This window comes from Podarcis cretensis (assembly GCF_951804945.1).
Source record: "Podarcis cretensis genome assembly, chromosome: 1".
Classification (NCBI taxonomy): domain Eukaryota; kingdom Metazoa; phylum Chordata; class Lepidosauria; order Squamata; family Lacertidae; genus Podarcis; species Podarcis cretensis.
The window spans coordinates 85,490,860-85,552,997 of record NC_137170.1 but is presented as its reverse complement, the minus strand read 5'-3'; the positions used below and the strand labels follow the sequence as shown (position 1 = coordinate 85,552,997).

Here is a 62,138-nt window from a genome sequence, read left to right as displayed (position 1 = left end):
ATGGAGGAGGGCAGGACCCAGACTGACTCCAGCTACAAAAGCTGAGGCTGTTGAGGCTGCTAGAGACCTTCTTGGTCATGAGTCCTGGAAAACCTGCTCCCTGCCTTGCAGACCTCTTTCCACCTGGCCTGGGAGGGTGAAGCCCAGATTGACTCCAGCTACAAAAGCTGAGGCTGCTGAAAAGAATCTTAGGCTGGTGTATTGTTTAGGGGGTTAATTATTTTTTAAATGTTCTTTTCTTTAAGAATCTGGACTTAAAACTCATGGATTATATGGATTACAAATTGATTTTAATGGGAGATTTTAATGGAGTAGCATCAACATTAATGGATAAAACACAGAGACAGAAAAACCCAAATTCCGGCATATTACCAAAGATTTTCTTTGATATGACTGATAAATACGATTTGTCGGACATATGGAGGCTACGAAATCCAATGGAGAGAGACTATACTTTTTCTCAAATTCAAATCAATCTTTCTCGAGAATCAATTATTTATGGATATCCAGAGGCTTGGTTCCTAGGGTCACTAAAACAGAAATTTGCCCTAAGACTTGCTCAGATCATAATGCAGTGTTTTTGGAGATGAAATTATACCTGCAGGGCTCCTTTAGATGGAGGATGAATGATGAGTTGTTGAGGAATGAACAGACGATTAGTAAGGCCCAAAAGACTCTAAAAGATTATTTTGAACTAAATATGAATACAGAGGTAGAAGCAAGAGTCATTTGGGATGCAAGTAAGGCAGTAATGAGAGGTTTCATCATACAACAGAATTCGATAAAGAAAAATATACAGAATGAGAAAAAAGAAAATTCTGACTCAAATAAAAGACATAGAGAAAGAGTCAATAGATTCCAAAAGAAATTAAAGCATTGCAGATTCAATTTTCTCAAATTATTAACCAGGAAATAGAATGGAAAATTAAAATGATGAATCAGAGAAATTTTGAATCCGCAAATAAATGTGGGAAATTGTTGGCCTGGCAATTAAAAAAGAGACAGAAGCAAAGCACTATTACAAATATTGTATCTGATGGGAAATCTATGGAAAACCCTGCAGATATAAGAAAATGTTTTCAGAAATACTTTAAACAGCTGTATAAAAAAGGTAAAGAAGAGAAGGATAAAATTGAGCAATTTCTTGAGGCAAACGAAATGCAGAAAATTCCCGAGGATAAAAGGTTCCTACTAAATGGCATGATTACAAGACAGGAGGTCAAGATGGCAATAAATAAGATGCCGTTAGGCAAAGCCCCGGGACCAGATGGTCTTTCTGCAAAATACTATAAAATATTGAAAGATTGGTTAATTCAACCGTTGGCAGATGTGTGCAATAAGATTCTAAGAGGGGACAAAGCTCCCGAAACCTGGAAAGATGCATTTATTACTCTGATTCCAAAAACAGATCAAGATAGATCTGATGTAAAAAACTATAGACCAATCTCATTACTTAATGTAGACTATAATTTTTTTGCAAATATTTTGGCCAACAGATTGAAAAAGGTTCTATCAGATTATATACAAAAGGACCAGGCAGGATTTTTGCCTGGGAGACATATGAAAGATAACATTAGAAATATAATTGATATATTAGAAAGACTGGAAACGAAAAGAAATTGTAAAGCAATGTTAATGTTTATTGATGCTGAAAAGGCCTTTGATAATATTTCTTGGTTATTTATGATGAAAAATTTAGAAAGAATTGAGGTTGGCCAGGAATTTCTAAATGGTATTAATGCGATCTATTTTGAGCAAAAATCAAAAATCATAGTTAATAATGTGGTCTCAGAGGAAATCAGAATTGAGAAAGGAACCAGGCAAGGGTGCTGGTTTTCCCCTCTGCTATTTATTTCCGTTCTGGAGGTTTTGTTAAATATGTTGAGGAAAGAGGAGGAGGTTAAAGGCATTGTAGTAGGATCCAAGCAATATAAATTAAAGGCCTTTGCTGATGACTTGGTTTTAACTTTACAAGATCCAGAAACCAGTGCAGTAAAAGCACTGGAGCTGATTCAAGAGTTTGGGCAGGTAGCAGGATCTAAATTAAACAAGAGCAAAACCAAAGTTTTAGAAAGAAAAAAAAGATAATGAGGAAAGAAAAACCCTTTTTGAAAGGACAGGCCTTGTTTCTGTGAAAAAAGTTAAATATTTGGGTGTGAATTTATCGGTAAAGAATTTGAATCTGTATAAAGATAACTATGAAAAATTATGGAATGAAATCAAGAGAGATCTTGAGATATGGTCAAATCTAAAACTTTCATTGATGGGCCAAATATCGGTGGTAAAGATGAATGCATTGCTGAAGATGTTGTTTTTATTTCAAGCTCTACCAATCATTGACAATGTTAAATGTTTTAAAGAATGGCAGAAGGCATTGTCTAAATTTATCTGGCAGGGGGAAAAGCCTAGAATTAAATATAAATTACTTACAGATATAAAAGAAAGAGGGGTTTTTTCCCTACCAGACCTGAAGATATACTTCAAAGCTGCTGCCTTCTGCTGGATCAAGGATTGGATTCAATTAGAGAACGATGATGTGTTAGATTTGGAGGGACTGGATAATCAATTTGGATGGCATGCATATCTATGGTATGACAAGATAAAGGCCCACAGTGGCTTTAAGAATCATGTAATTAGAAAGGCGTTATACAATGTATGGACTAAATATAAAGATCTCTTAGTAAGAAAAACACCAAAATGGATTTCGCCAATGGAAGCACAGGCCCCCAAAAAGTTAAATATGGAAAACAAATGGTTGAGGTACTCAGATTTGTTGTTAGAGGATCAGGAAGGTTTTAAATTAAAACCATTTGAACAAATTAAGGTTAAAGTGAATTGGTTGCAATATTATCAAATTAATGAATTATATAAGATGGATAAGAGAAATGGTTTTGCAACAGAAAAAACCAAATTGGAAAGGGGATTGTTAGATACTAAAGTTAAGAATATGTCTAAAATGTATAATTTGTTGTTGGACTGGCATACAAAGGATGAACAAGTTGAATCGGTTATAATTGATTGGGCAAGAGATGTGGGACATAATATAATGGTGGAGGATTGGGAGAGGCTATGGAAGAAAGGGGTTAAGTTCACTGCATGTACGATGTTAAAGGAAAATATTATGAAGATGATGTATAGATGGTACTTGACCCCTGTAAAACTAGCAAAGATTTATCACAATAGTGATAACCTTTGTTGGAAATGTAAAGAAAAAGAAGGTACTTTTTCCCATATGTGGTGGACTTATTCCAAGGTGAAAGACTTCTGGGAGAAGATATATAATGAACTGAAAAAAATGTTGAAATATACATTTATTAAGAAACCAGAGGCCTTTCTTCTTGGAATAACAGGTTTGGAATTGCCCAAGAATGATGTTAAATTATTTTTGTATGCCACAACTCCGCCCGAATATTACTTGCTAAAAATGGGAAAACACAAGAATTACCAATAGTGGAAGATTGGCAGATTCGGAGCTAGCTGACCTGACTGGAAGAATCTGCGACCAGAAAGAAGGGGAGTTTCAAGAGGACTGGAGGAAATTTAAGGACTATTTGAATAAATATTGTGATATAAAAAATTAGAAATTACTTGAAAGAAACAAATAGACCTAGGATTAAACTAAGTTATAATTAAATAAATAGGATTTAGAATATTAAGAAAAGTGAATAAGATGGACTAACTGGAAATTGTTTTAGTTTAATAATGATATTGGAAAGCTGTTACTTTTAACTACAAGGAAACTCAGAAGGGAGGGACTAGAGGAAGTCAACCAAGATGTTTAAAAGGTTGGATTTGTAAAGAATTAAGTTTGATGTTATTGTTTATCTGTTTATTGTTCCTTTTTTCTTCTTTCGTTCATTGATGTATTTTTCTTTTTTCTTTTTTTCTGTTTTTGTGTGTCATTCTGCTTTGCGGTTTTTGTTATAATTGTGGAAATTCTAATAAATTTTTATTAGAAAAAAAGAGTCATCTAGAGCACCCCACTGCAATGCAGGAATCCTTTGTCCAATGCTGGGTTTGAACCCATGACCTTGAGATTAGGAGTCTCATGCTCTACCAACTGAGCTAGGTGCATTGCATAGGACTATGAAAAAGGCATTAATCAATTTATTATGTTTGGCACAGAAGCAGAACCAAAGTCAAAGTGAAATATGCTATGCTGGGCAGAGGGAAAATACTGTAATTGGACTTGTGGGAACCAATCTCAAAGGCCTTACAGATTTCATATGAGGTGAAAAACTGAGAACACTTTCTGGAAATTCTAGAGGCCAGAAAGCCAGAAGTGTAGGTATGAAGCGCTCACTCCCAGATGCTTTTTGCATTTCTGACCAGAAACATAGAAACTTGCAGAATGTACATCAAAGAGTAGGCCCATTGGAATGAATGTACAGTGGTTGCGATGAATGAATGAAAGTACCTCTGGTTGTTAATGGGATCCGTTCCGGAGGCCCATTCGCAACCTGAAAAGAACGCAACCGCATCTGTGCATGCGCATGTTGCGATTCGCCGCTTCTGCGCATGCATGTGATGTCATTTTGCGCATCTGTGCATGCGCGAGCGGCAAAACCCGGAAGTAACCCGTTCCGGTACTTCCGGGTCGCCACGGGACACAACCTGAAAACGCTCAACCTGAAGCAAACGTAACATGAGGTATGACTGTATATGGCTAGCTTAGGGACGCGGGTGGCACTGTGGTCTAAACCACTGAGCCTCTTGGGCTTGCCAATTGAAAGGTCAGTATTTAGAATCCATGTGATGGTGGTGAGCTCCCGTTGCTCTGTCCCAGGTCCTGCCAACCGAGCAGTTCCAAAGTATGGCAGTGCAAGTAGATAAATAGGTGCCACTGTGACGGGAAGGTAAATGGTGTTTCCATGCACTCTGGTTTCCGTCACGGTGTTCTGTTGCACCAGAAGCAGTTTAGTCATGCTGTCCACATGAACCGGAAAGCTGTCTGTGGACCAACACCGGCTCCCTCGGCCCGAAAGTGAGATGAGCGCTGCAACCCCATAGTCACCTTTGACTGGACTTAACCGTCCAGGGGTCCTTTACCTTATATATATGTATATATGACTATATTACACCTATTAATTTGGGTTGGTCTACTCCAACCAAGTATATTCTGTTGGATAGAACCCTGCATGGTGGTTTTTTAAAAATATTTTAAGCACACATTGCCAGTGAAGGGACCCCAAATCCAGATTCATACTCGCCCATCTAATTCACAGCCCTTGCTATAAGCATGGATGGTGACTTGAATAAATCCACACTTACTGTGGAAATCACTGGCAGATTTCATCCATCCATCTATGGATGGATGGCCTAGCTCATATACTGTGTTGTTTGCATCAGAGATGAGCTAATTTCAGGGTTCTTGGATCTACTTTACTTTTTTAGTAGATTTATCCCAAGATTTACCAACTAGAGTCATGTGCAAAAGATGTTCTGTTAGAATGAGAGAGTAGGCTGACTCAGAGCCCACTTTGCCCCTTGGTCTTCGGTACCAGAAGAGAACTGGCTGCACAGTTCTTTCATAAAATCACCTTACTTTTGACTCCTATAGGATGGCTAAAGTCTAATGGGATGGAAGTATTGTTTAGGATTTTTTTTTTTTGGGGGGGGATATTTAATTTTGGAGGTGCTTAATTTTTGCTGTTATGGGCAATTTTGTGTGTGTGACCTTATTACAAATGATGTGGTGATGTTTTCATGTATTGCTTATGACCACTTACATATTGATATATTCTTGTAATTATGTAAATATTCACATGTTGTAAGCTGCCCTGAACACTGTTTGACTCTGGAAAGATGGCATACAATGCTGGCACTAATGACAGAAGTCTAGTCCCATTAGCTTTCTTCATTTCAGCAGCCTAATTTAGCTGCAAAGTACCGGTATTCTTTGGCTGTTTGCTGTTGTTAAACCATTGGGAGTCATGATGACAGAAACCCTTGCTGATCTACTGTAGAGTTCTACAAGTAGACCCAAATCTACCTTCTGGCCATCGCTGCTCATTTTGACTTGTGAATCAGACAAAGCTGACAGGGCTGGGCATCAATAAATTTATTGCTTTATTTAAATGATTATTGAAACATTTTGGGTAACATTAGAATGCAAAAGGAAGGTAAATATAATAGACAAATCTGGCTATGGAAATTATTTTTTAAAATGTATTTTGATAATATAACATGGGTTAAATCAGCGGTTCCCAAACTTTTCATCCCCAGATACCACTGATTTTTCTTCTTGTTGTAGCAACTGTGCTAGATGCTGTGTGGCTTTTAATTGATTTTTTAATTGCTTATTTTATTTCTTATGTTGTGTTTTATTATATTACAATTTTAATTCCAAGAATGCCACAAGTTGCCTTGGGATGTTGTAGTTTTTTCTTTTATGAGAGGGGTTTTTTTTGAATGAATGAATGAATGAAGGCGAGGTGAGCATTTCATCAATCCTGGCTTAAGTCCCAAGAATTCTGTTGATTTCAGAGACAATGTGATCCTTTACGATTTTGCATTGAATTAAAAGGGAAGAAAATTAAGAAATTGCTGTTCCATAGGTATCTTATGTATATCAGATTCAGGATATCTGTATCTATATAAAAATCTTATTTGGAGAAAGTAATTAGGTAAAGTGTTGTTATTTCCCTCCCTACTTTTTCTCATGCAAAGCTCTGCTTCAGTATGCACCATGCTGAGTCCCTATTCAGAATCAATGCATGTGTCATTATGAGATACTGGGGGATCATTTGTAGGGGAAAGCAATTCCTATAATGCTTTGCTTGGGAAGCTGGCCATTGTTGGTCACAGAAAGCTAAAAGAGATAGACTTCTATCCTTCTCCAGCCATGCAATTGTTATATTAATTACCGGTATTAGGAAAACTAAATCACTGCCATCTTTTTTTGTTGTTGCTATGACATCGATCATAGGTGAATCTGGATACAATATGAGAAGTGGTAATCTATCATGGAACATGGAGTTTGTCCTTTTGGGATTGACTAGTAATCCGGTAACTCAGAAAGTCCTCTTTGCTCTTTTTCTGGGGATGTATCTTGTGACCTTGGCAGGGAATATTCTCATCATGCTGGCGATAAGAGGGGACCCACACTTGCACACACCTATGTATTATTTTCTGAGCCACCTCTCCTTCTTGGACATGTGCTACACCACCACAATCATTCCTCAGATGTTGTCCAACTTCCTGGCCGATCGCAAAACCATCTCCTTTGTGGGCTGCATGGCACAGATGTACATCTCCCTGTCTCTGGGAGGAATCGAATTCATCCTGCTAGCTGTCATGGCGTACGACCGGTACATGGCAATCTGCCATCCCTTGTATTATAATGTTCTTATGAACCCACGGCTCTGCATGCAGATGGCAGTCGGGTGTTGGCTCTGCGGCTTCGTGAACGCCCTGTTGCAGACGGTGTTCACTCTGCACTTGCCATTCTGCGGAAGGAAGACCATCAACCATTTTGGCTGCGAAGTCTTAGCCGTCCAGCAGCTGGCCTGCTCCAGCACCTTTGTGGGAGATGCTGTGATGCTGGGAGCTGGTGTCCTCATTCTGCTCACACCCTTCTTCCTTGTGCTGGTGTCTTACGTGTACATCGTCACAACCATCTTCCAGATCTGTACAGCAGAGGGAAGGCGCAAAGCTTTTTCCACTTGTACAGCCCACCTAGTGGTGGTGACCCTGTGCTATGGGACAGCCATCTTTGCCTACTTGCGACCTAGGTCCCACTATTCACCTAAGCAGGGGAAGACTGCCTCATTGTTCTATTGCATTGTTACTCCCATGCTGAACCCCATGATCTACGGTTTGAGGAACCAAGAGGTAAAGGGGGCCCTGGTGAAGGTTGTTGGGCTAAAGGGCAAAAGGAGAACCCTAATTTCCTCATGATAGTCTTTTGTTCTCCATCAAGTTCATTCTCGGCATCTAAGTTGATCCCTCTATATCCTTACCTGGGTGTTCTAAGTCAGTGGGACTTAATTCTGAATCGACATACATTGGATTGCACCTTAAATCAGTCACAACTGGCAGGGTTGAAGTTAGGTGAAATGATATATTTTCCAACCTCACTGGCACCCAATCCTCACTAATTTGTATGAAGGCTCAAGAAGGGAGAAAAGGGTCTTTGTCAGTTATATTAATGATTACTAACGACTGCAAGCACAACACACAGTAACTCTGAGCATTTTCTTGAATTGCTCATTCAATTCCTTTCCTGCTTACTTGGAGTAACAGAGGATCGGAGGGAACTCTCTGTGTGTCCCCTTTAGCTATACAATGCAGATAATACCCTTTGGTCTACAGAAGCTCACATGCACATTTAATAAGGTTGATAGTCTTGGCTGTGCAGATTCTTTGGGTATTTTTTCTTTGTAAATATTCTAACTCCACCATGTTAGGGACGTGTGAGTTACAAGTAGGTTCTGGCAGGTAAGTCAGTGTGCGGGGAGGGAAGGGTTATCTTTTCATTCCCCCACCTCAGTTGAAATGGAGATTACCCTACCCTTCCACCCTGTGCAGTCAGAAACTTAAAAAAAAATCCCTTGAAGAGATAATCTCCACTTCCTCACATGCTATCTTCCAGTAAGAACAGTGGCATTATTTAAGGAAATGAAGATATGCTACCTCATGCTATGTATTAAGAGTTAAATCCACTCTTTAGCACTAATTTGGAACAAATGACTATCCGGGGAAAACTTGATTGCCGTTTGTTCCATTTCAATGATAAACTGTGGGTGTCCCTATGGGAAAGTGGTGGAGCAAGTGGAAGTGGGGATGAGCCCTGTGACAACACGTTCACTCTGTAAGTTCTGGAAACTTCAAGAACTTCCTTCAAGAACTTCAAGAGCCTGCAAGCTCATCCATGCCTCTGTTTGCCCTGCTGCTTTCCTTCAGGGAAACCCAATCTTTAGCGCTGAATTGGAACAAATGGAAATTGGGTTTTGCACAGATTGTCATTTGTTCTGATTTATCACTAAAGAGTGGGTCTTCCAGGGGAAAGCAGTGGGGCAAAAGGAAAGCTGCTTGGACCAATGGACAAGCAGCAAATCGCTTAGTCCCATGCTTTCTAGGATGTGACAGGAGGAAGTATGGACAAACTCTTCTTGCATTGCTAGGCCATGTAGTATAAAGTTACCCATATTTCTTTGTCTTGTGCCTCATACCTTTACTGACACCTTTGTGTTTTGTTCTTAAGAGAGGGCTCTTTTGGTATGTATTAGAGCTAGGTTAAGTCAGCTTTATTGTTTTATTTCTGTATTATAATTCCCAATTGTACTTTATGCTTTAAATCAGTGGTTCCCAACCTTTTTTTGGCCATGCCCCACATAAGCATCTGTAAAATTCTGATGCCTTCCCCTGTGATATATAATTCTTATTATTCAAAAAGTGAACTCCTGTTCTTGTGGAGGAAGCCTAAAAAGCTTCAAGGTGCAGAATCACTCACTGTTGTGTCCCTGGCTACTCCAATATACAGTCACCTAGGAGATTTATATAGTATATATTTTTAAAAGCTATGGTTCATGGAAGCTCAAGGAGAGTGCTGCTATAAATTCAGTGAAACTAATTAATAGCATCACAACAATGGTTAACTGCAAGGTCCTAAAACAACTGGTTCTTGAATGAAGCATTTATTAGCTTCTGTATAGGTAAAGGTAAAGGTACCCCTGCCCGTACGGGCCAGTCTTGACAGACTCTGGGGTTGTGCGCCCATCTCACTTAAGAGGCCAGGGGCCAGCGCTGTCCGGAGACACTTCCGGGTCACGTGGCCAGCGTGACATCGCTGCTCTGGCCAGAGCCAGAGCCGCACACGGAAACGCCGTTTACCTTCCCGCTGGTAAGCGGTTCCTATTTATCTACTTGCACCCGGAGGTGCTTTCGAACTGCTAGGTTGGCAGGCGCTGGGACCGAGCAGCGGGAGCGCACCCCGCCGCAGGGATTCGAACCGCCGACCTTTCGATCGGCAAGTCCTAGGCACTGAGGCTTTAACCCACAGCGCCACCTGCATCCCTAGCTTCTGTATATCAAGAGTCAACTGGTACAGTGCTGTGGCTTGGTATATTCAGGCTTGGGTAACAGATTGGAATGGGTCTGTCAGGGAACTGCCATCGGAAGAACAGGTGGTGGGAAGGCTCCAGGAGAATAGGAGAGACACTTCAGCAGAAGAGGGAACCAGTAGGGGGGGTGCAGGAGCTCCAAAGGAAAGGGAGTCGGAGGGGAGGCTCTGGGATACTTCCAGTGAGAACAGTGAGGAGGTATCAGAACCCCCTTTAAGGACCCCCACCCCTCGCCGGAAACTGTCACGCAGAGAATCTAGAAGACGCATGTCCGTGAAACAGCTTTTATGTTGGAAACGTTTCCACAGACGCCCACTGTCAGATCCTACCAGCGACTGACGGAGCCATGCCAAAGGGCTCCGCTCAAGGCAGGGCTTCACTACACTGAGTGAGCTCTGAGGGATCAAGCTTTAACGCACAAGCAGCTCATTATCCCATCACAGCAATCTGACAGTCCCTGAAAGCAGCTTGTGCAAGGAGAGGCATCATGAGCAACCCAGCCGGAGCCGGAGATGGGGGAGCAGCTGCAGCCGGTCCAAGCCTGGAAGAAAGGTACAGGATGTTGGAGGTACAGTTAGCTCTGCAAACGGCGAGGCTTGAGGAGAGGAGGGCTCATGATGCAGAAAAGGGGAAAGCCGCCCAGCTCTCGAGGAAAGTGCCAGGACTGGTGCAGAAGTTTGGGGGTGATCCCAGGAATTATCAAGCCTTTAGGACAGAGATGCAATATGCCCTCAATCTGCAGTTTGATGATTTTCCTGATGAGGAATCGAGGGTTGCTTATGTGATTGGCCATCTCGAAGGCGGAGCAAAACATTGGGTGAGGCCACTAATGGCAGCTAATAATGAAGCCCTAAGGGACACAAGGAAGTTTTTCCGCGCCATGGATCTGATGTTTTCCAGCGAGATTGAGCAGGGAGTGGCGCGCAGGCAGTTGATGGCGTGTAAACAAGGGAACCGATCTGTCCGTGAGTACTGGACTGAGTTCACCATGTTGATCCATAAATTAGGTTGGGATTTGTCCGCGGAACCGATACAAATGCTGTTCGAAGAAGGACTATCTTCGGCAGTGAAAGACGAACTTTCCCGGGCGCCCAGGGCGGAGTCTATGGACCATCTGACTAAATCAGCGCTGGCCATAGGATCACGCCAGGAGGCCAGAGCCTTGGAGAAGCGGGAAGGGAAAGGGGAGCGTTGGAGGGTCTTCCGCATTCCAGAGATTCCAGAGCAGCCTTCCCTGCCAGCAGAGCCGATGGAAATCGGAACAGCGCGCGCGCGCGCAATTTCAAACCCCAGTGAAGGGCAGAAGAAGGAGGGGAAAGGTGCCAAGAAATGTTTTCTCTGCCAACAGCCAGGTCACTTTGCCAGAGTTTGTCCGCGAAGGAAGGAATGGCAAGGGATGGCGGGAGCTGTTGGGGAGGAGGGAGAAGAAGCTAAGGAGCAAGTAAAAGCCAACGCCTGGCTGCCACCGTCGGGGCACAGCAGCCAGGCCAAGGAACAGTGAATGTGCCCACGCCAGAACCCCCAAGACCAGCTCTTGTAATAGAGGTATTGCTGGAGCTGGCAAACGGACACCCACTAAAAGTGAAGGCGCTATTGGACTCAGGCAGCTCCTGCAATTTTATGAGTAAGGAGTTTGCAGCCGCACATCAGATACAAACCATCCCTTTAAAAAATCCCCTGCAGGTGACCACGATTGATGGGAGGGCGCTGTTGGGAGGAGAAGTAAACCAGCAGACTGTCCCCATGACAATGAGGGTGGCAAGACACACGGAATTGATAGCGTTTAATATAGCCACTTTGGGAGGAGCGCCCATCATTTTGGGGATGAGCTGGCTAGCGCTGCATGATCCGCTTGTGGGATGGCATCAGAGAGTGGTTTCCTTTGGGTCAGCGCATTGTATGGGACACTGCACGGAAAAAGGGGGCCAAGTAGGTACCCAGGCCACGTTAGCAAAGATAGAAGCAACGGATCAAGGTAGGGTGCCACGACAATATGCAGATTTTGCCAACGTCTTCAGCGAAAGGGAAGCAGATAAACTACCCCCGCACAGACCCTTTGACTGCCAAATCAACTTACTCCCAGGAGCACAATTGCCAGTGGGCAAGGTGTATGCAATGTCTGACAGGGAGATGCAGGAGTTAAGGGAGTTTATTGACAAAAACCTCAAGCGTGGGTTCATCAGAGAGTCACGAGCGGTGGGGGGTAGCCCAGTGTTCTTTGTGGACAAAAAAAATTCAGACCAACCAAGATTAATTGTGGACTTCCGGGCCCTAAACGCAGTGTCCGAACCCGTAACTTTCCCTATGCCCAGAATTGATGACATTCTGACCCGGGTGAGAAAAGGGAAGATTTTTACCAAGCTGGACCTGAGGGGGGCGTATAACCTGATACGTATGAGAAAGGGAGATGAATGGAAAACCACTATGTTCACCCCCTTGGGGGCCTTTGAGTACTGCGTTATGCCTTTCGGCCTCCAGGCGGGATCGGCAGTATTTCAATCATTCATGAATCACGTCCTAGGACCATTGCTTTACAAGAACTGCGCTGCGTTCTTGGATGATGTACTGGTGTACTCAGAGGATGAAGAGCAGCATGTGCGAGATGTACGAGAGGTACTGAGCAAACTGCAAGAAAACCAGCTGTGGGTGAAACTGGAGAAGTGTCAGTTTCACACCAGGGAGGTGGAATTCCTAGGGTACCGGTTGTCAGACAAGGGGCTGGCCATGGATCCTAGCAAGGTGCAAGCGGTACTGGAATGGAGGCCACCGAAAACTAAGAAAGATGTGCAGAGGTTTTTGGGGTTCGGAAACTTCTATCGGAAGTTCATCAAGAACTTCGCCCACTTAACAGCACCCATCACGGATTGTCTCAGCAGTAAGAAGAAATTTGTCTGGACGGAAGAAGCGCAGCGAGCATTCGAAAGTTTAAAGAGGGCGTTTGCTTCGGAAGAACAACTCTTACACGTGAATCTGCAGCAGCCGATGAGGGTGGAAACCGACGCGTCTGACAGAGCGGTGGGCGCCGTACTCCTGCAGCCGGGACCGGATACGTCAGAATGGAGACCGTGTGCCTTCTTCTCGAGGAAATTGAACAAATCCGAGAGGAATTATACTGTGTACGACAGAGAATTACTCGCCATCCACGAAGCGTTCAAGAGATGGAGACACCTGTTGATTGGGGCGCAACACAAGGTTCAAGTGCGGACAGACCACAAAAATCTAGAATACTGGAGGACAGCCCGAATATTGAACCAGAGACAAGTAAGATGGGCGCAAGAGTTCTCCAAGTTCAATTTTGAAATTCGCTACGTGCCAGGGGCAGAGAATGTCAGGGCGGACGCTCTTTCCAGAAAACCTGAGTACTTGGAGGGGGAAGGAGGGGCGGAAGAAAGACATATCATCTCGGAGGACCACTGGGTTTGTGGGGCGGCATTGGTGGGGCAAAGAGAACTGGTAGAGGGTATTGAGAATGATGAATATGCCCAAGGAAAACTAAGGGAACTCAGGGAGACAGGTGAGAACACAGGGGGTTTTGAGGAAAAGAACGGAAGACTATATTACAAGGGGGCACTCTACATACCAGATGGGGAACTAAGAGGGCGGGTGCTCAAACAGTTGCATGACAGCCCCACGGCGGGGCACTTCGGACAGCACAAGACCATGTGGTTGGTTACCAGGGAGTTTTGGTGGCCCAAGGTGAGGGAAGACGTGCGGGAGTATGTCAGGGGATGCGACAGGTGCCAAAGAGCAAAGGGAGAGAGGTTGGCGCCAGCAGGGTTATTAGAACCCTTACCCACCCCAGAAAGGCCATGGGAGATGGTATCCATAGATTTTATGACCGATCTGCCGAGATCCAAAGGGAAAACCGCGGTCATGGTGGTAGTAGATCTACTAACTAAGATGTGCCACTTTATAGCTTGTTCACATGCAGTCACAGCGGAAGAAACCGCAAGGTTGTTTGTGGAGCATATTTTCAGGTTGCATGGCGCCCCCTTGAGGGTTTTGAGCGACAGAGGAAAACAATTTACTTCCAGGTTCTGGAGGAAACTAATGAGCTTGTTGCATGTGGAGGTAAGTTTTTCCACCGCCAGGCACCCAGAAACAAATGGGCAAGCAGAAAGGGCAAACGGGGTTTTGCAACAATATCTGAGGTGTTATGTAAAGGACAGAGAAACTGATTGGGTAGACAGGTTACCCTTGGCAGAATTTGCCTACAACAACACGGAGAACGTGTCCACAGGGATGAGTCCCTTTCTGGCCAATTATGGGTGTCATCCTCGGGCATTTCCAGGAGAAGGAGGAGGGAGGTGGAGTGTACCTGCAGCGGAAAATTTTGTTGAAGAGATGGAAGCGATCCACCGCCAGCTCCAACTCAACTTAGAGAAAGCCAAAGAAGAATATAAGAAGCAAGCAGACAGAAATAGGAGGGAAGGCGAAACCATAAGGGTGGGTAACCGGGTGTGGCTATCCACCCAAGGACTGCCGTTCAAGGGAGGGTGTAAGAAATTGAGACCCAAACGGTTGGGACCCTTTGAGGTCATACAGCAGGTCAACCCAGTAGCATTCAAACTCCGATTGCCCAGTCACATGAAATTGCACCCAGTATTTCACAGGTCATTACTGTCGCCGTACAGAGAGGGACGTGAGTGGGGGGAACATGAGAGGGAGGTGACCCGGACACCCGTCATAGAAGAGAGAGAACGCAACATGGATGTGGCAGGAATCATTGATTCCAGGTGGAAGGGAAATCAGGTGGAATACTTGGTAGAATGGGAGGGGGAGGAAGAGTCAGAAAACACATGGGTACCGGCAGAGGAAGTCAATGACGAGATTTTAATAGAAACGTTTCATCGGCGTTTCCCAAGAAAACCACAACCAGTGGCACGATTTAGGAGGGAACACTTCGGGACCACAGATGAGGAAGGGGAGTTTGAAGGGTTCCCAGAGTCAGGGGTGGAGGTGGAAACAGATTCCGACGAAGGAGAGAAAGATGGGGAAAGAGACGGAAGGCCGTGGTTAGAAGTGTTTGAATCCTCGGAGGATGAAGGGAGTTCCTTCCAGGGATTTCCATCCTCGCCGCCAGTAAGAGAAGAAGCGGGAGGGGGTGAAGGGGGCCCTGGGAGGGAGGTGGATGTCAGGGAACTGCCATCGGAAGAACAGGTGGTGGGAAGGCTCCAGGAGAATAGGAGAGACACTTCAGCAGAAGAGGGAACCAGTAGGGGGGGTGCAGGAGCTCCAAAGGAAAGGGAGTAGGAGGGGAGGCTCTGGGATACTTCCAGTGAGAACAGTGAGGAGGTATCAGAACCCCCTTTAAGGACCCCCACCCCTCGCCGGAAACTGTCACGCAGAGAATCCAGAAGACGCATGTCCGTGAAACAGCTTTTATGTTGGAAACGTTTCCGCAGACGCCCACTGTCAGATCCTACCAGCGACTGACGGAGCCATGCCAAAGGGCTCCGCTCAAGGCAGGGCTTCACTACACTGAGTGAGCTCTGAGGGATCAAGCTTTAACGCACAAGCAGCTCATTATCCCATCACAGGGTCCTTTGTGGCTCCATGCAGCTGTTGCAGAGAGGATGCTTACATGTAGCCACTCCCCAGATCCCTAATAATGTGGGCACTTGAAAATTGTCTCTCTGCCAGTTTGGAGTTGATGGCCTTTTAAACTGTGTGTGTGTGTGTGTGTGTGTTGAAGAAGAAGAAGAAGAAGAAGAAGAAGAAGAAGAAGAAGAGTAGTTTGGATTTGATATCCCGCCTTTCACTCCCTTTGAGGAGTCTCAAAGCGGCTAACATTCTCCTTTCCCTTCCTCCCCCACAACAAACACTCTGTGAGGTGAGTGGGGCTGAGAGACTTCAGAGAAGTGCGACTGGCCCAAGGTCACCCAGCAGCTGCATGTGGAGGAGCGGAGACGCGAACCCGGTTCCCCAGATTACAAGACTACCGCTCTTAGCCACTACACCACGCTGGTGTTGGGGGTATTCTTTTCGTCTGTCACTATAATACGTATTTTTGTGTTTTTATTTTGTAAACTGCCCTGTGACCTTTGGCTGAAGGGTGGTACACAAACAACAAACAAACAAACAAACAAACAAACAAACAAGCGTTACCCTGTCATTTGTTTCTGGAGAGCCTGTTCTTCTTTACAGTTCAACCATTGGGCAATGTTGTGGTTCTTCACTGAAAGTAAGGAAAGGATGGAAAGCACAGTTCCCTACACCAAACCTTTGATAACTTCCCCTTTGATTATTTATTTATTTATTTATTTACACAACAGTAATTTTTTTTGGCACAGCACCAGGTTGTTGATCACGTCATTGCTAATATTTGGAACAGCTCTTACTTGGTCTGGTAAAAATGATACAAGCAGAAAGGGAAAAAAAGGTGGAGAGAACAAGCCAGGAGTAGTAAGAGTCCTGAATGAAGTCAAGAGGCTGATTCCAAGAAATATGCTTGCCATTAAAACATGCATACCATCACCTGTCACTTCTGCGGCTGCACATTTTAACAACAGAAGCATCATTTGCTTCACTTTTGCATGAATTATCTTTGATAACTGTAGGAAGTGGCTCTAGGTAATAAAGCAAAAAGGGCCTGAAGTTCTTCTAGTAAGAACATTATAGAACCACCATACTTGTATTGCGAACATTTTTCTACAGCTGTGAAAAAGAATGTACCAAAAGGAGTCAGGTCATTTTAAGCAGTTGTTTTAAGTGCATTTTTATCTTTCTGCAAAGAGAAAAACACATTTTTCCTGTTTAACACCCTTTTCAAGGCATCCTTCACCTCCTTGTTCCTCAGGCTGTAGATCAAGGGGTTCAGCATGGGATTCACCACGGTATAAAACACTGACACAATCCTGTCTTCGTCTGGTGAGGAGTCCGAGCTGGGGCGCATGTACATAAAAACCGCTGTCCCGAAGAACATTATGACAACGGCCAAGTGAGAAGCGCAGGTGGAGAAGGCTTTGCGCCGCCCTTCGGAGGAGCGGATTTTCAAGATGGCGGAGACAATGTAGATATAGGAAATGCATATCTCCAATGTGATGAAGAGCCCATTGAAGATGCAGAAGGCAAACAGAACGATCTCATTCACTCTGGTGTCAGTGCAGGAGATGTTGAGGAGGGGAATCACATCACAGAAGAAGTGCTTGATGACGTTGGAGTGACAGAAGGACAGCCGGAAAGCGCAGCTTGTGTGTATCATTGCAATCCCAAAGCCACAAAGGTAAGAAGTGACAAGGAGCTGCAGGCAGAGCTGTCGGGACATGATGACTGTATAGAGCAAGGGTTTACAGATTGCCACATACCGATCGTAGGCCATCACTGCCAGAAGGAAGCACTCAGTAGTCCCAAATGCAATGAAGCTATACATCTGAGCAGCACAGCCACTCAGTGAGATGGCCTTGTTCTCAACCAAAAGGTTTATTAGTGTCTTTGGGGTGATGGCTGAGGAGTAAGAGAAGTCCAGGAAAGCGAGGTGGCTGAGGAAGAAGTACATAGGAGTGTGCAGTCGGGCATCAACCCTAATCAGTGTGATCATGCCCAAATTCCCTATGACTGTGATCAAGTACAGGATCAGGAACACCACAAACAAAACACCTTGGAGTTCTGGCCTGTCTGTTAGTCCCAGGAGAATGAATTCAGTTATGGTGCTATCGTTTCCCTCAGGCATTTTTACAATGACTTGATTAATACGGTTTATGGGGAATTAAAATCTGTGATGAGTAGATGTGGGCTCTCTTTCTCTCTCTCTTTCTTCTTCTCCTCGTTGGCCTCCTGATGGAAATTCAATCTGGTTAATCAATGAAGGTCAGTGTTTGCCTCTTCACATCAGTATAGCTACTGGGGACAGGGTTTTTTTCCACCCACATGCTCCATCTTCTGTGGAAGAAACATAGAAACATAACTATAACTCAAACAACTCTTCATTTCGGCAGGGGAAAGGAAGCCTCCAGTGCAATTCCCACCCAACCTACATAATCCACTTTCAACGTTTCTACTCACAGTATGCCTCCATAATTCTGGGGGTTGGTTCTAATAAAGCTTTGTATAAAATTCTGGGTGTTTTATGGGCGGGGTATAAATAAATAAATTATTATTATTATTATTATTATTTGACAGTGATTTCCATTCCTTACTTTTATCAACTCCTCCGCTGGTTATTAAAACCCATCTGCCCCATATGTTGGCTTTTGGAGAGACTCTCTTTGAGATATCATACCTTGTTTCTAGAACTCTATCCAGTGTTCCATTCATGTGCATTGTCCAATAGAATAATGGTGAGAGATCTGTATCGGATGATTGGTTATTGATAGGTTATCATAAACGTTTGACTATATAAAATCAATATCTATCTATGTATCATCTATCTATCTATCTATCATCTATCTATCTATCATCTATCTATCTATCTATATCTATCTATCTATCTATCATCTATCTATCTATCTATCTATCTATCTATCTATCTATCATCTATCTATATCTATCATCTATCTATCTATCATCTATCTATCTATATCTATCTATCTATCTATCTATCTATCTATCTATCTATCTATCCATCTATCTATCTATCTATCTATCTATCTATCTATCTATCTATCATCTATCTATCTATCATCTATCTATCTATCTATCTGTCTGTCTATCTATCTATATCTATCTATCTATCTATCTATCTATCTATCTATCTATCTATCATCTATCTATCTATCTATCTTCTATATCAATCTATGATCTATCATTTATCATCTATCTATCTATCTATCTATCTATCTATCTATCTATCATCTATCTATCTATCTATCTATATCTATCTATCTATCTATCTATCTATCTATCTATCTATCTATCTATCATCTATCTATCATCTGTCTATCTATCTATCTATCTATCTATCTATCTATCTATCATCTATCTATCATCTATCTATCTATCTAATCTATCATCTATCTCTACTCTAAAGTAACTGTTCCCACTATGGGAAGTCTGCACAAGGACTTCTGCTAGTACAGTGGATCTTTCCCTCCTCTTCTTCCCGCTGGTATCCCCTGCATGGCTGGGGGGCAGTGTGTCAGGAAAACCCTCAGAGCAGTTTCTGAGGGGAGGTGAAGCATTGCATCTGGTGAGCTGAAAAGTGCTTGCACTGACAAAAAGTTGCCATAGTGCTACATTGCATTCCTCTCAGGAACTCGTAACTCAAGTTTCAGACAAATGTACATCTTGAATGCAAAATTAAAAAAAGAAAGGGGGGAAGGGAAAAAGGGGGGGGGGGAAGGGAGGGAAGGAAGGAGTCAAGTGTTCCAGCAATTTTTTTCTCCAGGACAGGGGGGCCTGGTGGAGAGTGCTACATGCCTGTCCTCCCACCTGCCACATTGCGGTGCTTACTGGAAGGGAGAGAGGAAGGGGTATGATGGTGGGGAGGCTGCTGCAGTGCGAACACAACAGCAGAGTCAATGTGGCACTTCTGCTTCTGTGTCTGCATTGTGCAGACACTCCCCACTGCCTCTCCCTCCCAGTAAGCACAGCAACAGAATGAGCCAGCCATCTCAGGCAGCAGATGCAGAGAGGCAAGGAGTAGCAGAGAGAAGGCTGAAGGTCAGGATTGCTTTTACTTAAAACTAACAGTGCACACAATGATTGTGTAAACCCAAACTAAGGCAAAGTTGTCTGTTTAAAAAACTAGCTTGGCTATTTTACACATTTTAAAAGAGGGCGATTTACTCACATAACAAAGTGATTTTTTTAACCTTCTATGTTTGCTTTAACAAATGCATATCAACAACTCTCAATTTAAAACCATGTATTAGAGAAATCCCACCAGAATACACAACAGAAATACCACAAACATCAGCATTTTTGCTGAAATGCCAGAACAAACAGTCAAGATCTCACCTGGATGGAGTCTAAAGGCCAGCAATGTGGGTACCCACCAAATTTCGGAACCAGGAGCCTCCACAAAGAAGATCTGCCCATGGGTCATTATCAACCATGTAGCTCACAGGGGTGGAACATTAAGAGGGGCTTCCCTTATGTACCTCTCTGTATACTGAGGTATATCAATGAGCTACCAAAAGATGCATAGGTTAGGCTGACCTGTAAGGTAACAAAGCCATCTTCATGGTGGTTCCTCTATTATGAAATTCTCTTCCATCTAAAGTCCATCAGATCCATCTCTTGGTCCTTTCAGGAGGATGGTAAAGACCCCCCCCCCTTCAGCCTTCAAGTAAGTTTGTCACAATTTTCTCCTCACATTTTAACTGGCATCTATCTGTTGGTTATTGCTAGTTTTGGGTGCCTCGACAACAGTGTGAGTCTCAGGCCTTTTGTCTACATAATGCTGCAAGAAACTGTACAGATGAGTCAGACTTACTATACTTCACATGGCTCCGCAAAGGCTGGCTCTTCCGTTTCCCTGAAGAATGAAAACATTGAGGTATTTCAGTTCCTAATGGTACCATTCAGGAGAACATTGCCAGGATGAAAAATAATAATGCTGATTTCTATTTCAGTTAAGTGGGCCACAGTTTTCTATGCTGTTCTCCATCATTTTTAAAATAAAAACATTTCACCAATTAACTGAAGACGACTGACTAAGCTGCAAAGCGTGTGGGCTCTTTAATAAAATAGTTCACAGCAGTGCTATTTTTCTAGAAAGGAGGTGCCGGAACTCATCTTGACCACCTCCCTTGTTTTCTTATAATGGCAATGGTGCCCGCCTGAGAGGTGCTGGAACTGAGTTCCGGAGAGTTCCGGCTGAAAACAGAGCCCTGGTTTACAGCCTGGTTCTATGCATACTTACGCTCACTATGTTTTCGGGCAGGGTGTTGTTCCCAAGGAAGCGTGCACAGGGTTAGTCTTAGGTTATGTACACACTATGAGCTTAAAATGCAGCTAGGTCATTCTTTTTCTCAATTTGGACTGAAGCTGGTTTAGGGAAAAATGCATCAAAGTGCCAGCACAGGATAGATATGAGTAGTGGCTAATGTCGTGTGCATACTGCTTCCCAAACCAGTGGTGGGAACACACACTGGATGCAGAGTAAATGGGTACACAGCCTCTGTTGGCTAACAATTAAGAGTCCAGTTTTCCAGGAAGCGCTTCGGTTTCAAATTACCTTGCAATATTTCCCGGTTGGAAACTGCAAAGGCAGCTTTGAAAGGGCTTAGAATCAGCTAGTGCAGGAGTATTTCTACATTGCCTCAGGTTCTTTGGGACTTGATGGTCCTTTGAGACACCCTCATGTGAGCTCTACTGATGTACTGAAGTCAGGATCAAGCTAGATGTGATTGCATCAGTCCCATTTCCCCCCATCTTTCCCATCCACAGGTAAAATGGGTGGGAGGATTTGCAAGAAATATAGAATATGCCTTAATCTGTATGAATCAAGGTCTTCCTCCTCCAGTGGGGCATAGCTCTGGTACACTAATGTACAACTTGTAGCCTTAGTGATGGTTGCCCCCAAATGGAAGCAGTCGAGATAAAAAGAGATAGAATGATATAACGGTTTGAGAGCTTAGTGGTTCAAATCCCTATTCAGCCATGAAGCTGATTGGCTGACCTTGGCTCAAAACGGACTCTCAGTCTGACAGCAGCTTCTGCTCTCCAGCCATTGAGTTCCTATTGGTGAAGTATCAATAACTCAAGTGGACATAGCTGTGAGAGATCCACTCCTCCCATCACATTCACCTGGGGGCAGTAACACAACCCCAGTACAGTGGTACCTCAGGTTACATACGCTTCAGGTTACATACGCTTCAGGTTACATACGCTTCAGGTTGAATTACAGGAGTGGTTGCCTTTTTCATCTCTGTCCAATTGGCACCTGCTAAACTGGCAAGGAGCTGAATCCCAGGTTTTGGAGACCTGGTCTTCTTGACAGCTGTTTTGTGAGTTTTTTATTTTTTAATGGGTTTTCTGCTTCATAAATGAACTATCTGTCTATGCTGCTGTTTCCTTTGCTCTGTATAATCCAACTAAACTGGGTGCCCAAACTGTATTTTGCACAAGGGCCCACAACGAAGTGGGTCACCATTGGTAGTGCCTTCTTAGACAATGCAGCATTTGATAAAATCTGAACAAGTGATATTCAACTATTTTTTACTCAGAGCCGCTCCACTGCAATTAACCTAACTTTGTCCTGCCCATTCATTTCAATAGGTCTACTGATTTTAACCTTTAAAGCCCTAAATGGTTTGGGGCCAGCTTACTTAATTATTACTACCATCCATATATGCCTGCCTGGACCTAAAGTCATCTTCAGAGACCCTTTTCTGGTTGCCCCCCACTAAATGAGCTACCGTACGTGGTTACTGAATAGAGGGTCTTTTTGGCAATGTACCCCGATTACAGGATATACTCTCCAGAGAGACTCACCTGCTCTTTCAGCACCAGCTGATACCTTTTTATTTTCCCAGGTATTTTGAATTCTTACAATCTTTTAGTGCCTTTAAATGCTGTTTTATATAGTTTTCAGCTGGTTATTTTATCTCTTCTATTTTTTTATTTATAAATATGGATTCATTGCTTTCCCCCTTGATTCTCATCTTACGGTACATTTTTTTCAAACTGTAATATTTGCCACCTAGAGAATGTTAGTTATTGGACAGTATACCAATGTTAAAAACAAACACATTTTTTTGTTTTATTTCAATTTTGCACAGTTAGGAGTACCAGTGATGCATGAAACAATCTATTCTAACCAGGGTTTCTGTTCATGTACAACATTTGCTTATTGAGAAAACTTCAGCCTTCCTGAGAATCTCATTAGCGCATCCTTCACCTCCTTATTCCTCAGGCTGTAGATCAGGGGATTCAGCATGGGGATCACCACTGTGTAGAACACAGAGATCACTTTGTCTCGGTCCAGAGAGTAGCTTGAAATTGGTCGGACATACATGAACACTGTGGTTCCATAAAATATCAAGACAGCTGTGAGGTGAGAGGCACAGGTAGAGAAGGCTTTGCGTCTGCCTTCTGAAGAGCGAATATGCAAGATCGTGGAGATGATGTACACATAGGAGATCACAATCTCTGCTGAGGTGAAGATGCCATGGAAAGTGCCAAAGGTGTAAAGCACAATCTCATTACTGTAGGTATCACTGCAGGAGAGCTTTATGAGAGGGGGAATGTCACAGAAATAATGATTGATGACATTGGAGGCACAGAAGGAGAGCCTGAATGTGGAGATAGTTTGTGCAAGAGCATGGATAAAGGCGATAAGATAGGTAATGCCTACCAGCTGAGCACAGAGTTTCTTTGTCATTATGGCTGTATAGAGGAGTGGGTTACAAATGGCCACATATCGGTCATAGGCCATTACAGCCAGTAGAAGGCACTCAACACTTGCAGTCAGGACAAAGCTGAACAATTGTGCAACGCAGCCACCAAATGAAATGGCTTTCCTGACAGCTAAAAAATTCACCAGGGTCTTGGGAGTTATAGTTGAGGAATAGCAGAAATCCACAAAAGCTAGGTTACTGAGAAAATAGTACATAGGGGTGTGGAGTCGGGAATCAATCCTAATCAAGACAATCATCCCGAGATTCCCCACACAAGTGATCATGTATATTGCTAGAAAGAAGGGAAAACAAATAATGGCTACCTCAGGATTTTCTGTGAGGCCTGAGAGGAAAAATTCTGCCACTACAGTATGATTTTCTCTTGCCATTTTGTTATTTGATGATGTGCAGTCTCCACACTAAGGACCTTTTGGTATTTCTGCAGTGGAATGTGTCTTCATAGCAGTGGATTTTGATATCAATGCCTCCATCTATGAATAAAACATTTGAGAAAAATAACAACATGGAACCTAATCAATGATAATCTTGAGCAATGTTAATAATTCTACTATCAATTAATAATATGTAAATGCAAGTTGAAAACTGGATTAAAATAACGTATAACAAATATGTATGTGTTTTTGTTTGTCAATATGTGTTCCCTCCAACATTCTTTTGAGAAAGAAAGTGCTAAGAATTAAACTGTCCTTGATTGCTGTGACCTCTTTCAAATCTCAGTTGACATATCCATTTCTCTAGCACTAACAGTTCCAAACTCTTTCACTGAAAATATATAAATATAATTGCACCCACATAAAGCAGTACCAAAGCAGTATCAAAGATTCCTATTGTATAACAGTCATTCTCTCAGTTTAAAACTGTAGCATGTCTATTCGGAGTTCAAAGGCACTTACTCCCAAGTAAGTGTGCACAGAATTATACTGATTTGGGTGTAAACCCTACTTACTTCTGAGTAGGCAGTATTTATTTATTTAAAAAACCCTCAAAGTGGTTCACAAAGACATGTGCAATAACAAGACACAAACATCACAAAAGGTTCTTCACGAAAGTAATCCTATCATCTTCGAATGTGACAGCTATCAATAAATACAATTTAAAAAAGCAAATATTGAATTAATTACCCACACCTTACTTTTAATGTAGTTATAAGGAATGTTTACAGTTCAAGGCATAAAATTGGCATTGTTTTGGGTGTTGGTGAGTGAAAAAGTCAGACTAAGTAGTGGCTTTTTAGAAGCTTGCTAATTTAGTCCATGGAATAAGATAGTGCATGATTTTAAAAAATATATAAAAGGTAAAGATATAAGATATAATATAAAATATATAGCAGCATTTATAAGACCTTAACTGGTTCAGGCTCTTTGCTCCATCTGAAAAATGAAGCCTGACTAGAGCAGATTACTTTGTGTGTGTGTGTGGTGGGGGTATTCTTTTTGTCTGTCACTATGATATGTATTTTTGTGTTTTTATTTTGTAAACTGCCCTGTGACCTTTGGCTGAAGGGTGGTACACAAACAACAAACAAACAAACAAACAAACAAACAAACAAACAAACAAACAAACGTAAGCCTGTTATTTGTTTCTGGAGAGCTTGTTCTTCTTTACAGTTCAACCATTGGGAAATGTTGTGGTTCTTCACTGAAAGTAAGGAAAGGATGGAAAGCACAGTTCCCGACACCAAACCTTTGATAACTTCCCCTTTGATCATTTTTGAATGCAATTTATTTATTTATTTACACAACAGTAATTTTTTTTTTTTGGCACAGCACCAGGTTATTAATAACGTCATTGCTAATATTTGGAACAGCTCTTACTTGGTCTGGTAAAAATGATAGAAGCAGAAAGGGAAAAAAAGGTGGAGAGAACAAGCCAGGAGTAGTAAAAGTCCTGAATGAAGTCAAGAGGCTGATTCCAACAAATATGATTGCCATTAAAACATGCATACCAACATCTGTCACTTCTGCAGCTGCACATAGTGCTACATTGCATTCCTCCCAGGAACTCTTAACTCAAGTTTCAGACAAATGTGCATCTTGAATGCAAAATTAAAAAAAAGAAAGGGGGGAAAAAGGGGGAAAAAAGGGGGGGGGAGGGAGGGAAGGAAGGAGTCAAGTGTTCCAGCAATTTTTTTCTCCAGGACAGGGGGGCCTGGTGGAGAGTGCTACATGCCTGTTCTCCCACCTGCCACATTGCTGTGCTTACTGGAAGGGAGAGAGGAAGGGGTATGATGGTGGGGAGGCTGCTGCAGTGCGAACACAACAGCAGAGTCAATGTGGCACTTCTGCTTCTGTGTCTGCATTGTGCAGACACCCCCCACTGCCTCTCCCTCCCAGTAAGCACAGCAACAGAATGAGCCAGCCATCTCAGGCAGCAGATGCAGAGAGGCAAGGAGTAGCAGAGAGAAGGCTGAAGGTCAGGATTGCTTTTACTTAAAACTAACAGTGCACACAATGATTGTGTAAACCCAAACTAAGGCAAAGTTGTCTGTTTAAAAAACTAGCTTGGCTATTTTACACATTTTAAAAGAGGGCGATTTACTCACATAGCAAAGTGATTTTTTTAACCTTCTATGTTTGCTTTAACAAATGCATATCAACAACTCTCAATTTAAAACCACGTATTAGAGAAATCCCACCAGAACACACAACAGAAATACCACAAACATCAGCATTTTTGCTGAAATGCCAGAACAAACAGTCAAGATCTCACCTGGATGGAGTCTAAAGGCCAGCAATGTGGGTACCCACCAAATTTCGGAACCAGGAGCCTCCACAAAGAAGGTCTGCCTATGGGTCATTATCAACCATGTAGCTCACAGGGGTGGAACATTAAGAGGGGCTTCCCTTATGTACCTCTCTGTATACTGAAGTATATCAATGAGCCACCAAAAGATGCATAGGTTAGGCTGACCTGTAAGGTAACAAAGCCATCTTCATGGTCGTTCCTCTATTATGAAATTCTCTTCCATCTAAAGTCCATCAGATCCATCTCTTGGTCCTTTCAGGAGGATGGTAAAGACCTCCCCCCCCTCCCTTCAGCCTTCAAGTAAGTTTGTCACAATTTTCTCCTCACATTTTAACTGGCATCTATCTGTTGGTTATTGCTAGTTTTGAGTGCCTCAACAACAGTGTGAGCCTCAGGCCTTTTGTCTACATAATGCTGCAAGAAACTGTACAGATGAGTCAGACTTACTATGCTTCACATGGCTCCGCAAAGGCTGGCTCTTCCGTTTCCCTGAAGAATGAAAACATTGAGGTATTTCAGTTCCTAATGGTACTATTCAGGAGAACATTGCCAGGATGAAAAAGAATAATGCTGATTTCTATTTCAGTTAAGTAGGCCACAGTTTTCTATGCTGTTCTCCATCATTTTTAAAATAAAAACATTTCACCAATTAACTGAAGACGACTGACTAAGCTGCAAAGTGTGTGGGCTCAGGTTCTTTGGGACTTGATGGTCCTTTGAGACACCCTCATGTGAGCTCTACTGATGTACTGAAGTCAGGATCAAGCTAGATGTGATTGCATCAGTCCCATTTCCCCCCATCTTTCCCATCCACAGGTAAAATGGGTGGGAGGATTTGCAAGAAATATAGAATATGCCTTAATCTGTATGAATCAAGGTCTTCCTCCTCCAGTGGGGCATAGCTCTGGTACACTAATGTACAACTTGTAGCCTTAGTGATGGTTGCCCCCAAATGGAAGCAGTCGAGATAAAAAGAGACAGAATGATATAACGGTTTGAGAGCTTAGTGGTTCAAATCCCTATTCAGCCATGAAGCTGATTGGCTGACCTTGGCTCAAAACGGACTCTCAGTCTGACAGCAGCTTCTGCTCTCCAGCCATTGAGTTCCTATTGGTGAAGTATCAATAACTCAAGTGGACATCCACTCCTCCCATCACATTCACCTGGGGGCAGTAACACAACCCCAGTACAGTGGTACCTCAGGTTACATACGCTTCAGGTTACATACGCTTCAGGTTACAGACTTCGCTAACCCAGAAATATTACCTCGGGTTAAGAACTTTGCTTCAGGATGAGAACATAAATTGTGCAGTGGCAGCACAGCGGCAGCAGTAGGCCCCATTAGCTAAAGTGTTCAGGTTAAGAACAGTTTCAGGTTATACCTCTGTATACCTGAAGGAGCGTCTCCACCCCCATCATTCAGCCCGGACACTGAGATCCAGCTCTGAGGCAGATGCTGTCTTTCAGGGATGTGCAACCAGTAGATCGCAATCTACCGGTAGATCCCTGGCTGATCCTGGTAGATTGTGGGATCCTTATCATGTACAAAAAGTTATGGGGAAAAGTTAAAAAACTCTGTGCAATCCTCCCCAATGGGTAGATCACTGCCATTTTTTTTTACTGGGAGTAGATCACAGTCTCTTGGGAGTTGGACATGCCTGCTATATTGTTATCAATGAAGGAAGGTCTTTAAATGGAATGAATGCATGCATGCTTGCATTACATTTCTCAACAGAGGAGCCACCTTTGTAGGTAAAACTACGAAAGATCTCGTGGCACTTATGAGATTGATTGTGGCAGAAACTTTTGTGTAATGACTTTACTGCACCATCAGATGCATGAAATGTTACCCTTAACTGGTACACACATATGTGCAAACAGAAGAACCAAAAGACCATGAAATTTGTTTTTGTGGCATTTAAATGCAAACACACACAAGGTAAACCTAGTGACCATTCAAATCAAACTAATAGGTGGTGATAGCACAGTTGCTTTAGCTGAACTAATGTAATACTTGTAGTAAAAGAAAAGGCTATTGCTTTAATTGAGCCATAATTGAATAGAATTGGGTGGCTAAGGATGTTTTAGTTATTTCAGTGAAGACAACTCAATGGAGGTAACATATATGTTTTGCCATGCATAGATTAGCTTTTGTCATCCACAGCAGTGTACAAGGTCTATGTTAATTCAGATTGGAACCCACATAGGGAAGATTTTTGAGTTGTTCCATTTATTGTTTTATGATTATTTTGTTACATGATTATTACTATTTAAATTACAAAATTCTTTTAAACCCCCGAGTAAAGGTTGTGGTTCGAGGACCCGACCCCTGCAAAGTGAAATAAAGACACAGGGACACGTGATATAAGGTTAATGGGCTAGAAAAGGCCACAACTTTATTGATTACAGCAATGAAAAGGTATTGGCTTAGGCATTGGATCGCGAAACAAGTTGGTTTATTCACCAGTGGTTCATCACCTGTTGATGCTAATCCAACTATAGGCTCACCCCTGATGTCACCGAGGGTCGTTCCATGGCCTCCCGCCAAGCAGGCATCGGACAGAATACACGACCGCCAGATTCCTTTAACGGAATACCCTTAAAAATTGAAGGCATAGGCGATGGCCACACCTAGCACTTCGACACACCACAACACATTATTCCAATGCCTAACCTACCCACCAATACCACAAAAAGTTGTGACGATTGCTACGAGGTAGGCGAAAAAACCAAAAAGCCTAATGCCAAATGGAAAAACTCCTACCAGCCCCCCCGGGCAACTGGGGCGACCAACCTAAGGTCCATAGCAAGGCCAATGACCTAAGCCCTAACTCAAAGGGAGTGGAGGGTGGGTGACTCGCATAGGACGACGACGAGAAATGAGGCCAGGGAGAGGCTGGCGCTGCAGCATAAAGGCTGCTGGACACGCCCCCCCGATGCACCTGGTTGGATGGATGCTAGGAGCGGTGTTCGGGCTCCCGCCCACAACCACTCCCCTCTCTTTGTTGGCTCATAACAAAAATTCCAAATGCATATTAGGGAAATTCCTTTACTAAGCCAACAGAAAGGTGTGCAAGCGTGTGTTTTTTAACATCTTGTCTGATAAAGCGTTTGAGGGGTATGTGTACATATGCTCAGAAGCTTTCACAGAATTCTGTTTCATTTCTGTTGGCCTCCTCAAGGAATTGCCCTAAATTGTTTTTGCATTCATTGCAAAAACATTTTCATCCTCACGGATTGCCTGAAAGCTTCCTTCACTTCCTTGTTCCTGAGGCTGTAGATTAGAGGATTCAACATTGGGACCACCACTGTGTAGAACACGGAAGCCACTTGGTCCCGACCCAACGAGTAGCTTGTATTGGGACGCAGATATGTGAATATCAGAGTCCCGTAGAAGACCGTGACGGCTGTAAGGTGAGAGGTGCAGGTGGAGAAGGCCTTGTGTCTGCCTTGAGCTGATCGGATCTTCAGGATGGCAGCCAGAATGAATACGTAAGAGAAGACAATGATGAACAAGGATCCAATGGTAGTGAAGCCAGCAAGGGAGGAAATGATCATTTCTGTGACATGGCTGTCGGAGGACAGCGTTAATAGGGGAGGAGTGTCGCAGAAGAAGTGTCTGATGATGTTAGAGCCACAGAATGGCAACCTGCTTAAAAAACATACCGTTACCATGGCATTTGTGAAGCCGATGAAGCACGAGCCAGCAACCAACAGGATGCAGATTCTCTGCGACATAACTGCGGAATATAGCAATGGGCTACAGATGGCCATGTAACGGTCATATGCCATGCTGGCCAGCAAGAAACACTCAGTGCACACCCAGGCCACAAAAAAGTAAAGTTGAGCAAAACATGCATTGAAGGAAATCAATTTGCTTTGTGCTAGAAGGTTCATCAGCATCCTTGGCGTGATGACTGATGAGTAACAGATATCAACAGCGGACAAGTTGCATAGGAAGAAATACATGGGAGTGTGAAGCCGGGTGTTGACCCTGATTAACATGATCATCCCCAGATTCCCCATTAGGGTGATGATGTAGATCACGAGGAACACCATAAACAAGGGCAGCTGCAGTTCCGGACCTTCAGAGAATCCCAGGAGAATGAACTCAGTCACCACGGTGCAGTTTCCCTCTACAGCTGCTTCCATATTCTGATATCTGCTAAATAACAGAGGGGGGAATTGTATCAGTCAGTTCTTATTACTACAAATGTTTTGGTGAATCATACTTAGAAAAGAAGCTCTACATGAATGTCCTACTGCAGGGACAGGGCATCATTTTCAGTCTGAGGACCACATTCACTTCTGCGTAACCTTCCAGGGACCACATGCCTGTGGTGTCCAGGGCAGACACATGCTTACAGACCCCTCTTTCCATCCATCCATCCATCCATCCATCCATCCATCCATCCATCCATCCAAGCAAGACAAATTATTAGAGTTCGAGGGCACATTCCAGCCAGGCAAAACAACTCAAGGAGGGTGCAAAGCAGGGCCAATGAGGGAGGTATCCTGGGATGAGGGGATGTGGCTGAGGAGGGACTGCAAGTCCAGAGGGTTGCTTTTGGTCCCATCCCCACCGTTTTTATTATGTATTTTGTGTTTTTATCTTGAATTTGTATGCTATGAACCACCCTGAGATCTTTGGATGAAGGGCAGTATACAAATGTAATCAACAAAAATAAATAAATAAATAAATAAATAAATAAATAAATAAATAAATAAATCATTTGCAAGTGTTCAAAGCATTCCACATGTATCATCTATCTACAATCCTGACAACTGTCTATTTATAATCGTTACAACAACTGCATAAGGTAAGTCGGTATAATTATCTCTCATATTGCAGATGTGGACGACTGCAGTTGACAGACAGTAGTTTGCACCTAGTGACTTCATAGGAAGGTTGAGATTTGAACTGGGGACTTCCTGATTCATAACTTGGTTTCATAAGGGATGTTTACATCTCACATTTAATGACCGTGCAGTCTGTGTAGTACCCATGTACACAACAGTTGAGGTGTACAATTATTTGCATGTAATTCTCAACAAGTGTACAGCTTGTGTACCTGTGTACAGAATAGCTGAGTTATACATAATAATAAAAATTATAATAAGTTATATAATAATATATAATAAATTATAGTAGCCAGTGTGGTGTAGTGGTTAAGAGCGGTGGACTCATAATCTGGGGAACCGGGTTCGTGTCTCCGCTCCTCCACATGCAGCTGCTGGGTGACCTTGGGCTAGTCACTCTTCTCTGAAGTCTCTCAGCCCCACTCACCTCACAGAGTGTTTGTTGTGGGGGAGGAAGGGAAAGGAGAATGTTATCCGCCTTAATACTCCTTTGGGTAGTGATAAAGCAGGATATCCAATCCAAACTCTTCTTCTTCTTCTACAAATCAACAAATACTTTCACACAAATACTTGTTCGTGTGTGAAGTCAGCTTCTACCTTTGTTCAGTGTAACATGTGAACCAAGTTTTTTAGTCATGGCACTACAGCAGTTCAAATAACATACGCTGAAAATGAAGCGAGCAGGCTCACCTTTCATTCTGCAACAGGATCAGTGATAAGGGGCTTCATTAGTGAAAAACAGTCTTTAGAAGCTTGTTCTGCTTTGGCATGAAGACCAGGGCTTGTCTTTCCCATGAACAGACAGAAGACTCAATTGTCCCAGAATAGGTAGTTTATGGGGTGTAGACTCTAAAATGAAGGAACACCTTGGTTTCTAATTCTTGTTGCAAATGTTCTGTTGTTTGAATGTTAATCTGGAATCATCTCCCTGTCCCCCAAGTATCTTATGATATATACCTTGATTCTGAAAGCTCAGGTCTGTAATGCAACAAAAGATAATTAACATTCAGTTCTTTATTTTGCAGTGACCATCCTACCTGTTACTGATGAACTTGTTCATTACCTTAGATCTCTTTGTTCCTCTATATACCACACAACAGTTCTAAGAAGCATCTGCCTCAAAATTTTACAATGGTAAAAGCTACCATAACTTTTTCATATTCCATAACTTGTTAATTTCTGGTGACTTCTATTGAGCAGACTCAGAATCTGCAAGGTGCATGTTGTTCTTCATTCTCCAACCCAAAAGGGAGCTTGGATTCAAGTTAGGCAAACCTTGTTTGAAAGCAAAATGTTTTTCTTCACTTCAAGATGGCAACTGAGTAATTTCTAATCAGCTCATTATAACTTACTATATATACCAGCAGTGCAGCAGTTTATAGTGGCACCGCTCACTCTGCAAAGCCAGGTGTTGGTTCTCTCCCCACCCCCCCTTGCAAAATTGTAGTGGTGGATTTCTGAAGTGAAAGTAGTTTCCTGTCAAAAGAAAGGAATCAATATACCATCATAATCACCACCTCTAATTCCCTACTTTGCACCAGGCACTGTACAAAAATAAAAAGAAGAGTTCCTTGCCTTCAGAATCTAAAGAAAAATGAGACAAAAGAAGAGGGAAGTTTATCAGACCCTGCTGGAGGAATTGCACCTTTGAAAGAGGAACTACGTAAATTTTAAAAGTTGAAGGTTTAGAGGTCAATTATACCAAACTACAACTTACATGCCTCAACATCAATTAGCATGACCAGGTTTCCTTAGCAACAGAGGCCAACTTCACCCTCTGGGAGGCATTAAAAAGAAATATTTAGGAGTCTTGAAGACCAAAGACCTGGCACGTGTTATGTGGTGGAACTATGGTCCTCTTTTGCTCTCTTGGCTAAGGCACATTTTGGCCATCAAGATGTTGTCCCTACTGAGATTGTTCTATCTGTTCTAGATCCTTCCAGTTATGCTTCCCCTTACCTTATTACAGTAGTGGCAGTAGTCTTCTCCGTGAGAGAAATGGGAAGGGGTTTAACTGAGCCTCACTTTATAAGACAGCAAAAGAGGGAGGAATGGGTGTTCTGAATCTCAGACTATATTGCAAGGCTTGTCAGCTTCACCAATTATTGCAAATTATTAGTCACAGTACAAATGTCTCTTGGCTCTCAATGGAATCCTAGAGGACACCAGCGCTACCTTTCATTCTTCCATCTCACCAATTCCTTCAGCATCTGGGGAATTTCCTTTTGCTTTCTATGCTGCAGGTGTGGAGGGGAAGCCGGGTTCACTTGTTTCCTTTGCCCCCCCCCCAACACCCTCATCTGGATCATCTGTGGTTCTCCCAGCCTGAGTGGTACAGGCATTTTCTGAAGTGGGAAGGTGCCGGGATCCCATGTCTCTGTGCCTTGTCTGTAAATGAGAAGCCAAAAACTCCTGCCTAGCTGTTGACTTCCCTGACTGATCCAAAGAACCACTGGCTTCAGGGCTTTCAATTCCACAGCTTTGCTAAGAAGTGGAATTCCACCACCAACTTCCATAGGCCTTTGAGGAAGAACGCTGGCACCGTTTGAGGCTAGTTTAGCAACAGGACGGGAAGCTGCACTGAAGGTTATCCATTGCTGGCATCTTACTCCAGTGAAGTTGAGCTATAGGACCTCATCTCTATCCTCAAATTGCTGGAGAGGCTGCTCTCCCAGGGATCTTACTCCCTTATGCGGCCCAACTCTAGGATATTGTATTTAACTGTATTTCTAAAATCACCAGTCCCCAAGTCTCCCTCCTTAGCCCTGCTGTCTCTCTTTACTGGTCCTAAGCTACTTCACACAGCTCTCAGTGTCTTCCTTTTGGTTGCTGCTAGAATGACTGCGGCAGGAGGCTTTTGACTTTTCCTTTTGCTGACTGGGAATAGTTGTCTCTGCTTTTCAGCTCTGATGGAGAAGCTTATTTATTTATTTATTTATTTATTTATTTATTTCATGTATTGAATTCTTATACTGTCCTATACCCGGAGGTCTCGGGGCGGTTCACAAAAAAGATCACAACATATATAATCAGAATAAAAACAACACCCCCCAATAACCCCCCTCCCCCAGAAAAGAGCCACATTTTAAAAGGGTATAAGATGTCAAACAGACCAACCAAAGGCCTGGTTAAAAATGAATGTTTTGCCTGGCGCCCAGTGCTGGATTTCTGTATAAGCTCAACAAGCTATAGCTTAGGACCCCACTCTCTTGGGGCCCCCCAAAAAAATTAAAGGAAAAAAAAACCCTGGATGTACATTTCCAAAATATAAGATAAAAAAAAACAAATAAAATAAAACCTACACACAGTTAGAACTTAATAATTATTTCACTGTTAATATACTTCTTAATAGTATTTGACATTTAATATCCTTCTTCTTAATTGTATTTCAGTTCAACATATTTTGTTATGTGAAAATGGCTTTAAATACCTATTAGGTCCAAAAATATATTCAACACAAAAAACAGTGACAATTTGTTGTTGACAAAGGATAGCTGGACATATAAAGGGCCCCATTACCTTTAGTAGCTTAGGACCTCATTAGGACCTAAATCCGGCCCTGCTGGCACCTAAAGGTGTGCAATGAAGGTGCCAGGCGAACTTCCCTGGGGGGAGCATTCCACAGACGGGGAGCCTCTGCAGAGAAGGCCTATTCTCGTGTTGCCACCCTCTGCACCTCTCAAGGAGGAGGCACACAAAGAAGGGCCTCAAAAGATGATCTCAGGGTCTGGGTAGGTTCATATGGAGAGAGATGGTCCTTGAGGTATTGTGGTCCTGAGCCGTTTAAGGCTTTATAGGTCAAAACCAGCACTTTGAATTGGGCCCAGAAACTAATTGGTAGTCAGTGCAGTTGGACCAAGATCAGTGCAATATGCTCAAACCATCTTGCTCCAGTGAGCAACCTGGCTGTTGAATTCTGCACTAGCTGATGTTTCCGAACAGTCTTCAGAGGCAGCCTTATGTATAACACATTGCTCATATAAAGCTAACTCATAATTTAAGGCTGGCCAAAGGCAATGTCAAACCTGATACAGCTGAAACTGTTTGATTTCCCTTCCTTGCAGACACTAACTCTTCTTCTGGTGCTCAAAAGCCACCTGCTCTGTATGCTTGCTTTTGGAGAGACTTCTTTGCTTACCTGCCCGCTGCTTTATGTACCTCCTTTATGTACTTTATTCAACAGGGAAAACAATGAGAGGCCTGCATTTGCTACTTTGTTATTCTTTACTCTTTGTTGTACACTTTTGAAAATCAATATAATACATTGATATGAAACAGAGAGAGAGGTTTGATGGAAAGAGGAAAACTTAAGCAAACTTTAAAAAGCTTCCACCTTATTCATAAGCCATGCAGTTCACAGTTACATCAAACATTATTTACGAAAATAAATTTATTTCATGCCTTATGCCTCCCATATTTGTAATGCAATAATTTATAAAACATGACCACCTCTCAGCAAATTTTGTATTACAGAGGATACCATTTGTCTTATAAACCAAATCTGTCAACTTGTCCATTCCTGCTCTTTCAAGACAGTCCAAAAGCCAATCTTGTACCAACTGTCCAGTACAGCTCTCATTTTCTCCAGCTTCTCAAATCAGCACTTATGTTTCAGATCAATAACTCACTAATTAATATTTCAAATACTTTTGACATCTTCTGCCAGTTTCAACCACAAGTATCTGGTTTGTTTGTTTAATACAACCAATTCAAAATGATGTGCAATGGATAATTTATCTTGCATTAAAAGCCTTGTTATTGAGATGATCTCTGTCTTATACCAGGTCCTCCCTGCCCCCCGGTTATGGATAAACAGAAGTTGGGTCTGGAAACCAAACCAAACCAAGTAGGAGCAGCAGAGGGCAATTAAAAGGGACAATTGCCATTAAAAGATCTCGAAGATTATGTTGTTGCAGAACCTGGAACACTATTTCATATAACCTGCTATTGGAAGATACACCACAGAGGCACCAGCTTGTTCTGCATACCATTCTGATGAGTCTGTTTTGTTTTATTTCAAAACTTGGTTCTCAGCCAATAAAGTTTTTACCTTGTATTTTTATCTTGTGAGCCGCCCTGAGATCTTATGATGAAGGGCAATATAGAGGTATAATAATAAAATAAAAATAAAATAAAATTTGATGTTAAAAAGTGGTGACTTGTCAAAGATGCAAACCTTTTTTCATGCTGATAATGGTAGTATGCAACCACAGTGCGAATGGGCAGCATCAGTAATAGCTCCAGTTAATGACGTGCAGCAGTCTGCATGCACCACCAACTTTCTATGTGTCTCCACCTTTTGCATATGGAGATATGGCCCTGAAAAATGCATAACCATTGGAAGATCAGCTAATAAAGAGCCAGAAGCCAACAGAAGCTGTGCCATCTAATCTAATATTATTGCATCAGTTGTGTGTGTGGGATGACGGGATTATCAATTTGAGGGGTTGCTCTTACGGAAAGATACTTAACAAAAAGTCTGAAGGCAAGAGGAAGCCTAACTCATGACTAGGGTATGGTTGAGTGGCAAGCGCGGCAGCATGTGGATTGTCAGCACTCATCAATAGTAATGTGGGGTATTGCATCTTTTATTAGTAATGGATAGAGAAGCAGAATACCGTCGTGTATAACGTCCACATAGTTTCTTTACCTGGTACTTGATCCTTTAAAATCTAAATGGGCCTAGAATTGAAAAACTTCCCATTCCTTTGGTTTGAAAAGACTGAATGAATACATTTTTTAAACTAGCCGCTAGATGTCACCAAAGATCCATCTATAGCCGTCTGTGCAATGTTATTCACAATATAGGAGATTCAAGCTATTGTTTCTGAACTCTAAGCTAGTGATATACAATAGTTGTTCCTCCAAGCTTCTTTTTTCAAAGCCTTTTTGTTCTGTGATGCCCTTTCGGTTTCACTTTTTATCTGAGCTAAATAGGTGCAGCTGCATTTACACATATTTGTCTCCTATTATTTTTGGTCCTCTTTCCTCCAGGCACTCCACTCCTCCTCTCCTTTCCCTTCTTACAAAATTTGGGTCAGGGACATGTCTCTGTTGGTTTTGTTGCACTGTAAAGCACCTTGTACAGTGGTACCTCGGGTTAAGAACTTAATTTGTTTTGGAGATCCGTTCTTAACCTGAAACTGTTCTTAACCTGAGGTACCACTTTAGCTAATGGGGCCTCCCGCTGCCGCCGCACGATTTCTGTTCTCATCCTGAAGCAAAGTTCTTAACCCGAGGTACTATTTCTGGGTTAGCGGAGTCTGTAACCTAAAGCGTATGTAACCTGAAGCGTCTGTAACCCGAGGCACCAGTGTATAATGATGGAGACTTGAGAAACAGCATAGAGCCTTAGGAACTTGAGCCAGGCAACTCCAAAGGAGCAGGATCTAAGCCAGGGATGGGGTACTTATGGCCCTGTAAATGTTGCTGGGCTACAAGCTCCCATCAGCCCCTGACCATTGGCCATGCTGGCTGAGGCTGATGGGAGTTGGGAGTCCCAACAACATCAAGAAGGCCACAGTCCACTACTACCGCCAACCTTGGCTTAAAGCATGGGCCTATAAAACATGAAGACACCTCCAATGGTGCTAAAAAGGAAATAATAATAATAATAATAATAATAATAATAATAATAATAATAATAATAATATTTATACCCCACCAATCTGACTGTGGTTGCCCCAGCCACTCTGGGTGGCTTCCAACATATAAGAAAAAATAAGAAAACATTATATATGAAGAAACATCCCTATACTGGGCTGCGTTCAGGTGTCTTCTAAAGGTTGTATAGTTACTTATCTCCTTGGCTCAGGAGTCGCTTAACTCCATACACTCCAACATTTCTCTGATGAAAATAGGGACATTCTATGGAAAAGTAGGACATTCAAATCAGAAACCAGGATGGATTCTGTAAATCCGGGATTGTCACTGGAAAATAGGGACACTTGGAGGGTCTGGAATCCCAGGAAGCTGTGCCTCCATAGACCCACCCCTGTCACTGCTGTGGTTGTGTGGCTGTTGTGGCTGTGGTGGATGCAGCTTCTGTCGAGATCTGGTGGGCAGCGGTGGAGGAAGCTGCTCGGACACCTGGGGCGGTGTGCCCAGGGGTGGGGCGAGCAGTCCATAGGGGCGGGGCAAACCGTGAGGCCTTTGGAGTCTGCCTGCCTCCTCCCACTCCGCTGCCCTACAGCTGGGGGGGAGGCAGCGGGCAGACCGTTTGGGCAGTGCGGAGCCTGTGTGCGCCCAAGCCGCTGCGTCTCTCCCAGGAGAGACGCGTGGCTTGGGTGCGCTGCAGGCCCCACGGTGAGTGCTGCTCGGCATTTTGTCACCCTCCTCAGTGGTGACACCCAGGGCGGCCTGCACCCACACCCCCCCTTCCTCCACTCCTGCTCGTGGGATCTCATAGAGATCTTTTTTCAGGCGATGAAACTGGATGGGCCATCCTGGCAAGAGGAATTCATTTTCTGTTTACCAGAGGGCAGCAGGCTTGTTCAAGGCAGGGCAGACCCACAACCTTCATCCTCCAACACTTTGCCACAACTCCTTCCCCCTGCCAAATATCAGCGATCTGAAGCGACATTCACACCATACATTTAATGCACTATGAAACCAAGGCTTCCCTTAAATAATTTTGGGAGCTGTCATTTGTTAAGCTCATTGAGCCTTATTAGGAGACCCCCTACTCCACCAACAAGCTATAGTTCCCAGCGTGGTTTATCAATCCCTCTTCACAGGTAGCTCTGGAAATTGTAGCTCTTTGAGGGGAATAGGACTCTCCTAGCATCTCTCAGCTACAGTTCCTAGGATTATTTGGGGGAATCCAAGTAGTCTTGCTTGAACTACTGCAATGTGCTCTATGTGGGGCTACCTTTGAAGGTGACCCAGAAACTACAACTGTTCCAGAATGTGGCAACTAGACTAGTGACTGGGAGCGGCCGCCGAGACTACATAACACCGGTCTTGAAAGACCTACATTGGCTCCCAGTACATTTCCGAGCACAATTCAAAGTGTTGGTGCTGACCTTTAAAGCCCCCAACGGCCTCAATCCAGTATACCTGAAGGTGCGTCTTCACTCACATCATTCTGCCCGAACACTGAGGTCCAGTGCCGAGGGCCTTCTGGCAGTTCCCTCGCTGTGAGAAGCCAAGTTACAGGGAACTAGGCAGAGGGCCATCTCGGTTGTGGCATGCCCTCCCACCAGATGTCAAAGAGAAAAACAACTACAGTGGTACCTCAGGATGCGAACGGGATCTGTTCTGGAGCCCCGTTCGTATCTTGAACAGAACGTAAGATGTGCCGGTGCGTCTGCGCGCGTGTGGGTCGTGTTTTGCTGCTTCTGCGTATGCGCGTGACGTCATTTTGAGCGTCTGCGCATGCGCGAGCAGTCGAAACCCAGAAGTAACGCGCTCCATTACTTCTGAGTTGCCGTGGAGCACAACCCGAAAGCGCTCAACCTGAAGCACATTCAACTCGAGGTATGACTGTACCTGACTTTTAGAAGACATCTGAAGGCAGCCCTGTTTAGGGAAGCTTTTAATGTTTAATAGACTATTGTATTTTAATATTCTGTTGGAAGTCACCCAGAGTGGCTGGGGAATAAATAATAATTATTATTATGACACTTTAAAGTGATATCATACTGTTTTAAATATATGGTGTGAATATGGCCTACCTCAGCCTGCGTAATGGGAGGGTGGCCTTGCCACAACTCAAATTTCCTGTGGATGGAGAATGCCTTTCCTACAGGAATGGGGAAATGTTTGCCATTGGAGTGGGCTTTGCCCTGAGTCTGAGGAACTCATGGCTGAAGTTTCAGTTTACAGTAGGATGAATTAATGTCCCTTTCCCATAACTTCTGCTGTGTTCTAGCAAATACACCATGCTTTGATTTGCATATAGCTGATTTCTATAAGCAACTCTCAGTTTAAACTCTATGTTCTGTGTTTTTTCCCTGTGGGGTCAGCAGGGGATAGGACAAATGGCAGGCCCAGACTGGGAAGATGGGGGCGTGTGGCTAACCAGAATGGTACTCATACTCAGAGGTGATTTACTCTGTCACATATAATAGAATAGAAGATAGAAGTGCATGATTAATGTTCTGTGTAGTCTCGGAGCTGGAGATCATACAAGTAGTTTTTCTTCCCCTTACCAATCTCTCCTAGGGAATTTTCTGTAGGCAATTCTTGCTCCTTTCTTGGGAACAAAGACATGCACCATGGAGATTGTGTGCACTGCTTCAGCCTAATGGTCCCAACTCTGGCAAGAAAACAAAAATGAAAACTCCAGGGGTTTTCCCCTTTGAGTGCTTCTGCCTCTGGATTTGAGGTGATCAGTTTAAGGTAATTGACTCATATCTCCGGCAACCGTGTCAACTCCCAGCTATACTAATAAGCCCTCGAGGGCATGATTAAAAAGTTATCGCTTGCCAGCCTGCCATTATGTAACTTATGCGAGAAGTCTGAAAGTTCTGGCAAATTGGCTCCTCTGTGCCTTGTTAAAATTCAACTCTGTTTCAAAGACATTACTTTAAATTAGAGAAAGGCAGATGCAGGTTCTCTGGAACGAATGCTGGTTTGGACATCACACCTTGGCATGCCTGTGCATCATGACAAAAATGACCCATGATTCCTCCTCCTTATCTTGCCCAGATCTGCCCCCTACTTTCCCACAGCATGGTTCTGTCCCTGTAAGCTAATCACACCAGATAAAATGGACTAGTTCATATTCTCACCAGGATGGTCCCTCTATGCATGATTTATTATTTTTTTTAAAATAATTTTCCTTTTTCACATCACACAGAAAACAACTCAGCTCTCAACACATCAATCGCTTTTCTTAAAAATATCAAATCAAATTCTTATAGTTCACTCCAATTCCCCCCCACCCCCGCCCACATATTGCCACGAGTTCTCTAGAGGTTTATAAGCACAATCTTCTTGATGCATGTAATCCAAAAATGGTTGCCACACTTTATAGAACTGATGGGGGTTAGAATTCCCTTTGGTCACATGAATCTGTTATGTCTTCTCAGCCAGGGCTCTTGTCCATGCTCTGGAGTACTACGCTTCAATGTTCAAGCCCAAGGTAGTGTGCCATTGCATGGGTATTTTCATACATGCCGCCACAAGGAGGAACGTTAAAAGTACTTTATGAACAATTGGTGGAGTAGACATGTCCTTTATTCCAAGTAAAGTAAGCTGAGGGGAAGTTTGCAGGCCTGCTTTGTATATTAAACTCAATTATTTGAATACCAAAGCCTAACATGGGTGAACAGATTTGCAAAACCACCATATATGTATGTAAACTCCCCTCCAGCAGGCTGATGTTGCCCCCGGCATCATGTGGGATATTTGCAAGGGGGAAAGATGCCACCTATGTAAGTTTCAAAAAGTTTGCTCCCCTTCCCTGGGGGGCAGCATTGCAGGAGGACCTGTGGGCCTCCTGGTGACCCGGCTGTGGGTGGAGGGATGCTGCCCGCCTCATTGGGACTCCCTGCCATCTCACGCCCCCTGGCTGACCAATCAGGATGGCTGGGGTGTGTGGCCGCCTGCTGTTTAATTGAGCCAAAACTGTTTTAAAAGATCCCCCACGAAAAAGCATGTTCCATTTTTCATTAGAGATTATCACATGACATAAGTTTTGTTTATGCTAATTTAGATGTATATATGCTTCTGGGCAAATTAAGATGATGAGTGGCTCAATTGTAAGGCACTTTGCAATGTGCCCAGCTGCCCTGTAAGCATAGAATAGAATAGAATAGAATAGAATAGAATAGAATAGAATAGAATAGAATAGAATAACAGGTACACAGAAAAATGTTAAAATAGGGAGGCAAAGGGATAGGAGATGCAATGCCCAACACAAAGGGCAAAGGGCTTGGGTTTCCCCTTGTAATGTCACTGCTAGCAAGCCAGCAATGGAATGTCTATTGGAATGGTTCATATAACCCTTTCCCCTTAAAAATAAAAGGGAGTGGGGCTGGGCAGGCTTAACTGAATTTATTTATTATTTATTAATTAAATTTCTATACTTCCCTTAATCTGTGAATCACATGGTGGTTTACAGTATAAAAATACAAAAATACATAGCACAATAACAAACTAAACAATACATCTCACAGTTTAATAGGTTTAATAGTCTAATTAGCCAAAGGTTTGGGAGAAAGTTTGGGAGAAGAGGAATGTTTTCACCTGGCACCTAACAATATCTACTCTCCTTGGAGAGAGTATTTCACAAACGGGGAGCCACCACAGAAAAGGCCCATTCTCAGTTGCCACCCTCCAGACATCTTGTGGAGGAGGCACACAAAGAAGGCCTCAGATAATGATCTCAGGTCCGGGTTGGTTCATATGGGGAGAGGCAGTCCTTGAGGTATTACAGTCCTGAGCCATTTAAGGCTGTATAGGTCAAAACCAGCACTTTGATTTGAGCCCATTAGCAGCCAGTGCAATCAGGACAGGATTGGTGTTATATGCTCAAACCATATTGTCCTGGCGGGCAACCTGGCCTCTGGCCACTGAACACTGCGCAAGCTGAAGTTTCAGAACTGTCTTCAGAGGCAGCCTCATATATAACACATTGCAGTTATCTAGCCTAAAGGTTACCAGAGCACATAAGAGTCAACTCCTAGGGGCAGTGGGGGCTTTGGCCCCCATAATAAAATATATGAGGGGGCCAGACCCCCACAAAGTTGATGGGCATTTCCATTCAAATGGTGTTTGTGCACTGTGTCATTTGATCAATTTTGTGGGGTGAGTTTTACCTGGGCCCCCACAATATTTTATTCAAGTTGGCACCCCTGCCAGAGCATAGTTGACTGCCAGGGACTGGCCAGATGAGGAGTGGTGGAGACCGCCATCCCAGGAGGATTCTGGGTAGGAGGCAAATGAAGATAGCTGTCAGGATGCTGTCAGCAGCTCCCGGCTGGTTGCACAGGAAAGTATAAAGACAAGGAAAAGTTTCTTACAGACCTTTTTTATTTCAAAATTTACACTGGGAGGCTATAGAACCCAGCCTTTTGGATAAAGGCATTGTCCTGAGTGAGTCTCCACTTTCCGTTTCTCCCATTCCTTATTTATCACCATCATCATCACCTCCTCTATGGGTGCTGCTAAGTGCCCTTTGTCTTTGAGCTCTTTGCTCTCCTACTTTTAAGGCTTGCCGGGTTCTGGAATGTTTTCTAATGACAACGTGTCAGCCAGCTGCTGCTCTGGCTCTCCCATTATTTCCCAGCTTTCCCCCTCATCTGCCTCTGAGCTGTGACTCCCTCAAATCCCTGTTGTAAATATATAATGTCTTCTTCCTCCTCCTCCCTAGAAGGGTCAGGATGGGGAGGCAGTCTCCACCATTCCTCTGTTGAGATTTCCATTCCGCCTTAAGGAGCAGACATGGAACTGTTGCGTGTCACATGTCTGCTTACATACCAGCACAGTCTGCTGGGAACTTCCGTTGTGTTTATAGCTTTTGCTTTTCTCTGTCTCTCTGTGAAGACAAAGAGAGAGACGACATGTTTCTTTGTCCTGATTTATGATTAAATCGAAAATCCAGATGAAATTAGAAAAAGCTTTCAGAGGCACTATAAACAACTATTCAAAAAAGAAAAAGAAGATGAAGGGAAAGTTGAAGAATATTTGGAACAGAATAGACTGAAGGAAATGAGGAAAAAACTCAACTCAACACAAATATAACAATAGAAGAAATAAAAATGGCAATAAAACAAGCAGCAATTGGTAAGGCACCAGGCCCAGATGGCCTGACAGCCAAATGTGATAAGAAATGCTCGGAATAATTGTCTGCACCTTTAGTGGAAGTGATGAATAGTATTTTAGAAGGGAATAAAGTTCCGGAGACCAGGAGAGAAGCTCATATCATCTTGCTTCCTAAAACCAGACACAGATCCGACTCAAGTTAAAAATTATAGGCCAATATCTCTCCTAAACAATGACTATAAATTAAAGGTAAAGGGACCCCTGACCATCAGGTCCAGTTGTGGCAGACTATAAATTATTTGCTAGTATTTTAGCTAATCAATATTGTTAAGGGTATAGGGTGGTTGCTCGAGAGCAATCAGGCCATATGTGTCACTAGTCTGTTCTAAAGCTTTCTTATTAGTGCAAAAAACAACAACAACAAAACCACCTTTGCAGTGCAGAGCGCCTCTATTCCATGTCTTGCTCATTCACTGGCAGAATCTGAGAGTGGGCGGTCCTTAAATCTTCCCCAGCAGAGTAGTTTCTTGACCCCCAGTCTGCGCCTCCCCTCTCTGCACAAGGAAGGCTTGGGTAACGGGGGACCTCCCTCCTCCCCACTTTGCTCAGGCAAGGTGTCCTTGCATCCTCCCCGCCTTGCATCCTCCGAGCCCTGCATCTCCTCCCCACTAGAGGCGTGGCTTCCTTCCTCTGCTGAGGAAGTGCTGCTTCTCACGATCTTTGGGGGCTCTCTGTAATCCATCCGCCTTTTCCCCTCTCGCCCCTGAGCCGATGGCAGTTCCCTAACAGATATAAACAAATATTAGGAGAGAGAATTGGGAAAAATCAAACCAGCTTTGTGCCTGGCTGTCAACTGAAAGATAATGTTGGAAACATCATTGACATAATCAAACTCTTGGATGCCAGAAGGGATAAACAAGCAGTGTTAATGTTCCTGGACGCTGAGAAGGCATTCGATAATGTGTCTTGGCACTTCATGAAAAGGAATTTAGAAATCATGGATATGGGAACGAAATTTATAAATGGAATTAAATCTATCTATTCTGAACAATATGCTAGACTTGTAATTAATAATACTCTTACGCAAAGAATTGAGATAATGAAGGGGACGAGGCAGGGGTGTCCGTTATTGCCACTATTATTCATAACAACTTTAGAAGTTTTGTTGAAAAAAATGGATGAAACAAAAGGAATAAAGGGTATTGAAATTGGCTCCAAAGAGTATAAATATAAAGCCTTTGCAGATGACGTAGTGTTGGCGCTGGAACAACCAACAAACAGTGCAATTGAAGCAATGGAAAAGATAGAAGAATATGGTCAACTTGCAGGATTCAAACTTAATAAAACTAAAACGAAACTATTAACAAAAAATATAGATAGTAAAGAAACAGAAGAGTTACAAACGAAAACAGGATTAATAAGAGCAAAAAAAGTAAAAGATTTGGGTGTGTGGCTTACGACTAAAAACATCAATTTATACAAAGATAAAACAAAATAAAAAAATTCCTTCCAGTAGCAGGTATCTGAAGAAGTGTGCATGCACACGAAAGCTCATACCAAGAACTAACTTAGTTGGTCTTTAAGGTGCTACTGGAAGGAATTTTTTTATTTTGTTTTGACTATGGCAGACCAACACGGCTACCTATCTGTATACAAAGATAATTATGAAAAGGTATGGAACGAGATTAAGCAAGACCTAGAAATTTGGACCAGAATGAAACTATTGTTGATGGGCAGAATCGTCACTATTAATATGAATGTGCTCCCGAAACTGTTATTTTTATTCCAGACCATTCCCATTATATGTGGAACGAAGCAATTTGATATCTGGCGAAAACAAATTTCTAAATTTATCTGGCTGGGGAAGAAGCCTAGGATTAAGTACAAAATTTTGACAGATGTTAAAGAAAGGTGGATTCTCCCAGCCAGATTTAAAAATTTATTATGAGTCATCTTGTTTTTGTTGGTTGCGGGAATGGATGGCATTGGTTAATGAGGAGATATTAGATCTAGAGGGATTTGATAATAGATTTGGGTGGCACGCCTATTTGTGGTACGAAAAGGTAAAAGTACATGTCACAAGAGACTAGGGCCCTGTGGGACTTGACATCTTTCCACAGGGCCTGCAAGACAGAGCTGTTCCACCAGGCCTTTGGCCAGGGCACAGCCTGACTCCCTCCCTCGGCAATCTTTGCGGAGCTCTGGCCCAATGGTTGCCAGTGGCTTGATTTGAATTAATTTTATAATGAATGATTTTAGAGTGTTGTTTGTGCTGTACTTTTGTACTGTTTTATTGTTGTTAGCTGCCCTGAGCCCGGCTTCGGCTGGGGAGGGCGGGATATAAATAAAATGTATTATTATTATTATTATTATTATTATTATTCACCATATTATTAGGAAATCTTTGTATGAGGTATGGATAAGACACAAAAATTTGTTAGAACGCAAAACTCCGTGGTGCATCTCACCATTGGAGGCATTTGTAGTAAAAAAGAAAAAAACATGAGAAAGGAATGGGCGACATATAGAGATTTAGTGGTGGAAGTAGATGGCAAATTAAAGTTAAAAACATTTGAAGAGTTAAGAGGGAAATTAACCTATTGGTTACAGTACCACCAACTACAAGATATCTTGAGGAAAGACCACAAAAGTACTGGATTTAGTAATATTCAATCAAAAATAGAGACAAAACTGTTGAGTAGCAAAAAGAAAATGATATAAAAAATGTGTAAGGTATTATTAGAATGGAATACAAAGGATGAGGAGGTGAAGAGCGTGATGATAAGATGGGCACAGGATCTGGGGCATAACATCAATTTTGTGGGAGGTAATGTGGAATAAAACAATCAAATTCACGGCGTGTGTGGCACTTAAAGAAAATCTAATGAAGATGATGTATCGTTGGTACATCACACCAAGTAAACTTGCCAAAATGTATAGAAGTCAGGATAAATCATGTTGGAAATGTAGGGAGATATGTGGTGTACTTGCCCTAAAGTTAAAACCTTCTGGGACATTATCTATAATGAATTAAAAAGGTATTGAATTATAATTTCAGTAAAAAACCAGAAGTATTCTTATTAGGGTTAATTGATGAGGAAATCCACAAAAAAGATGTAAACTTATTGATGTATGCCACAATGGCAGCAAAAATCCTCCTGGCCCAGAGATGGAAACAGCAAGAACTCCCCACCCTAGATGACTGGCAGATAAAAATGGTAGAATTTGTGGAGTTGGCGAAGTTGACAGGGAAAGTCAGGAACCGACCTGATGAGAGAGGTTTGGAGCAAATTTATATATTATTTGAAAGAAAACTGTAAACATCTGAAGATGTTTGTAGCCTTAACATGAAACATTTGGTAATGAGGAAAGAAAGAGCTAATTTACAAATGAGAGTGTGATTTTTAAATGATTATATAAGGTAAAGAAGTGATTATGGAAATGTGATAAATATGTTAAAGGTATAGGAAAGTCAGAAAAGTGGGAGGGAAGGAGGTTGCTTCGCTTTTTGAGTAATAATGTAAGCTCTGGATATGTATTATGGAATGAAATATGGAAAATTCAATAAAAATTATGTTAAAAATAAATAAATCCATAGTTGTAGTATGCTTCCACAAGCCTCACGCCTATTCTGTGTGCGCAGTTTGCTCTGCTGATATGGTGTGCTCTGGCTTTTTGAAGCTTGGGTCGCTGATTTATGTTGGACCAGAGGCCGATGGGTCTTCGCAGTGGGACGGCTGGAAGGAGATGACCCAGCTGGGTCTAGCCAGCTGGCCTTGAGACCCTCTGCATGCCGACATCCTCCTCCTCCTCTGCCCAGTCCCTGATAATCGCATGGAAATTATTTAAGGGTGATGGGGTTCATCTTTCAGGTCAGAACATGTTCTTGGAGGATCTGCAAAGAGCTCTCTGTTTGAGCTCTTGTGTGTTTCCCTGGAAATGAACAAGTGGGAGCTGATCACCTCCTGTAGCATTTGGTATGGGCAGGTGAGAGGAATTAAAGCATGCTTGCTTTAATATCTAAGACATTATTGGGTTGAGGGCACTCTTCAGTCATCTTTCACAGGTTATACCTTGGGATGTCCTTCGGAGGGGGGGGGGTCAGGGTCCTACTGGCATAGTCTGAACTATGTCTGAGCATCAATATGTTTGCAGCAGAGAGGGAGGATTCTTTCCAAACATTTCTGTATGGCCGCAGTAAGTGACTCTTGAATATGACCAGGAGCTGGGAAGGATAAAATCCCCCACATATATTACAATTCACCTGCCCAGCTGGGTGTATTTGAATTGCTTAGTCTGATTGAACTAGGTTGGTTTGTAGATCCTTTACTTTGGTATATTTAATCAATATAATCTGTTTACCCGTGGTAATGTTTTTCTCAAGTTTTCTTTCTTGTGTGTTGGCAGACAGGATTTGGCCCAATGAGCTTTTGCACAACTGAGATTTCAAGTCAGCAACTGCAGGATTCCTCCGAGACCTGTGTCCCAAGATAGAGTTTATGCCATCTCCCCCCCCCCCACTCCACCTCTGTGGCAAAGGCGGGGTGGGGGGAAGATGTTGTCCTTCTGACTCATGACAGAGGCAATGCTTCTTAGGCATTACTTCAGATTGCTGTGTGATATTTTTCTTGACTCCACATAAATTCTTCACTTTCTTGTTTGTTGCTGTGGTTCTACAGTTCACAAGGAAATAAAGGATGGCTCGTGGATGCAGTTTACTGGGTCTTCAATCTTAGGTAGTCAAAATACTTTAGGTCTATAGTGCTGTTTTTCAGTTATGGGCATATTATATTCATTCAGTGAACTAAATATAAGAGATCGGAAGTAATAATCTTAGTTGAGTTTCTATGTGGAAATGTATACCTTAGGTTTAGTGATTGTTTTGGGAAAAAATCATAGCATCTTTGCAATATATTGCCATTAGGTAAGTTTAAAATCCATTTACTCTTATTAAACTGTTTTGCAGCTTTGGCAGATAAATGTCTTGCCATACAAATGCTTGTTATTAAGTGATAAATATAAACTTGGAGAGTAATGTTGTTATATGCCAATAAGAACATTTTCTTGGTTTTATAAGTTCTTAATCTCCTTCTTTTAACATGTACTGTATAATGTTTCCTAGGCTTTACTGTTTAACTACCATCTATCATTCTGGTACTCCTTCATATTTTGAACAGAATTAATGCAATGTGTGCATTGCAGTATATGCAGTATAATTTTGAGGGGTAGGGCATTTTGATTACGACTGTAATCCTGTGGTCTTTGGGGTCCCTGACCTGAGGCCATAAGATTCTTCAGATCTTCCTTTCTATGGGTGGAGACAGAGGTCCGCCATAGGAGAGGGAGATCTGATGAGGGAGGTTTTCCTGCAGCATCAGTGTTAAGATCTGTTGTTGCTGCTTTTTGCCCTGCCTCCAGTGTTCCAGGGTTGTGCTGGGGATGGTAAGGGGAGGTTTTGCAACCATTGGATCCAGAGCCCTCTCATTCCCTTGACAAGCCCCTAGAATGTAGCAGGGGTGGGGGAGGGTACGCAGCCCTGATGTTGGCATGCCTCATATGGTGGGGTGATCAGAGTGCTGGGCGACCAGGATTCAATTCCTCAGCCAGGAAGCTCGTTGGGTGCACTGGCGGAGGAAGAGGAGTGCGGGGGAAGCGCACCACCCCCAGCAGCGCGATCCCAGTGGGGAGCGCACCGCCCCCAGAACGCGCGCTATGCCCCTGCAGGTGGTGCGCCACGCCCCCAGGATGCATGCCATGCCCCCGGGATGCGCGTCAGCTCCGTCCCTGCATGCTCTCTGCTCCCTGGTGCCAGAGCATGAAGCTCCACCACTGGTTGGGTGGTGTTGGGCCAGTCACTGTCTCTTAACCTAATCTACCTCACAGGATTGTGAGGAGAAGATGGGGAGAAGAAAAACTATGTATGTCACCTTGAGCTTCTTGGAGGAGAGGCTAGATAGAAAGCCAATCCAATCCAATCAGTCAGTCAATTAATCAAAAATTCCTTTTAAAAAAACTGGGAAAGGAGAGGGAAACTGGGTGAAAGACACTCCTCTCCACCTTGCCAGGGGAATTCCAGCAATGCTTTGGAGTTGGCCACTATGCCTGCCTCCCTCTCCTAGTAGGTACAAGAAAATGACTCTTTCCATGGTAACTTCTGACAGTAATATTGTGGTTAAGACCTGAATAGTTTTGAAAAGAGATTATAGTGCTGTCTCTCATGCTCTTCCATTCTGTGTTCAGTTTTATATTTTATGAGGTATTCTTTATTCTTAATCTCAAAGTGGTTTCAAAGCTTTTTCTATTGACCAAAGGAATCTATTGGCCACATGTGCAGGAGAGATATTCCTCAGAAACAAACAGGATCAGGCCATCTATGATTAAAAGTCAGATGCTTAAACAATTGTATATTGTCCTTCCACCAACATTTGTACTTATACAAAATTTGCTTTGTTTTCTTCGTATTTTAGACATTCTAGCTGACCAGTTTGATTAGGAGGACAATGCAGAAAGACAACACCACAGCAGCAAAAGACTTTGACTTGACTGAACTCTCTGATCTCCCAGAAGTGCGAATTGCCCTCTTTGTGGTAATTCTGCTGACCTACTTGATCACTCTGGCAGGGAATGGATCAATCCTCATGGCAATAGCAACAGATAGTCACCTCCAGACCCCCATGTACTTCTTCATTAGCAGCCTCTCTTTCCTGGATGTCCTTTGCCCTACAGTGACAGTGCCCAAGATGCTCCAGGTCTTCTTGTCAGAGGACAAGACAATATCATTTGTTGGCTGTGTATTACAACTCTTCTTTCTGATTTATGCTGTGGGCACCGAAATCTTCTTGCTCTCAGTGATGGCGTATGACCGCTACGTGGCTATCTGCAGTCCCTTGCACTACACAAATATCATGACGAAAAGGCTATGTGTTCAACTGACTGCAGGGACCTGGCTAACCGGTTTCATCAATTCCATGATTCATACCTCATTGACCTTTACATTATCCTTCTGTGAGCCCTATAAAATTAACCAATATTACTGTGATATCCCACCACTAATGGCTGCCTCTTGCTCCTCTACCTACCTCCCAGAACTGGTTCTCCTGCTTGTGGCTGGCATTTTAGGAGGTGGTGCTTTCCTGGTCACTCTGATCTCTTATGTCTATATCATCTCTACTATCTTGCGCATGCGCTCTGCTGAGGGAAGGCGCAAAGCCTTTTCTACCTGTGGTTCCCATCTGACTGTAGTTTTCCTGTTTTATGGGACCACCATTGCCACCTATGTTCGCCCCACCTCCAGCTATTCGCCCAAACAGGACAGAATTGTTTCCATGTTGTATGGGATTGTTACTCCTATGCTAAACCCTATGATCTACAGTCTGAGGAATAAGGATGTTAAGAGGGCCTTGGTCAAAGCATTTTGCCTGAAAAGGTTTTAATGAAATTAATGGGTTCAATCATCCCTGTCCTTGAATATTGTCCTTCAAATACATTGTACTTCTATGCTTAAAGTCACTCAATATTCCTTCCTTCCTTCCTTCCTTCCTTCCTTCCTTCCTTCCTTCCTTCCTTCCTATGAGCCTGTACTGGGATACTATCATTTAATGACCTGTTATGAAGGACCATATTTACTGAAATCTAATGCACACTTCTTTTGGGCCATATTATGTTGTGAAAATTAAGGTGCACATTAGATTCGATGGCGCATTAGATTTGAGTAAATACCGTATGTAGTTTGTACACAAGTCTGCAATTCGCACATGCAGTCTGACACTCAAATCTAGGGATCTTTTCATGTTGAGACCTGGAAGCACACAAGAGCCTACCACCCCAAGGGTTAACACAGACAGCAGAGAAAAATCAGAAGTAAATTTTATTACAACTAGCTTATAGAATCATAGAATCATAGAATCATAGAATCATAGAGTTGGAAGAGACAACACGGGCCATCGAGTCCAACCCCCCGCCAAGCAGGAAACACCACAAAATGGCCGCAAAAGGAAATTAGCACAGTTACTAAAAAAATAACCAAAATAATAAACACCACACTAATACTAGGTTGAATTTAGAAGAGTTTAAAAGCAATAGGAGAGTTATTCTTAAAAGTTTTCTGAGATACTCATTTGAAAACATGGGTATGGTGAAGGAAGGCAGAGAAAGAGGATGTTGGCTCAAGGGGTGAAAGTTCTTTTAGAACCATGGTGGGTGGGTGACTAGACTTCTTTGCTTGCAGAAGAGAAACAGAGATAGTCAGAGGAAATAGGGGCGTTCAGGAGTGGGGCCCTGAGAAGGTTTTAAGGCAAAAATAACAAGAATGCAAGTTAGAGACTTTGGACAGTCACCCTTTTGCAGCGGGAGGGTATGGATAGTGAGGAAAGGGGGAATTGAGATTTTAGGGTGAGACAACAGACAAGGAAGAGAACACGTTTCCCCAAGAGAAGGGGACTTCATGGGGCTTCAAAGCAGAAGGCAGGAGAAGGAGAGGGAGGCGTGGACTTGAGAGAGTTTAATACATTTCCTGATTCTGCAAGGATGATGTCTGTTGGGGTTGATGGTGGTGACATGGAAATCTCCTCAGCATAGGAATGAAGGAAAGCTAAGGGTAAAATGCAAAGTGTGTGAGTGTGTTGTTTCACAAGAAATGTTCTTCTACAGAGACAGACTGTGTCTCTTGAGTGACCATGGATTCCTAGATAGTTAGGTGAAAAGCATCAGTTCTTATGTTTGAGTTGGGCTTGGAGATTAATAAAAAAGCAAAGAGTGTAAACTAATGGCAAAGGTTGGTACTTAAGGCTAAGAAAGGTTGGAACTTAAGGCAAGAAACAGCCATCTCCTTCTTTCCACATGTATCTTGCAATGTAACCTGGACTACTATTCTGAATTATCTCATTATAAAACTTGGAAATGCCTGATGGAAATTTCTGATTAAAAAGCTGAAAAAAGAATTTGCATCTGAAGGTTTATAAAGTTGTATTTGCAGCAAACTGACACTGATCCGATTCATAATATATGTGTTACATCCCTCCATCACTTTTTATTCCATTCCACTAATAATGATTCCAATTGAAACATAAATTAAATCCAATAATGATTTAAAGTACTGAGGAATTGCTCCTCCTCCTAGTAATACTGTATATACTAAGAGCAAATTCGTTCTCTGAGTCTTCATGTAGCCATAATGGTACTATCTACACACAAGAGCCCACGGCGTATATAGGGGGAAAAGCTTTAAGAAGAGGGGAAGGACACAGACTGTTAATCAGTCAAAGGCCAGGTTTTTGTTTGATGCCTAATACAGTGGTACCTCGGGTTACAGTCGCTTCAGGTTACAGACTCCGCTAACCCAGAAATAGTACCTTGGGTTAAGAACTTTGTGTGGTGGGATAATGAGCAGCTTGTGCGTTAAAGCTGGATCCCTCAGAGCTCACTCTGTGTAGTGAAACCCTGCCTTGAGAAGAGCCCTTGAGCATGGCTCCCTCAGTCGCTGGTAGAATCTGACAGTGGGCGTTTGCGGAAACGTTTCCAACATAAGAGCTGTTTCACAGACATGCGCCTCCTGGATTCCCTGCGTGACAGCTTCCGGCGGGGGGTGGGAGTCCTTATGGGCTGTTCTGATACCTCCTCGCTGTTCTCACTGGAAGTATCCCAGAGCCTCCCCTCCGACTCCCTTTCCTTTGGAGCTCCCGCACTCCCCCTACTGGTTCCCTCTTCTCCTGAAGAAGAGGCTCTCCTATTCTGCTGAAGCCTTCTCACCACCTGTCCTTCCGATGGCAGTTCCCTGACATCCACCTCCCCCCCAGGGCCCCCTTCACCCCCTCCCGCCTCTTCTCTTACTGGCGGCGAGGACGGAAATCCCTGGAAGGAACTCCCCTCATCCTCCGAGGATTCAAACACTTCTAACCACGGCCTACCGCCTCTTTCCCCCTCTTCCTCTCCTTCGTCGGAATCTGTTTCCACCTCCACTTCCGACTCTGGGAACCCTTCAAATTCCCCTTCCTCATCTGTAGTCCCGAAGTGCTCCCTCCTAAACCTTGCCACTGGTTGTGGTTTACTTGGGAAACGCCGATGAAACGTTTCTATTAAAATCTCGTCCTTGACTTCCTCTGCCGGTACCCATGCGTTTTCTGACTCTTCCTCCCCCTCCCATTCTACCAAGTATTCCACCTGATTCCCCTTCCACCTGGAATCAATGATCCCTGCCACATCCATGTTGCGTTCTCTCTCTTCTATGACGGGTGTCCGGGTGACCTCCCTCTCACGTTCCCCCCACTCACACCCCTCTCTGTAGGGCGACAGTAATGACCTGTGAAATACTGGGTGCAATTTCATGTGACTGGGCAATCGGAGTTTGAATGCTACTGGGTTGACCTGCTGTATGACCTCAAAGGGTCCCAATCGTTTGGGTCTCAATTTCTTACACCCTCCCTTGAACGGCAGTCCTTGGGTGGATAGCCACACCCGGTTACCCACCCTTATGGTTTCGCCTTCCCTCCTATTTCTGTCAGCTTGCTTCTTATATTCTTCTTTGGCTTTCTCTAAGTTGAGTTGGAGCTGACGGTGGATCGCTTCCATCTCTTCAACAAAATTTTCCGCTGCAGGTACACTCCACCTTCCCCCGCCCTCTCCTGGAAACGCCCGAGGATGACACCCATAATTGGCTAGAAAGGGACTCACCCCTGTGGACGCGTTCTCCGCGTTGTTGTAGGCAAATTCTGCCAGAGGTAACCAGTCCACCCAATCAGTTTCTCTGTCCTTTACATAACATCTCAGATATTGTTGCAAAACCCCGTTTGCCCTTTCTGCTTGCCCATTTGTTTCTGGGTGCCTGGCGGTGGAAAAACTTACCTCCACATGCAACATGCTCATTAGTTTCCTCCAGAACCTAGAAGTAAATTGTTTTCCTCTGTCGCTCAAAACCCTCAAGGGGGCGCCATGCAACCTAAAAATGTGCTCCACAAACAACCTTGCGGTTTCTTCCGCTGTCACTGCATGTGAACAAGCTATAAAGTGGCACATCTTAGTTAGTAGATCTACCACCACCATGACCGCGGTTTTCCCTTTGGATCTCGGTAGATCGGTCATGAAGTCTATGGATACCATCTCCCATGGCCTTTCTGGGGTGGGTAAGGGTTCCAATAACCCCGCTGGCGCCAACCTCTCTCCCTTTGCTCTTTGGCACCTGTCGCATCCCCTGACATACTCCCGCACGTCCTCCCGCACCTTGGGCCACCAAAACTCCCTGGTAACCAACCACATGGTTTTGTGCTGCCCGAAGTGCCCGGCCGTGGGGCTGTCATGCAACTGCTTAAGCACTCGCCCTCTTAGTTCCCCACCTGGTATGTAGAGCGCCCCTTTGTAATATAGTTTTCCGTTCTTTTCCTCAAACCCCCCTGCGTTTTCACCTGTCTCCCTGAGTTCCCTAAGTTTCTCTTGGGCATATTCATCGTTTTCAATACCCTCTACCAGTTCTCTTTGCCCCACCAATGCCGCCCCACAAACCCAGTGGTCCTCTGAGATGATATGTCTTTCTTCCGCCCCTCCTTCCCCCTCCAAGTACTCAGGTTTTCTGGAGAGAGCGTCCGCCCTGACATTCTCAGCCCCTGGCACGTAGCAAATCTCAAAATTGAACTTGGAGAACTCTTGCGCCCATCTTACTTGTCTCTGGTTCAACACTCGGGCTGTTCTCCAGTATTCTAGATTTTTGTGGTCTGTCCGTACTTGAACCTTGTGTTGCGCTCCAATCAACAGGTGTCTCCATCTCTTGAACGCTTCGTGGACAGCGAGTAATTCTCTGTCGTACACTGTATAATTCCTCTCAGACTTGTTCAATTTCCTCGAGAAGAAGGCACACGGCTTCCATTCCGACGTATTCGCTCCTGGCTGCAGAAGCACGGCCCCCACCGCTCTGTCAGACGCGTCGGTTTCCACCCTCATCGGCTGCTGCAGATCCACGTGTAAAAGTTGTTCTTCCGAAGCAAACGCCCTCTTTAAACTTTCGAAAGCTCGCTGCGCTTCTTCCGTCCAGACAAATTTCTTCTTACTGCTGAGACAATCCGTGATGGGGGCTGTTAAATGGGCGAAGTTCTTGATGAACTTCCGATAGAAGTTTCCGAACCCCAAAAACCTCTGCACATCTTTCTTAGTTTTCGGTGACCTCCATTCCAGCACTGCTTGCACCTTGCTAGGATCCATGGCCAGCCCCTTGTCCGACAACCGGTACCCAAGGAATTCCACCTCCCTGGCGTGAAACTGACACTTCTCCAGTTTCACCCACAGCTGGTTTTCTTGCAGTTTGCTCAGTACTTCTCTTACATCTCGCACATGCTGCTCTTCATCCTCTGAGTACACCAGCACATCGTCCAAGAACGCAGCGCAGTTCTTGTACAGCAATGGTCCTAGTACGTGATTAATAAATGATTGAAATACTGCGGAACCCGCCTGGAGGCCGAAAGGCATAACGCAGTACTCAAATGCCCCCAAGGGGGTGAACATAGTGGTTTTCCACTCATCTCCCTTTCTCATACGTATCAGGTTATACGCCCCCCTCAGGTCCAGCTTGGTAAAAATCTTCCCTTTTCTCACCCGGGTCAGAATGTCATCGATTCTGGGCATAGGGAAGGTCACGGGTTCGGACACTGCGTTTAGGGCCCTGAAATCCACAATTAATCTCGGTTTGTCCGAGTTTTTTTTGTCTACAAAGAACACTGGGCTACCCCCCACCGCTCGTGACTCCCTGATGAACCCACGCTTGAGGTTTTTGTCAATAAACTCCCTTAGCTCCTGCATCTCTCTGTCAGACATTGCATACACCTTGCCCACTGGCAATTGCGCTCCTGGAAGTAAGTTGATTTGGCAGTCAAAGGCTCTGTGCGGGGGTAGTTTATCTGCTTCCCTTTCGCTGAAGACGTCGGCAAAATCTGCATATTGTCGTGGTACCCTACCTTGTTCCATTGCTTCTATCTTTGCTAACGTGGCCTGAGTGCCTGCTTGGCCCCCTTTTTCTGTGCAGTGTCCCATACAATGTGCTGACCCAAAGGAAACCACTCTCTGATGCCATCCCACAAGCGGATCATGCAGCGCTAGCCAGCTCATCCCCAAAATGATGGGCGCTCCTCCCAACGTGGCTATATTAAACGCTATCCGTTCCGTGTGTCTTGCCACCCTCATTGTCATGGGGACCGTCTGCTGGTCTACTTCTCCCCCCAACAGCGCCCTCCCATCAATCGTGGTCACCTGCAGGGGATTTTTTAAAGGAATGGTTTGTATCTGATGGGCGGCTGCAAACTCCTTACTCATAAAGTTGCAGGAGCTGCCTGAGTCTAATAGCGCCTTCACTTTTAGTGGGTGTCCGTTTGCCAGCTCCAGCAATACCTCTATTACAAGAGCTGGTCTTGGGGGTTCTGGCGTGGGCACATTTACTGTTCCTTGGCCTGGCTGCTGTGCCCCGTCGGTGGCAGCCAGGCGTTGGCTTTTACTTGCTCCTTAGCTCCTTCTCCCTCCTCCCCAACAGCTCCCGCCATTCCTTGCCATTCCTTTCTTTGCGGACAAACTCTGGCAAAATGACCTGGCTGTTGGCAGAGAAAACATTTCTTGGCGCCTTTCCCCTCCTTCTTCCGCCCTTCACTGGGGTTTGAAATTGCGCGCGCGCGCGCTGTTCCGATTTCCATCGGCTCTGCTGGCAGAGAAGGCTGCTCTGGCATCTCTGGAATGCGGAAATCCCTCCAACGCTCCCCTTTCCCTTCCCGCTTCTCCAAGGCTCTGGCCTCCTGGCGTGACCCTATGGCCAGCGCTGATTTAGTCAGAAGGTCCATAGACTCCGCCCTGGGCCCCCGGGAAAGTTCGTCTTTCACTGCCGAAGATAGTCCTTCTTCGAACAGCATTTGTATCGGTTCCGCTGACAAATCCCATCCTAATTTATGGATCAACATGGTGAACTCAGTCCAGTACTCACGGACAGATCGGTTCCCTTGTTTACACGCCATTAACTGCCTGCGCGCCACTCCCTGCTCAATCTCGCTGGAAAACATCAGATCCATGGCGCGAAAAAACTTCCTTGTGTCCCTTAGGGCTTCATTATTGGCTGCCATTAGTGGCCTCACCCAATCCCGGGCTGTGCCTTCGAGATGCCCAATCACAAAACCAACCCTCGAATCCTCATCAGGAAAATCATCAAACTGCAGATTGAGGGCATATTGCATCTCTGTCCTGAAGGCTTGATAATTCCTGGGATCACCCCCAAACTTCTGCACCAGTCCTGGCACTTTCCTCGAGAGCTGGGCGGCTTTCCCCTTTTCTGCATCATGAGCCCTCCTCTCCTCCAGCCTCGCCGTTTGCAGAGCTAACTGTACCTCCAACATCCTGTACCTTTCTTCCAGGCTAGGACCGGCTGCAGCTGCTCCCCCATCTCCGCCTCCGGCTGGGTTGCTCATGATGCCTCTCTTTGCACAAGCTGCTTTCAGGGACTGTCAGATTGCTGTGGTGGGATAATGAGCAGCTTGTGCGTTAAAGCTGGATCCCTCAGAGCTCACTCTGTGTAGTGAAACCCTGCCTTGAGAAGAGCCCTTGAGCATGGCTCCCTCAGTCGCTGGTAGAATCTGACAGTGGGCGTTTGCGGAAACGTTTCCAACATAAGAGCTGTTTCACAGACATGGGCCTCCTGGATTCCCTGCGTGACAGCTTCCGGCGGGGGGTGGGAGTCCTTATGGGCTGTTCTGATACCTCCTCGCTGTTCTCACTGGAAGTATCCCAGAGCCTCCCCTCCGACTCCCTTTCCTTTGGAGCTCCCGCACTCCCCCTACTGGTTCCCTCTTCTCCTGAAGAAGAGGCTCTCCTATTCTGCTGAAGCCTTCTCACCACCTGTCCTTCCGATGGCAGTTCCCTGACACTTTGCTTCAGGATGAGAACAGAAATCGTACGGCGGCAGCAGCGGGAGGCCCCATTAGCTAAAGTGGTGTCTCAGGTTAAGAACAGTTTCAGGTTAAGAACGGACCTCCAGAATGAATTAAGTTCTTAACCCGAGGTACCACTATACGGCCTAAATTTTGTATTTCACATTTCAAAATTGATTATTGATAAGATTGTTGATAAGATGGCATTTCCTTTTCTCAGTGGCTCATGGGAGAGCTTTGGTATATTAATTCTAGCTTATTGCACGCTGAGAAGTACATATGAACTCCCACTCAGTTGCCTGTCCCCTCTGGCCCAGCTGGTAGCCACGGGTGGATGAGGGGTGTAAAGGTAGTAAAGGTACCCCTGCCCGTACGGGCCAGTCATGTCCGACTATAGGGTTGTGCGCCCATCTCACTTAAGAGGCCGGGGGCCAGCGCTGTCCGGAGACACTTCCGGGTCATGTAGCCAGCGTGACGAAGCTGCTCTGGCGAGCCAGCACCAGCGCAGCACATGGCAATGCCGTTTACCTTCCCGCTAGAAAGCGGTACCTATTTATCTACTTGCACTTAGGGGTGCTTTCGAACTGCTAGGTGGGCAGGAGCTGGGACCGAAAGACGGGAGCTCACCCCGTCGCGGGGATTCGAACCGCCGACCATGCGATCGGCAAGTCCTAGGCACTGAGGTTTTACCCACAGCGCCACCCGCGTCCTGGATGAGGGGTGTATGGAGACACAAATGAATCAAACTCAATGTAAATAAAAGTCAGATAGGTAATCAATAATATATTGTTAAGTAGTTAAACTTTAAACAAATTTACTCTGTTTCCACTGTATTTTAGATATCTCAGTTGACCTGATTGGCAGAAAGATGGAGAAAGACGATATCACAGAAGCAAAAGATTTTTACCTCACTGAGCTGCCTGATCTTCCGAAGTGCAAATCTCCCTCGTTGTGGCAATTCTGCTGACCTACTTGATTACTCTGGTAGGGAATGGGGCAGTTCTTTTGGCCATAGGGACAGATGTTCACCTCCAGACCCTCATGTAACTCTTCCTCAGTAATTAATCTTCTTTAGATGTCCTATGTCCAACTGTCACTGTGCCAAAGATGTACCAGGTCTTCTTGTCAGACGACAAGGCAATATCATTTGTTGGTTGCATGTTAGAACTCTTATTTCTGATTGAGGTGGTGGGCACTCATATTATATTACTAGCTGTGATGGCATATGACCAGTATGTTGCTATCTGCAGTCCATCATGCTACACAAACATCATGAAAAAAGCTAATAATAATAATAATAATAATAATAATAATAATGGATTTATACCCCGTCCATCTAGCTGGGTTTCCACTCTGTGCGGCTTCCAACAAAAGATTAAAAATAAATTAAAACAAATAATTGCTTTGAAGAGACTTTGTTCTCCTGAGAAAAGTAGCTGTGTGAGTCCCTTTGAAAGCAAAGAGACTTCAAGGTTAAAGTAAGTTTCCTTGAGTTCACCAGAACTTGGGCACAACCCATCTTCCATGGATCAGGGCCATTGCATTTAAAATACCTTTTGGCAGAATGAATTTGCACACTTCTGAGACTTCAACTCAGGGACTGCCAGATTCCTCAGAGACTTTTGTCCCAATATAGACACTTTGTCTTGATACCATTCACCCACACTGCTGTGCCAAAGGAAAAATAATACGGTACTTTGCCCCTTTGACTCAAGTCAGAGGCAATGTTTATTTAATTTTAGTTCAGAAGAGGCATGCTATCATTTTTCCTGATGAGACATACTTTCTTCACATTGTGCTCTCTTCCTGTGGTGCTCAAGTCTACAAGGAAAGGAAAGAAAAGAAGGCAAGTAGATGCTTTATTGTACTGGCAGACTTAGGCAGTCAAACATTTTAGGTAGGTAGTGCTATTTTTTAGTGATAGGCATACTGTATTCCTTCAATGAGCTGAAGATCAGACATCAGAACTCATGATATCAGTGGGTGCTGGGCAAATTTCCATGTCACAATCTTGAATCCCTTATCAGTAAGAAGGGACTTTATACAGTGGTACCTCAGGTTAAGAACTTAATTCATTCTGGAGGTCCGTTCTTAACCTGAAACTGTTCTGAACCTGAAGCACCACTTTAGCTAATGGGGCCTCCTGCTTCTGCTGCGCTGTCACCTTGCAATTTCTGTTCTAATCCAGAATCAAAGTTCTTAACCCGAGGTACTATTTCTGAGTAAGCGGAGTCTATAACCTGAAGCATCTGTAACCTGAGGAAGTACTGTACTGTAGCTTTCGGTTTTGCAGTAGAAATACCATATCATCCTCACAATATACCTTGTTGTGATGACTTAATTTTTAAATCCATTTCGTTTTAAAATCTGTATTAAAACCCATTCCACTGATTCAATATTCAGTTGTGGGAATGTATAATGTAGGTTTAGTTACTGTTTTATAACAATTATGGTATGTCTGCAATACACTGTTATCATTATGTATATTTTCAATCCATTTATTTTTATCAAACAGTGGCAGATCTGGCAGGTAATTCTCTAACCCCCCCCCCCCCCCAATCTGGTATTAAGAGAAAGTGTAATTTTGGAGGGTAATGTTGTTAGATGCCACTATACATGTTTTATGGATTTTAGGTTTTTTAAACAAGAATCTGATATCTTCTTCTTTCAACATGTATTTGAAAGAAAAAGTAATGAAATATTCTAATGAAAAATGGAATAAGATTTTGATGAATCTTATTTGTCAGTTGAAAATAGCTGATGAAAAAGCTGAAATAATTTGTATCTGGTTTTATAAAGTTTAACATTTGCAGCAAATTGACATTGACTTGATTAATATATTTTAATAGCAAATTCATGTTGTCTTTATGTAGCCAAAAAGGTACCAGGAAAAGGTATCATCTGATGTAGGAAACCCTGACATTTGCAGAAGAGGACAACATTTTTAGCTGGGAAGTTTTAGGTGGAGGGAAACTATCAAACTCAGCATGCCATGAAATGCTGTATCACTTTGGAAAGGAGTGTATAGAACTGACTGGTTGTCTTATTAATAACAGAACTACCCTTAGATTACAAACTGAATGATCCCTGCTCTTGCTCTTTTAACAAATCTGCTTTTCTTTTCTCCGTGCTTTAGATATGCAATTTGAGTGGCAATGGAGAAAGACAATATTACAAAAACAAGAGATTTTTACTTCACAGAGCTGTCTGATCTCCCAGAAGTGCGAATCTTCCTCTTTGTAGCGATTCTGCTGATTTACTTGATCACTCTGGCTGGGAATGGATCAATCCTCATGGCAATAGCGACGGATGTTCACCTCCAGACCCCCATGTACTTCTTCATCAGCAACCTGTCTTTCCTGGATGTCCTTTGTCCAACTGTCACTGTGCCTAAGATGCTCCAGGTCTTCTTGTCAGAGGACAAGTCAATATCATTTGTTGGCTGTGTATTACAACTCTTCTTTCTGATTGATGCTGTGGGCACTGAAATTTTATTACTCTCAGTGATGGCGTATGACCGCTATGTGGCTATCTGCAGTCCCTTGCACTACACAAACATCATGACAAAAAGG

The 62,138-nt window shown here is 43.6% G+C and overlaps 5 protein-coding genes across 6 annotated transcripts in view; 3 read left to right on the top strand and 2 right to left on the bottom strand.

Moving 5' to 3' along the window:
• Positions 1-6,972: 6,972 nt before the first annotated feature.
• Positions 6,973-7,899, top strand: LOC307201231 (olfactory receptor-like protein OLF3; the record flags this gene model as incomplete). The annotated part of the gene is made up of 1 exon (XM_079950270.1): positions 6,973-7,899. One exon carries the CDS (start codon positions 6,973-6,975, stop codon positions 7,897-7,899), a length of 927 nt encoding a protein of 308 aa, XP_079806396.1.
• An 8,859-nt stretch (positions 7,900-16,758) lies between these two features.
• LOC307201224 (uncharacterized protein) lies at positions 16,759-23,762 on the bottom strand (the record flags this gene model as incomplete). Its single annotated transcript, XM_079950257.1, has 3 exons — positions 22,811-23,762; positions 21,854-21,948; positions 16,759-17,747 (listed from the first exon to the last, which is right to left on the bottom strand). The coding sequence occupies exons 1-3, from the start codon at positions 23,734-23,736 to the stop codon at positions 16,759-16,761; spliced, it is 2,010 nt and encodes a 669-aa protein (XP_079806383.1). The 5' UTR covers positions 23,737-23,762.
• A 2,842-nt stretch (positions 23,763-26,604) lies between these two features.
• On the top strand, positions 26,605-51,117 carry LOC307215019 (olfactory receptor 5V1-like; the record flags this gene model as incomplete). Of its 2 annotated transcripts, none has more annotated exons than XM_079974167.1 (2): positions 26,605-26,623; positions 50,152-51,117. In XM_079974167.1, the coding sequence occupies exon 2, from the start codon at positions 50,185-50,187 to the stop codon at positions 51,115-51,117; it is 933 nt and encodes a 310-aa protein (XP_079830293.1). In that variant the 5' UTR covers positions 26,605-26,623; positions 50,152-50,184. The 2 variants fall into 2 exon arrangements, with proteins under 2 accessions (XP_079830293.1, XP_079830292.1); XM_079974166.1 differs by lacking the exon at positions 26,605-26,623 and adding an exon at positions 48,580-48,608.
• On the bottom strand, positions 29,321-30,265 carry LOC307214830 (olfactory receptor 5J3-like; the record flags this gene model as incomplete). The annotated part of the gene is made up of 1 exon (XM_079973868.1): positions 29,321-30,265. One exon carries the CDS (start codon positions 30,263-30,265, stop codon positions 29,321-29,323), a length of 945 nt encoding a protein of 314 aa, XP_079829994.1.
• Positions 51,118-61,721: 10,604 nt separating the features above from the next.
• The window catches only part of LOC307214974 (olfactory receptor 5V1-like), a gene marked incomplete at both ends in the record, with an annotated part of 936 nt that continues 519 nt past the window's right edge, over positions 61,722-62,138 (top strand). Inside the window, one exon of the mRNA XM_079974091.1 lies at positions 61,722-62,138. This exon is cut by the window's right edge and continues 519 nt beyond it. Within this exon, the coding sequence (XP_079830217.1) occupies positions 61,722-62,138 (417 nt within the window).